The sequence below is a fragment of the Phoenix dactylifera genome, chromosome 2 (assembly GCF_051530095.1).
Source record: "Phoenix dactylifera cultivar Ajwa chromosome 2, Ajwa_hap1_PhDact_Kaust_v1.1, whole genome shotgun sequence".
Taxonomy (NCBI): Eukaryota; Viridiplantae; Streptophyta; class Magnoliopsida; order Arecales; family Arecaceae; genus Phoenix; species Phoenix dactylifera.
The window spans coordinates 31368428-31440183 of record NC_143191.1 but is presented as its reverse complement, the minus strand read 5'-3'; the positions used below and the strand labels follow the sequence as shown (position 1 = coordinate 31440183).

Here is a 71756-nt window from a genome sequence, read left to right as displayed (position 1 = left end):
CAACGGAAAGAAAATCGACCATTCTTTCACGCAAAAGATACACAATCCAGACCCTCGACGTCTTCCCAAGTTCCATTGGATGGATGAGGGAAGACGCGACTTATGCCTTGTCGAGATTTCCTGCATGCATAAGAAATCTCAATTAAATAAAAAACCTTTGGTGCCCATCATTACGAGAATGCTATTTATCCATGACCACTGACATCAAGATTATCCGGGGCCATATTTTCTCTCCTCTATAGCAAGTTGAAGTTAATAAATATCATTGCACCTGGCACGCTTAACAATTATTGTGATTTGGACTTTTGATGGATGGACGTGGACATCATTTTTATAATCTGCATATAATAAATGCAATTGGCAAGTATTGCCAAATGTCCTAAATATTAGAATTAAACGTTCATTACAAGTGCAGCATGATAAGACTTATGTGCCAAATGCTGACAAAGTTCTCCCCTTTAATGTGGGTTGTCGATTAGCACTTTCATATAATCTTGTAGATGTTCATATGTTTTTCAAATTGATAGAAGTCATTGAAGATTCTTTTTCTTGTCTCTTCATGTTTGTTGCGTGTCTATGTAAAAGGCACTGAAAGTAGTGTAGCTGTGTCTTTGCTAGTCTTTGCATCATACTTGAATTAGCAGATTAGGGACCATCTTCTCCAAATCTTATCCACAACATCATCTTATAATTTTCTTTCTTGCACGACATGATACAATTGGAGTTCTAACTCTTTCTCTCGTAATTGTGCAGAAATCCTAGAAGACACGCTTGTGGTGGCAGAGTGAGAAATATGACACAAACCCCTTCTTAAATTTCAAGAGGAATGTTTGCTTCATCACTCGCCCCGAAACCATATATCTCAAAGTCAGCAGAAGACACAAACTTAAGGTGCCCCCCCACCTGCACCTACTTGTATTATTGCACCATCTCTGCCTTGCAACTTGGTTGGTTGGAATTACGTTTGATCTTTGATGACCTCGTGAGGGTGCAAACATCCGCATCAAAGATCAAGTCCATGGACGCAGGCCCATGGCACGGCCCTGCAGGTGGATGAAGGCGATGTTTACCCAACTGTGGGCCAACCCATTTGCTCGAAAGGGCGAAAAGAAAAGTTAGATGCAGTGCCGTTCCCCTAGGCACCGGAGACAGGGATAGGGACTATGGAATCGTGAAGCGATTGAGGTGATATAACTCAAGCCTTTGGCTATATTTGGAGAAACGATGGTTTTGCCGTGGATGCCAATGTATTGATGGGAGGAGACTGGAGCAGTAAATAGCTAGAATGGGAAGCGGAAGTCTTGGATTCCTGTCACTCGGAAAGGGCGAAAGGCAATGGGGCATGGGAGAGCGCATGGGCATCGTCCATCGTAAAGAAGGGTACGAATTGGTCACGTCAACTAGGAAAGTGTCTTCTGGGACCTTGCAGTCACATCCTTTCCATGACGGGCGACGTTACTTCTCTACATCATGGGGAGGACTCGACCTGGTGGTTATATCCGCCAATTTTTATATCAAACAATACAACATATTTATATCAGCCGATTTTTAATTATGTTTAAGATATTTTAGTTAACATACCACGAAATCAGCTTTTGAATGTAGTTGGTGACCGCCACCAAGATGGTAGCCGGGTGGCAAGAGGATAATAATTCTATCCGAGTTATCCGAATTCGAAATGCACAGACGTCGATTAAATTGGAGAACTAGATGCCCCACGTCCGGACGGCGCATTCGCGAATATACTTTTCTTCCATCTGTACCGAGGTGGGACTAGGATGACGTACCCACATGTGAGGCAGTGATCCTACGGGTCGGAGAAGATACGCGAAAACCTGCGACCTGTATCGAATATTTTCTGGTGGAAGAGGGGCCTAGAAGTGGGGCTGTTATATATGCGGGTGGACTGGTCCCTCCTCCTCCCCTCCTATTTTCTTTTTGACAAAAAAAAAAAAAAAAGGTAGTTGGTGACCCTGGATACGTTGATCCGAAAAAAATATCAACTAAGATTTTAGAAAATGTCAGCCCCTTCTCAAGCTACAAGTCCAAAAAAAGGGCATTCCGGTCGCTATCTCGGGATCCTAATTAAGAGAGCTTCGTTGTATCATTTTGTAATGTCTTTCATATGTTTGATTGAATATAAGTTTGTATTTCGTGAAATACAAAGGTTTGGACTTTGGAGCATAATATTTTGAGAGTATTGTATGAGCACCGGATGTTTGCACATCATTTGGGTGCGAGCGTGCGACTTTTCACACGAACTTTGCACGCGCATTAGCAGCCACTTTGGTGCATGAGAAGTGTCTCATGCAAAGTTGGTTCAAACTCTCTCTTTCTCTCTTGGAATGCTCAACATGTGTCGTGCATTGGAGAAGTAAACGCACGGTCTTATTCCGCATGCTAATGGCAAGTAGGCAATACGATACTGCTATCAAGATTGTACGAAGTTTGAACCACTCTTAAAGGAACTTGTTCTAGTAGATATCACCTAATTAATACAGTGGCATTGATCTACAACCCAATAGCCATCCCATTAGCATGGTTTAAATGATTGGTAGCTCCAATCCCTTCAGCCGAGGTCAAAAGTTCAATCCTCCCTGGATACTCTTTTTAAGATTATTGCAGATGGACCATTCAAAGAACACAAAAATGCAACACGAATAGCATAATCTTGGTGATATACCTAAGTTTCTTCTCGTCTTTCTTCTCTCTTATCACTTTTCTTTTAGGCTAAGCGAGGCGGAGACTATGTTACTCTCTGGTAAAGCATCGTATAATTTTTTGAGACAAGATCCAGTAGCTCCACGGTCCGGGCTTGGATTATCCATTGCTTGCTTTGATATTTGTGCAGGTAGATGAATGATGCACATCACACTGGGTCTCATTTGGACTCGAACTTCGCAGTTTCTTTCCTACTCGTGTTCTGGTTAGACCGTGTATTTTTCTACTAGACATGTATTGCATATGATGGAAATTCAAATGAAAATTATCAGAGCCCATGCTTTATATTTCTGCACTACTGTTGCCATGTATCATGTTAATTCATTTCCTTCTCACTGGTTTAACTCATGGAGCAGGTAGAATTCTCTTGGCATAGAGCTAGGTGTCTTCTACCACATCTTCATACCTTTGCATTTTTTATGCTCAAATTTTTATCAAGATCATTAATGCAAAAATGAAGTTCCTCAAAAAGAAGGAAAAAGAATAAAAAAAAGACATCATGTTTGCGGGCACTTGCGATCGCAGTAGCTATAACTTGATAAATGTGCCACTTTCTAGTTACAAGAGCCATCATCTAGCTAGTTGCAGCAAATAGCTAAGTTTCAACCTTTTAATATAGTTTCATGTGTGTTATAGAATGATAAGCCATCTTAGGAAGCTCAACGTTCATTATATTGCTTTATATTGGCAGTCGCACCTTCAGATCAAATGGTTAATTATACCAGGCAATATCTGTTGGTTATTGATACCAATGGCTATGAAGCTCTTACTAACACAAGGACACATACCCTGCAAGTCTACTTTAAAAATGGACACTAACTTAATTATAGCATGGGTTTCTCTTGTTTCTATTCCTTAGAGTAAGAGCTGCACTAAGTAGTACGTATGGTTCCGGATATAGAGCTGAGGGCCGCTTGGACGGGCCTTCATCACGTCCGGTGTATTTTACGAGACAGTTCCATCATCCTGGATGGGGACTCGGCCACGGTCATTAGCTGGCTTTGAGGGAGTCCAACGGACAACGATTGCGTCCACCCTTTACTCCAACATATCTGGGCAATGGTGAGGGATGGAGGGGCTTTGCAGGCCAAACATGTCTTTCGTGAAACTAGTGGGGCCGTAGACTGGATAGTTGTTTATGTAGCCAGTCACTCGGGTAGTACCCTGTGGGCTGGAAATGGAAAGTTGCTCCTGGCACTCCGAGGTATTTTGTTTTTTGATTTTATTGGGTGCATCCGTACTCGTCTGGTATGATCCACCCGTCTTAAAAAAAACTAAGTAGTATGTATTTATCAAACAAATACTGAAACGAGCCTAAAATACTGAAAGAAAAGCAAATTGCACTATAGGTCTTCAATATCGGAAAAATGGTGAAATAATAGAAATGAAATTAGAGCGAAGTTACGATGGGAAAGTCCCATATTACAAGGGTAAGATAAAAGCAGTTATAGAGATGAAGAGAAAGTCCTGTGGAGTTCTGGTGACATGCAGCGTCCTTTCTAGAGAGCCTAAGATGTTCGACGGGTGCCTCGCAGTCTAGTCTAGAGGTAGTGTGGGAGAGCTACACTGCCTATCAGATTTGGCTCGCGAGGAATGCATGGACGTTCGGAGAGTCTACCCCCCCTCCGGGAGTGGTGGTGGAGAGGGCGAGGCTGCAAGCTGTGGAGGTCTCTCAGGCGGACCATTCAGATAGACCTTTGATAGCTCGGGACATCTGGAGCTCTACTTCTGCTTATAGAGCACCCTGTACGGTGTTTTTCACCTGGGAGCCCCCACCCCTGAGTTTTCTCAAGGTTAACATCGATGGTTGTGTCTTGCAACATAGCGTGAGGGAAGGTGCGGGCTTTGTGGTCAGAGGTCTGGATTCCAGGATGATTGCTACTGGGGGCTGCAAGCTGTTTAATACTTCGGTGCCTGCAGCGAAGCTGAAAGCGGCTTGGTATGGATTGTGCTATGTGCGACATGCCCTACAGGCAAGGTTGGTCTTTTTGGAGGACGACTCTGTGACGATCATTGGGTGGATTCTACGGACTTCCGGGAGGATCGGCAACTACCACCTATTACTAAAAAATATCCGAGCCATAGTTTAGGATGAGATGGCCATTCAGGCGACGCATGTTTACCAGGAGGCCAACGGGGCGGTCGATTGGGTGGCTTCATTTGTTGCTGACGATTCAGAGGGACACCTATGGGTGGGTGAGGCGGAGCTGCCGAGTGTTCTCCGAGATATTTTGTATTTTGACTCTCTTGGTTGCATTTGTACATATTTTGATACTTCCGTTTTTAGTATAAAAAAAATAAAAAAAGAAAAGAAAAAAAGAGAACGCTAGATGTGCATGCCTGATGGGCCTACTGCTAGCAGCACATAGATTAAAGATTTCAGCTTTGATACTTGTGCCATACACCTGAGTGCCAGGTAATATATTCTACCACATGGTTCGCCGCATGCTGATCATATTGGCTCGAGCAAGCTCCCATGTAGATGAATTAAGAAAGATTATTCGAATTAAAATAACAAGGTAATACTTTTTTAATCATGCCATGCATTTATTATAAACATAAGCATCATATAATAAATTTGCTGCAACATGTTCTCCTCTAGGTAGCAAAAAAAAAAAAAGAAAAAAAAAAGTGCTATAGAACCAAGAAACCATGTCTACTTTATAGCAAAGAGGCAGTAATTGAAAGGATCAACTTGGAACAATTCTGGTTGGTGAACAAGCTATAAATAGATTTGTACTGGCTTCATGCGCTACTTAATTTCTTTAAATCAACACCACCTGTCAAATATAAGAAGAGAGGCAGTAATGGCCGCTCTCTTCTTCCATCAGCCAAGACTTGAGTAAATTGGAATGGCAACAACACCTTATAGGGAATTAATGGTCTAGCTAAAAGTGGTATCCTTGCTAAATTATATGAGAATATCGTTTGCCAGTTATTATCTTCCAATATGCACTCCACTGGGTTACAAAATTTTTTTATTAAAAAAAATTTACCGCATAAGTTCTAACTTATTTTGTTTGTCCAAATGTGGCCTGAAAAAAATTAACCATCAGCCATCATGATTGGATGGACTCATGGGCAGTCCGCAATCATTGACGCCCTCCTTATTTGAAAACATCTGGTAGTGTGTGGAAAAATATGCTGCTTTCAAAATGAGCCATATCGATCGCGAGGCGGACAGTAGAATAATAGGTCAAATGATGTCTTTTGCTATCTTTTATTGCATATCACTTCAATAGGATGGTGTATGTGTTTTAGAATATTTTACTTTCTGAATTTTAAGATATATTTATTCTATATATATATATATTTGCTAATGCAAAAAGGGTAAAAATGGTTGGGCCCTCGCCCCGTCAGGAGAATGTTCGATGCGGGCAGAAATGGCCGTGTGTTGGGCACTCCGACCGGTTTTACTCATGCCTTCCTCACCCATGGGCCCGGCTCAGCTACCCCTTTGGGCTCTGGCTCGAGTCCCACGAGTGAGTACGTCACACCTGGCACCACCCTGGCTACAAGCGGTCCAAGAGCGGTCCTATACCTTATGTCTAAGCAGTGGCCGAATCCACATTTTAATCGTCGCTACAGCGACTCGAACTTGGGATCATGAGGTTAGAATCTCCGCCCAGTACTACTAGGCTACCACTTTGGTGGCTAAATAGTACATATATATATATATATATAAATTATTCAGGCAAGTAATAAATAAATAAATAAATAACCATCAGACGTTGTTATGGTTTTCTTTCTTCTTTATTATTATTGCTTTATTGTGAAGCTTAGAGATGCTCTTTCCGTCGATGGTCCCCAGCTATCCCTCTCCCTCGCAGACACCCACAAAGCAGTCAATAAAAGGAGCATTGAAGTGACGCCGAGTGCCGAGAGCCAGTTTGCACAAAGAAGTAGTTCAGAATTCATAAATTATGAGAACGCAACATCGTACCATACACCTTATTCGGCCTCCAGACTTGAATAATATGCACACCCTAAGACCCAATAACTAGAATAAATTGTAGCGTGGTATAATTAGTTCAGGTTGACAAAGGATAACTTTTAGTTTATGTTTGAGTAAAATATTTTTTTTCTCCGTTTAACAGTTGCAGAGCAGCCGCAATGCAAAAAAAAAAAAAGGAAAAAAATTCTGTGAACACATTTTGGTTATAAATAACTCTTGTTATTTTATTTAATAGTGATATGATGGGGCTCATGTCATGTGCACATGAACAAATCTCTTGCCTTTGCGGCGAGAGCATTCATATATACATCTTATGTTGAGATGCCTAATTCTTGAAATCAAATGAAATTAGAGGATCTGAGTCCCTTAAGCAAATTAAATAGAGAAATGTTACAAGGATCCCATTATATGCTCGATTCTATTTTGCCTCCCTTGCATCCTCTTCTATTGCCATGCAGTATGGATGAGCTGCCGATGTACTAAAAAAAATATATATGTATATATATTATCTGAGGCTTGTCCTTGAGATAATAACATTTTAAGAGCTAGCTATCCTCTTTCCAAAATAGTACGATAGGAATTAATTACCATCAAATTCATCTTTTCTGCAATCTCGTGAGCAGGAAATTTCCAAATGCCTTCGAGCTACAGTAGCGGGATGGATGGAAGTCTGCCATAAAGTCAAGTCATGGTCCCAGAATAGGGCCAACCGGAATAACTGTGCCTTCAGGAATAACTCAAGCGGCAGCATCACATTCAAATGGGACCAATGTCACATATATCAACTGTTCAGGCACAGAGTTGAGGAGACATGGAGTTGATCGTCATTCACGAGAGGGTGTTTTCTCGGTAGGAAGACGATGCAATCACATTAAATTACTATAACATGTGTATAGAAAAAAAAAATAGAGCATGATATCCTCCAAAAGATATGCTAAGAATTATTTAAGATGGAGTAGGTTGGAGACTTAGAAGGGGGACCAGGGAGGCACTGATATGAGGTTACGTTTGGTGCGAGAATTTAACAACACTGTACCTATATTTAGCTCAGGCAAGCCTCACGTTGCCTTTATTTTAATAGCCAGGAAACAATGGAGTGGAAATGAGAGGCGAACAACCGCATTTGCTTTTCGATTACGGAGGTAAAGCCCTCCCCCCCAGCCTCCAAAAGTGGACAAACGAGGACAGCAGCCACAGGGCCTAACGATGCATGGTGCCGCGTAGCGAGGCAAACTTGTCACTTTGCTCGTGGAAACACCAAAAGTATTGCCCATTTAGTCCACAAAAATATTCGGTATCACAGGCCAAGAAAAAAAAATGGTTCATGGCGTACGTTGTCTCATAGATATAGATATAGATATATACCGTGGAAGAGATGCATGTGAGTTAGGTAGATCTAGAAAAAACTTAGATCTTAGCGTATCCTTGGTTCTTCGATCGGATAACCTAAGCGAAACTTGTTCGATATGCTAAATTCTGTTTGTGAGATGTCGACCTAGGTCGGGCATGATGTGCGAATGAATCAAGATATAAGCTACCAAAGTAAAATATTTTAAGTTGAAGAAAACTCCCCATTCGTCTACTTCGAACTCTGATGCGCCTCAAGATTTCAGGTTAGTCTCGTACGCTCTGATGTTAATTTGGCTGCCATGTTGGTCCAATATATATATATATATAAAAGGCCCGTTAGTTTTGAGAGGCTGCGAAGAGATGTGAATCAATTTTTGCAAATATCATAAAAAAAAGATTCACTGAATTTATTAGCCGGGAATTGATGCTAGAAGAGAAAAGAAAATGAAAATAAAAATGAAATTTCACCTTAATCTACAGCTAACGGTGGTGCCATCATGCTCTTTGTTGAGATGATAATTTAAAATAAATACTTAATTGGGACTTTGGCAACTAACCAAAGTAAGCTGCTGATTCATTCTGTTGGGCTAGATGGCTCATCCATTCGAAACAATTTGTGATCAATCTCAAGCCTTTTGGGTTAATTTGACATCGATCGATCCCATCTCACTCTGGCAAAATTAATGGAGAACTGAAAAATAATTGCCCCCAATGGTGAGACTAGAAAACCATACATAGCCACATGAAAAACGCGTTCAACGAGAAGTAAATTTAGGTCTCCATTGGGATTAAATTAAATAAACGTATGAGAGAAGGGAAGGCAAGGCGTCTCCACCCACAACCACACATATAAAAGGGGTGGGGTACGGACCGAGCTGACCGGCCAATCCAATCATGTAGCCCCTACAATCTACCGGATCTTTTTGGATCTCAACAGTTCTTGTCTCGGTCCCAGAAGCCAACTTCCATCTCGCCCCTATCATCATACCAATGAACAAACGAGTTGCACATGAGAAGGATCCCATGCTCCAAAGCTAACCACCGTTACAAAACTATGTCTTCTTGGATTCCTTGTATGGATTTTTTAACAATCCTATGTCCTTCCTCTCATTTGGGAAAGGACCATGATGTTTACTTACATCGTATATGTTCAAAAAATCATCACACCGACTTGTTGGTACCGTAGTTGGGCCCAATAATACTAGTATTCACATTTTTACCGGACAAGCAGCATGTGTACAATTAATTAATTTATTTATTTATTTATTTATGATGTACGTGTGAAACGAATACCACATGTAAATTATAATACGCGTACGATCCCATTGATATCCAATGATCAGTCGAATATGCTACAAGTATAGAAAGCAATTGGGTTAGCGATAGTATGTACATGCAGCCACCCAATGCACATCAATTGATCAGCCAAGACCTTCAAGGAGAACCTAACTAGTCTTACTTCAATTAGAAAAATTGCATTGGCGATGGCTATGAGATCATATCCTTTTCTTTCCATTTTTAGGTGGAGCTCAACATCTGGTGCTAGGATGATTGATTAGGACCGACAGAGATGCATCCTAAGAGTAGTAGGACCGTGAGAGCAATTGGTTGATATTGCACCGAAAGCAACTATAACCCCTATCAATACATATGCATCTATATCGATATGGTGTAGGTTTTTTTTTTTTTTGGTACACGGCAACTCACACCATGCATATATGAGTATAGCTAGTATACATCGTAGTTTGGTGTCCAATTTTGAGTTAAGAGAAAGCCCTCCATTTTTGAAATAGGCACACCATGGAAAGAAAGGTAGGCACATCACACGTTGTTTTTTTTGACGAATTTTTCATATAATGCGTGTACAATACATTCAATAAAATCAAAAAATACAAGCTCGCAGAGTGCTTATGACAGCTCCTCCTCTTCTAACCTCAGGATATATTCTGAGTGGTGGGCCGCGTAGACAACTACTCAATCAGCCGCTTCGTTGGCTTTTCTGAATACATGCTTGGTCTCGAAGGCCACTCTATTCTTCATCATCATCTCTATGTTTCGGATTAGGGGATGGTCCGTGTTCTCTTCATTCGGCTCCCTCCGAATTTATCTGATGATCATGGTCCAATCATCTTCTAGAATGATTGAATTAGCCTGCAGGTAGTGTTGGTAGAAGGGTGGGAAGCTGCGAGTTTGAATTATTGAGTTAGTCTGTTCTACGAGGGAGGGATGGAGGACAGGGATCCAAGAGAAGCCTCGTCCCACTTCCATTATTGGAAAGGTCTGGGCCGACGCGGGAGGAGGGGTGGGGGGACCAGCGGTGAGCCAGTGGTGGCTGACACCCATCAATCTCTCTCTCTCTTTCTCTCGCTTTCTTTCTTAGTTGGCATTGAATACGAGGTGCAGCACCTCGGCTGTCGACGGTGACTGGCCCATTTGACGTTGGCGGAGAAGGGAAACGTGGCCCTCTCCCGTACTCTTGGATTGGACTTTTCTGGAAAACCTTTCCTTTTTCTACTGTTATTCTTCCTTTCCATTTTCTGATCGGTTTCGTGGGGGGAGATGCCTTCTGCGGTTTCCCTTTAATGCCCCTCTTCTCTCCCCTTAATTATTGTTTCCTGCCTCCTTTCCCAACCAACCCCTAATGACCTAAACCAAAACCAGCTGTGGTTTTTAATTAAGGATTGCTTATTTAGCTCATTGAAGTGGAAAGCCTATCCGAAAGTTGGGCACCCATTAGGAGATTATTAAGCATCCCATGATTTGACATAGGACTTAGGGGATGGTTAAAACTATAAAAAGAGGGAGAACAAAAAAAAAAGGGGGGGGGGGAAGGTCCTGAGCACTTTGATCCCTAGGCTAGTCCTAGGTAGGTTGGTCGGTTGTAGGCTATGTACTATCGAGTAACTTTTTCAGATATTTTTGGGCAATGCAATATAGATTGAGGAATTAGGTATTTTTGAGAGTAAATTTACATCCATTTGAGGGGGGACCACTGAATTCCAAGAGTTAATAATTTCTGTAGCATGATGAGAACCCTTGGATGGTGGTTGATTGCTTGTTGAGGGAGGGACTTTGTGATATAGAAATATTTTTTGGTTTGTTCAAACTTTATTTATGCAAGTTGACACTGTTTCATCTTGTTTTCTAGCAGGGAAAAGCTAGTCTAACATTGACTTGCACAAAATTTAAAAAAAATAATCAAAGAACATTTTTTAGTGGTGAGGGACCAGATGCCAGGATTGCAGGTCACCCTGATGTTTTGATGCTGCTAATTTTGATTTTTTCAAAGTTACTTGTGAAGGTTGGTGCTAGTTGTAGCACTGCTCCTCCAAGCCCATGTGAGGGACAAGTCATCATGCTAGTGAAACGTAAAATGTTAAATCCAAAGTACCTTGGGGAATATCACTATTAATTATATGCTAATTAGAGGTTAGGAAGAAGGTTAAGAAAGTAAAACTAATGAGTCACCTTGTCTCTGGTGGTTAAGCTCTTTTAATGAAGGGGACATTCATTAATCATGCTTTTTCGATTTGGTTAACGTGGGAAGTGGAAGCAGGGAAGGGATGGTTCCTTACTTTTTCCATTTCCACCAGAGAATTGAATGGAACGACAGCCACCTAGATGACTCAGTGGTTCCCAGAAAAAACAAAAGAAAAAAAAAGAGGAAGAAGGGGCCGTGGAGAAAGCAAGGGAAGTTTAGGGGGAAAGGAAAGAGAGAAACGGTGGAGATATATAGCCTCCTAAAGGAGATCACCAAAAAAATAAAAAAGATCGCCAAGGTTGCCTCCCACTCTTGCTTTCGTTTCAATTTATGCACCCATATCCTAGTAAAAGCTCCCGACTTGTGGATTTTTCCCAGCCCATATCCATCGTTGGGGGACACTAAGTTTGGCAAAGCTGCTGCCTTTGGGCATCAGTCCACCTCTCCTGCTGCCTTTTTGGCTCAGTCCCCTGTCGTAGGTTTCGGATTTGAGAAGAAGGTGGGCAGAGAAGAAAGGTATTGAGGGAGAGAGAGAGGGAGAGAGGTTCTTTTTAGAGTGGGTTAAGGAGATAAAGGTGGGATTTTTACGAAGTTAAAGCACCGAAGCTCCGACCTTTTGGATGGCAGGAGATAGCGGAAAGAAAGCGGGACTAGGAGGCGAGGAAGCCAGGATGTGGGATCTCAACAACGCCGCCTTGGAGGAGGAGGAGAAGGGCTGCCGCTCTCCCGCCGGCGTGGACGGCGGAGAGGAGAAGGAGGCGGCGCCGGCAACCGCCTCCACATCTGTGGAGGCAGGCAGCGAGAGGGACGACTCCAGCTTCTCCGCCATCGTCGTCGTCGAGGCCTCCCATGAGAGGGAGGCTGACGGAGGCGGCGCCGGGAAGCTCTTCGGGTTTCCCATCTCCGGCCACCGGGACATGAGCCCCTCCGCCGTCGTCACCCACCAGTTCTTCCCCCTCGGCAGCCCGGAGGAGACGGGCGGCGGGGTCGCGGAGGTGCCGCCACCCCGGGCCCACTGGGTCGGGGTCCGGTTCTGCCAGTCGTCGGAGCCGGGGGCGGCGGGGAAGGCCTTGGAGGCGCCGCAGCCCGTGAAGAAGAGCCGGCGGGGGCCCCGGTCGAGGAGCTCCCAGTACCGTGGGGTCACTTTCTACCGGAGGACCGGGCGGTGGGAATCCCATATATGGTTAGCTTTCTCCTCCCTTGCCCTGTCGCAAAAGCTAAAAAGATGGGATTTCTGGAATTGGATTCCACCATTTGGGGCTTTTATTCTTTCTCCTCTTTGAGCATCATATCAACCTATTCTCTCCCATTTATGTGCAGGGATTGTGGAAAGCAAGTTTATTTGGGTATGTATGATGTCAAGAATTTATATGAATCAATGGAAATTTTTGTCTTCATTGTTGATGATTATGGCAGTGTTTATGAGCGTATATGTCCTTCAACTTTTTTGCAAATGCTGATGTTCTCTATGAAATTGACTTCTATAGGTGGATTCGACACTGCACACGCCGCTGCTAGGTGAGTTGATGGACCTTCCCTTCATATGATTCCATTAATTCAATAATTCTTTGGAATTAGTTCCACAGACTTGAATCCAATCAAGACCCAGCCACCTGTAGGTCTGAGTCATAGATATATCTTGGTGCAGGGCGTATGACCGAGCGGCGATCAAATTTCGCGGGATGGATGCAGATATAAACTTCAGTCTGGATGATTATGAGGAGGATCTGAAACAGGTAAAGGGAACGTGAGTGATGGCTCAATGAGATATCATGCAACCTGTATTTCTGGTATATATATATATATATATGATTGAATTAGAATCTAAGAAAAGGGTTGTGAATGGTGGGTGGCAGATGAGCAATCTCACCAAGGAGGAGTTTGTCCAAGTGCTTCGACGCCAGAGTACTGGATTTCCAAGAGGAAGCTCTAGGTTTAGGGGAGTCACCTTGCACAAGTGTGGGAGATGGGAGGCTAGAATGGGCCAGTTCTTGGGAAAAAAGTATGCCACAGCTACTTCTCAACGGCTATTTGCCAAACTTCATATATTGTTTCCTCTCAAAGAACTTCCTTTGTTGCATTCATCTACGTCTCTTCTTTGTGCAACTTCTAGGCTGATGGCAATTGCTTGTTGGCGAATGCTTTGATGGTCCCTCTGGTTTAACTTATACTGCCTGTCCTTTTTGTTCTCACAGATATGTGTATCTGGGCCTTTTCGACACCGAAGAGGAAGCCGCGAGGTAGATTGGATTCCCGTTATTTGATCATTCATTCACCTTCTTACACAGCGGCACGTCGAGGTGTAAAGTGTTTCTGAAAAGGTTCCGATTTGGAGTTTGCAGGGCTTATGATAAGGCTGCGATCAAGTGTAATGGGAAGGATGCGGTCACCAACTTCGATCCTAGCATCTACGAGAATGAGCTCGATCTCCCCAGTAGGTTTCTCGTCAGCAGTTCGCTTCTTTTCCTGAGCACTTGCTTCTTATCTCTTTGTTCATGCCTCGATCCTATCTAAACATTGTTTGCAGCTAGCCACACCGAGCACAATCTCGACCTCTGCTTGGGGAGCTCAGGCACCAAAAGGAATGATCTCGAACCGGTGGATGATGAAGCCACCAATGGAATGGATCAGCGATTCCCAATGGCCTTGGACCCACAATGGAATCGGAGCACCAGGCTGAAGGTATGGTGAAAACTTTGATGAAATAGCCTTGAAGAGTCTTTCTCCACTTTCCACCATAATTCACTCTGTCTCCCCTTTAGTTTGATGGCAAGCTTAAGCTGCATGAAGAAAAAGAAAGCAGAATCAACCATCCCCGCAGCAATGCCTACATCCAGTCTCCAGTTCCTTTCCACACCAATGAGATGTTCGAGCACCCACAGCTTCAGAGGAACGGCGACGCCTTCCCCATGTTCCAAATCATTCCGCAGCAGTTCAATCCTTCTGGTTTTCGTCGAGTGGGTAGCCCATCGAATAGAGTTCTCGTAGTGTTTGTTGCTTGGTGCTTCGTAATCTGATCCTGACACTGTCGTGGTTTTTGATGCAGCATGCAGGCAGCAATGATGGAGCAAGAATTGTAGGAGGCGGCCTTCCATTAGCGGCTGGCTGCGAGCAGCAAGAGAAGCATTCGTTCTGGGAAAACGGCGGAAACAATTGGCCGTCAGCTTCCACCCTGCCTTCCCAAATGTTTGCCATGACCGCGAGTGCAGCATCATCAGGATTCCCGCCGCAGATAGCAAAGCTGCCCTCAAGTTGGCAGCAGAAGAATGGGTTCGGGCTCTCGTGAGACCCAACTGAAGCAGTCGAGATACAGTGGTGGTATCTATTCCTTTGTTCCTAATGGGCCCATAACTTTGGCACTGTTTTGTTTCAGCTTTCATACAGCAGCCGCAAACTACCCGAAATCAATCCTTTGTAGAGATTGGGAGATGGCTTCCTCGAGGGTGGCTTTGTTTTTGGCTGGCCTAAGATTGTTAGTTTTTTGCTCCTGATTGATTTGTTTGGTCTTATGTCTTACCTTATCTCCCCTGGAATTTATCTGCTGTTAGGTAAGGCCAAAGGAATTGGACAATGGAAAATGGGAAGTGGGGGGGGTGAGGATTTTGGTATTATTACCACTTTAAGGCTAGAGCTGAAGTAATACCAAACTATGCACATCGACTCTAGAGTAACAAAGAAGGTTGTCATTGTCATTAAACTAGTGGAAAACTTCAAACTGTAATGTCTATTTTTTGGTGAATAAAAAGAACAGGGTCTATTTTATTGGGAGAATACAATCAGAGAGAGAATGCAGTCAGCATGATAAGTTCTTTGAATCAGAGAAGGGCAATTATGATGAGAGTGACACCACAACCCCGGAGCCAGGCTAAGATGGACGATGGGTACTTCCACCTTTCTTCTTTTGGTGTTTTATTTTTTATGTTTTATTTTGCAGTCCTTCTGATTTGGGTTGGCTGTCAGTGTCATCTAGTTCATGTGTGGTTGGGATAGGTTTTAAGCACCAGCCAATATAGAGTGGTTCTAAACTTCTCCTTTGAACTACAATGGCCTGATGACAGTATTACCCATGGAAGTGTTGCATAATTTTGAAGCATTCCATTGTCATTTTTATTTTTTTTCTATTTATAAAAAATTATATATTTAAATGTGGTTTTACGTTGCTGTTATAAGCTTCGAATAACTATAAGTAAGGGCTTAGACATTATTTTGGTTCGAGTGCAGCACGTTTTGAAGGTAAAATGGTTAGAGTGATCCTTGGGGGGATGCATTCTATCAAGGAAAACATGTAATACAATTGATCATAGAGGCATTGCTTTTATCATGGTCAGAGATAATGAAACATCAATATCAGATAAAACATATTTTTTTTTTAAAAAAAATCATGTTCTAACTTCTAATGATACGTTAACTTGAACACTAAGAAAGATCGCATCCATTTTTTTTTCTGTAGCTTTTTTTTTTTACTAAAATGAATGATTCATATCATTCGAGTATGCATACATTCAATAACAGATTTTGAAGCGCACTAAACTTCTTCTTCTCCGCTCATCATTCACTAAGCTTATTTTTCTACTATGGTTGATTCTTTCTTGCTATATCGACCAGCATTCAAGTATCTCTGTCAGTTTTAATTTGCCGCGACATCAGGAAATGTCCGTTCGAAGATTGTTCGAACTTGCCTCACAAAAAGATCGCCAACCGAGGTTGCCGAGGCCTTGGGGTTTAAAAGTTGCTCCTCGGCCGCAGTACGTGGTTGAACAATAAAGTCGCTGTGGGTCTCAAAATGGGCACCTACTCCTCAGTTTAAGTTCTGTAGTTAACCACCAGTACTGTAAGTCCCCGGACTCAGAATAAAGGTTGAGATGGTTTCTTTAAATCCTTCAGTGAAACTACTAGTGTAACTCTCCTTCATGCTAGGTATTAAAACTCTTTATAGACAGCCTGCGGTCATGCCGCAGCTTTGGTTCGTGTCTTTTTATGATCGTATCTTCCAACCACGATGTCCGTATGTTGTACAGCAACTGTGATTGAATGGCCTCTGTGCGGTGTCACATGATAGCATATGGAGTCCATTTAATAGGACTATCATGAACGTACTTTGCTCGCCAGATCACACCTCTCCACTTCAATCTCAGATGAGAAGCAAAAGGATGAACATATATAGCGTGTGGCGGATGATGGGAGATGGAAGGTGCAGCTTTGGTCATTAAAGATCATGAGTCCAGACTAGTGGAGGCAGAAAATCAGCAAATTTTCGATGCCTCGGTGATATGTGCTGAGTTCAGAGCGGCCTGGAAGAGCATCTCCTTTGCCCATCGAACCTTAGGTGTAGATCGGTTTATTCTCGAGGACGATTCGGTTACGGTGATCGACTGAATCCGGGGTCGGAGGCGTGCGGAGGAGGGTAGGTCACTACTCCTCAATATTCGCAGACTGCTGCAGGTGTGTGTTGCCCATCAAGCCACATATACCTACAGAGAAGCGAATGGAGCAGATAATTGGGTTGCCTTCTATGCAGCCCACCACTCTGATGGTTTTGTGTGGTTGGGGGGTAACGGATTGTCGGTTTCTTTTCTGGCTTGTTTTCTGATTTTCTTGGTCGTGTCCACGCCCGTAGGGTGTGACTGCCGTTGTACCGAAAAAAAAGACATATATAGCATGCTTCATACCGAACAGCTAGTGCAACTTGCTATGTTTAATGTCTCGTATAGACAATAGAGCAAGTAAAAAATTTGGCACTATATCACGCTTCATCCAAACGAATTTTTAAATGGTGAGCCGTATAGAAGGCAATTAAACCAGCCACAATCTGCGAATGTTGAGAAGCAGCGGCCTATCCTTATTTGTACGACCCGACTTCGGATCCGGTTGAGAAAGGTTGGGTATTGAATTGCCAACTTAGAGTTAAATGGGCCCAAGTAAAGCTTCTCTTGTGCACCAGCTGAGGGGAGATCGCCGGAGCATTTCCGCGTGGGTTGAATGGTGGCGTGTTCCGAGTCACCGGCGAGCTCTCTGTATGGCCACGTGAGCTTCTCCTGGCCATTCCATTTTGGGCAGGCGGGGCTTTGTCCTTCCGCCCATCGTCTCACGGGCTTTTCCATAAATAGTAACGTGCCGTGGCAGCGGCGGCCCCACCGCCGAGTGCATGCGGCCTTGGAGTCTTTTCTTTATATTTTTTTGGCGTTTTGGCAGGGGGTGGGGTTTGGGTACGGAGAAGGAAGCGCTCCATGTGACCGCGTTCGGACTGAAGCATGGCCTCCGTCTCACGCCAAGGCTGCGATGACCCCATCCATATTCGATTTAGATTAAACGAGTTCGAATCGTAAGTAACTCGACCTGTTTAATCTATTTAACATTCAAGTTTGAATTATCAGCATCTGACCTGCTTTATTTGTTTGACCCATTTAATATCTAGGTTGAATTGAGTCAGAAAATTAGGTTAATCCATTTAATCTATTTAAGTTCTATTTATGTTTTGTTTGACCCGACCTGCTTAATTTATTTTTATCTTATTTAATTCGATTCCCATAACTTGTTTAATTCGTTTAAATCCATTTAATCTGTATGATACTCTTCAAAGTTGAGACAAAGAGAGTTGAGATGGTCAAATATCTCCACTAGGAGTTTTGTCTTACAATATTTTTGCAAATGGTGCTCTACTTCCATCAATTTAGTTTACTTGCCTCCAAATGAGCCAGCCCTTGGATAATATGTTTCACAAGTAATTCGACAGAGAGAAATTGCATTATATAGAAGCAATCACTCTAGCTGGTTAAGTCTTTGATTGGATGTTCTCTTAAATATCATTATTATGATGACCCGCATTAGCTATCACAGTGGGGGATGATGGATAATGATGCAAGCTGTCAGTATTATTTCACAAAGTCAATATTCATGCAAAACATTTTTCCTAGATTAAGATGATGATATAATTTTTTAAAAAAAATTATTGGATAAATACTGTATGATCAAGTATGTTGCCATGTACTTCTATTAGTTGTTATGATGTTAGCTAATGGATGCTGTTCTATATTTATCAGAGCCATTATGTAAGCATATGCTTTTCATTCTATAACTATAATCACTGATATTTTACTATTTTACTTTAAAAACTATTTAATTTCTATTGCATTTGTACAATATTAATCATAACATAACTTGATATTCTTTAATTTTGGATATAAATTTTACAATGCACATTTATTTTATTTTATGGTCGATACAGCGAGAGTCAAACATATAGGTTCTTGCACGTATAAAACTACTTCTAAAGATAGAAAGAGCAGGATAGGCAACTCACCAATGTTTCATATAGGCAGCTAATCTTTTTATCCAATGATATACTAGGAGGAAGCTTTCTTTGCCTAATAATTGTATTTTTTTGGTCATCTCAAAAGTCATAATCAGAAAGCAATTTGCTCCTCCAAACCTCCCAACTTCTCCTCTCCTCCAAAGAGACTCAAAGTTCAGAGTGGCTAATCATCCCGATTCAATTTCATGGGTAATAAGTTTCAATAAGTGGTATATGTATGGAGCTTTTTTTTTTTTTTAACTAGGACGGATGATTCATGTCTGACGAGTACGAATATATCTAATAAAATTAAAAAATAGAATATCTCAGAATGTCCGAAGATGCTCTCCATCTCCAGCTTATACGGTACTATCCGTATGGCTGGCTACATAGGCCACCATCCAATCCGCAGCCTCATTAATTTCATGAAAGATATGTTTGGCTTGAAAAGTCACTCCACCTTTTGTGCCTATAGGGTTTTTTCGGAGATAATGGACATACGGTGCGGCCATTATCTTATGGTTATAATTTGTCACAACAAAAAATAGAATTCACAGGCTGGTCTTTTTGCACCAAGAAATTGGCCCCGCAGAGAAGCCAGTGGTGAAGCTTTTGTCCATTGGACATCCAGCTCAATCACATCAGAGCATGCAACGAGAGCTAAAATAGGTCAGGTTTCAGAAAAAGCGTAGGTGTACGAGTGTTTTTTTTTTTATGGCAACAAGGTACGAGTGCTTTTAAAAAGGCGAAGGACGCATCTGACAGCAATCCAGTGGGCTTCAGCTGGAGACTTCAGAATATCGGCATGCTCGGTTCGCAGAGAAGACGATGTACAGATGCGTGAGAGTCGCATTTTGGAGAGCACCAACCGCACTAAGACGACGAGATGGTTCTGAAATAGACCCAGCTTTTTTTTTGAAGCAATGGGCTTCCTGTCAATCGTGTTGGTGCGATGTACAAGATCCAACACAATGGGCCCATATCTTTCGTTTTCGAAGGAGCCACCAAGTTCTTTAACAAGACAGGTCTAGAAATGGTTGATGTTTTTTCGCAACATTGACCATTAAATTGCATATTGCGTATAAACCTAGAGACAAGTAGTAATTTTAACATGGTATCAGAGTACAGATCCTGAGTTCAAGTTTTTGGGACAAGTGGTGATTTCAATACTGCATATCTCTCAAAGCATTCGGAATGGCCATTGCGCAATGGAGGAAGGTGAATTCCTTTTTTGCGTGGAAGGGACAATCCCTCGTGTTGTAAGAGCAGTAATATATGGATGATTTTAGCTTGTCAAGCAGGATGCACCTACATAGAGTAGAAGGTATCTGAGTGCTCCATTGTGATGATAGAAAGAGAGATGGGTCTGAAAAAAAATAGTTAACCGCAGGTAAGTTGGCTTGGAGCCCATAAATAGATTGGCATATGAATGAAATGGGCAAGACGGATCAATGTGGGCTTAAGGTCGGGCCGTAAAATTACTAGGTTGAACATTTCAATAAAATCAAGGCCTGGTTGGTGATGGAATCCCTTGCCAACTTAAGAAGAGGTTCATGGTAGCTTGTGGACCAATCCAACTGCGGAGCAACAAGAATGGGGAAATGAGAAAGCACGTAATACACAGGCTTCCATGCATGTTGCATGTTGCTTCACGGCGGAACTGGTCGATCAACTCAGTGGTGGATCTGATCCAACTAAAATTATACCAATTTAAGAGGTTTTGTGTTTATTGAGGGACCCATCTGGGTTTTGCTTTATACAACCGCATACTAAGATAGATCTGGTTGGCCATTGTACCTGAACTGGTTGAGCTTTGAACTAACCCATGAGCGGGTTGGGTCCGTGCGGAGTCATTGGGATAGGTCTGGCATTTGGATGGGGCCATGCAATGAGGAAGGATGCTGTGAATCATGGTATGGAGAGGTAGATGGGGCTATGGAGAAGGGAAACACATGCTTATTGAATAAATCTTGATACAAGTATCGAATATACGCCCAATGCATGCCTTGGATGAAATTTAAAAAAAAAATTGGACTAAAATGCATAGGAAATAGCCAAGAATATTAAGAATAATCATCCACAAATAACACATAATAAGAGAATTGAAATACAGATAAAATGGTCACAGGGTCCCAAACATCACAATGTATCATTGCTAAGGGATAGTGACTAAATTTTTACTCGAAAAAATTACTTTTACTAGAAAAATTTTTACTAGATAAGGATACTAGAAATAGTAATTTTTACTTTTACCTAACGTGATGAAGACTTGTGGTTCCCTTGCTTATTTGAAATGGAAAGTGTCGGTAAAATAGCGTACTAGATTTCCTTTGGAAGGAAGCCTAAGTGATGATGCCAGAGAACAAAGAAAACATGACAACCCAAATAAGCAACTGGTGCAGGGCCTGAAGCAATAAGCGAGCAAAGTGGGTATGGTACTTTCTTAGTTGCTCCCTCCCCGTGTTCTTGTCCTTCTCACAAGTTTCGAAATCATGAAATACAGAATTACAATTGCTATGGCATGATAGTTTGGCAACAAACAAAAGATGAGAGGGTGCATGTCGGCAATGTAGAAACCATGAAAGAGAGATAGGTAAACTTTGTAAGTTGCCAAATAGAGGAGCCGAATGAATAGTAGGATGAACAAAAAGCATGCAAGATATGGCAGCTTACAATCATGCATAATCTCACCTATTATAGTATATATGATATTAGATATCATAGCTCCTATATATTGCATGAACAATCTTAGTATGATATCACAACTGCCATATATTGCATGCACAATCTTAGTATAATATTTTAGAATAATCTTCAGAAATCATGTAATCTGATTGTCATAGTTAAAATTAGTATTTGTATCAAATCATAAGATTTTGCTATTATATTATACTAGATCTGATCCATAGTATCTTTTCTATAATCATGAAACTTTATTATTGTATTCTACTATATCTGGAGCTTGACTTATATATCAAGCACATCGTGCTATGAACAAAACAAGCAATTCCAATCATATATCCAATACAATTTTTTTCACAACATATTTATGATCAAACCATTCGTCACTAAAAAGAGATTCATTTGCTGCAAGATGATTGGTGACAGCTTCGAATTGTTCAAGATATTCCTTCATTGAAGAAGAGCTATTCTTATCCTATGAAGTTAGACACTTCAAGGCCATGACTTGCGAGGACATCCCATGCCTCCTTGGCAAACTTGTCACCAAAAACGTATAGAAGAGTTGATGGGGATAGACTAGCATTAATAGATGAGACCAACATTTGGTCCTCAGCTCATATCTGGTTCAATAATCGGGGTAATCTAGAAAAGGTGACAGGTTGGGATTCATCAACAAAAGAAATAAGTTAATGGCCTCTATGGATTGACTCAAAGATATATCCAAAAAAGATACATTGTGCAGTCTAGGTTAATAGGGATATGGTATGAGATGTTGAAGAAAACAAAGGAGGGAGAGAAGGTGGTGGAGGAGGAGGAAGTTGCAACAAAGGATGAGGCGGCCATGGCTGGATGGCATGGAGCTATTATGCTAATGCAGCTCTAATACCATAAAAAACTCAAAATTCTGTGCGGCTAATCACCTTGATTCAGTTTGATACTTGCATACGTGTGTGTGTGTCTCTATATATATAGTTGTCGACCTGTCGTACCTTATTATAATTTGTTAAAATGAAAAAAATTAGAACTAAAAATTAAATTTAAAATAATAATAGTAATAACAACACTATTTATCTATAGGGTGTCGGCAATAAAATTTGGGCCTGGTTGACTTTTGATCTTCATCACCTCCTACCTCTTCAAAGGCATATCTATTTCCTAGTAAAATGAGTAGTTGAACTCTAGTTTAGTTAGAAATGCTCATGTTTGTTTGTTTGTTTTCTTAAAATTGAGCTTGAAGTGCAAAATCTAAATTCTACTTCATCCGAGAACCATTATTGAGAAAAAAAAGAAATCACCCGAGAACAATAGTTGGTATGGGTGCTTAGAATCTGAGGCCCATATGGGTAGACTGAATGTTACTTCAATGTTCTCCTACTCACATCTCTCTTACAAACAAATAATTTAAGCAATACTCAAGTGATAGTCATTATCAATTATAATTTAATGATAATCTGAATGCCGGAAACTTGTTCTTCCTTTGCACTTACTTCCTCCAAAATAAATAAAATAAATCACGTCGGGTCCACAATTTTGATACTTAAGTTGAAACAAAGTAATAAGCATACCCTAAATAGGAGTTCGCTCCAATCAAGAAAATGTCAAATAACTAGGAAACTCAGGCACCTGTTTGGGCATAATTATCACGGTTTTTAGATAAAATCTACAAAATTGGAGTCCTTCAACAAAAGGGAGCAAAAGAAGGTCAATTATTTCCATAACCCTAATTCGTTAAGTTTATAAATTTTTTTTTTAAAGCTGGGTAAGTTTATAAAAAATTCCAAAGTATTTCAGCTATCTTGATCAGCAACCAATATTGTGATGATCCAAGGTTTAGCTTGCCTACAAGGAAGGGTAGAGAGACTTTAAGAAGATTAAGATATTCTAAATTCTTAGTTGATACATAATAAAATAGGTATTGAAAGTTGAAAGACCAGCCAACATGGTTAAAAATGATAGAACTTTAGTATTTTAGGATGGAAAATAGATGTTTAATATGATCCATTCCTTGGCTTGGAATTAATAGGACAATACTGTGGCTTTTGACAGGCAATTGCTCGTAACAGATGGCAATAATCAATTAATAATTAGTTATCTCTAAATGATCCATTTAGTCGACCAACAAGGAGATAACTAACAATCATAGACAATTAAGTGATCTTAGAAAGTATCGGTTGATATCTTGGTATATATCCTAACCTAGATAAAAAAAATATTTTTTCATTATATTGTACCATTAGGTAGTCAATAGCCATACAATCCAAGACCTCAACCAAAATATGCCTCTCTTGATAAATTTCAATACCTTTGGGGTTTTGTTCGGCGTCAAAGGCCATTGCTAGGGAATGAGATCTCACAATGGAGAGCTTCAGAGCCGAAAAAAAGGAGCGTATGAGAGAATATACAAAATATTACCTTTCATTTCAAAGATGATTTTTCTAATTCCAAAATATAAAAGAAAAGATATCTAGGGTCATCGGCTGCTCCCATCCCTCATCAACTCCTTCCAACACCTCTAGATTCAATCCTAGACTAATTAGGTACCATCGCATGACAGGAGAATCCAAACAAATTATAAAAATTTACAACTGAGAAGCTTTTAGACTCTCAGCCAACTCCTTTATCATCCGAGCTGTGGTGAGATCCAAACAACCTAATGGAAGAAGTAATTAAGATTATTTTCTTGCAAGGCCCAACCCACAGACTTTTATCTCGATGTATGGGGGGCCCTATTATATAGAAGATGGACGACCATCAAACAACATACATCATGGATGACATAATACATGCTTGCGGACCATTATCCATCTTTTAATAGTAGTTATTGAGAGCTGCACAGGTACAACTGGACATCTTAGAAGACCCGCGCTCGGCATGACAAAGGGCGGACCGGACCCATCCATGTTCCAAGAGAGGCCAAGACCGGCGCTATTTGCTCGTGCACTCCCCCGGTGCACTCACTTTCTTGGCGCTAGACATCGAGCGCTCCCTCTTCTGACGGTAAGAAGTGGTAACGGCCCACCTTGTTTGGATTCCGACGCGCAAAATTCCTTTGGCTCGCGAGCGAACCCACCCATCCCAGCCCGAACCGCCTCATCGAGCGGCGCGCATCGGCACGGCCACAGACCTAGGGTTTCCACTCCCCATCCACCGTATAAAATCCCGGTACCGCCCCGAGAGGGAGGCGCGGTGCGGTACGGCTGCCCTCCCAAACCCTCCTCCTCTCTATCGTCCCTCTGCCATTGTATCCACGCCCTTCGGATCTCCGATCCTATCCGAATCCGTCGAAAAAAATACCCAAAAAAATCGAGAAAAGAAAACCCTAAAAAAGAGTGAATCCTTTTCTCTCTCGGTCTCGCTATCTCTATCCTTTTGAATCCGTGAGAGGAACGAGGGTTTGCTTTTCTTGTTGTTCTTCTTGTCGTGGTTCTTGATCTCCTAGTGTTTGTCCTGAGGAGTGCGGGAAAACAGGGGGAAAGGAGGGTTTTTTTTCGAGGATCGATCTGAGAGATGGCGCAGGTCCAGGCTCGGCCGCAGACGCCAGTGTCCGGATCAGCGGGGGCTGGGGCGGAGAGCGGCGGCGGGGGGAACCAGTTCCCGTCGACTTCTCTGTATGTCGGGGACTTGGAGCTGAACGTGACGGACGCGCAGCTGTTCGAGACGTTCAGCCAGCTCGGGCAGGTGGTATCGGTTCGCGTCTGCCGGGATATCAACACCCGCCGCTCCCTCGGCTACGCCTACGTGAACTACAGCAACCCGGTTGATGGTGAGTGTAGGGTTTTAGTCGATTTCTTTCGTCCTTGTTTAATTGGATTGTAGTCGCTGTTTGTGTTTTCTTTGAGATTATTTTTGCATAAATTGCTACTATCGGCTTCTCTTATGGTATTTCTTTCTTAAGATTACATAATCATACATATTTAGGAATTGTAAATAAATAGTAAATTAGTTATTGGCTTTTAATGAGGCGCCTATTATTTGAACACCGCGTTGCTTGCAATTTTGGGTCCTATTCGTGTGCTTATATCCACACTGCACTATTTTGCGTCATCAGTAATTTTGCATGCTCTTGCTTTATTCCCAGTGTTTGAGAGCACTCATGCGCCAGTTGTTCAAAAGATTTAGTTGATTATTACTGCGTGGTATTGAATATAATGGCCACTTGAGTAGAAGCTTCTTAGTAGGAGAAATGGCATGCTTAGTCACCAGTAACTCATGAGGGCTGCTAGGAATTATTGAAAAGATACAATTACTTTTCCCAAATTGTTTTTTCTCCCGTTTAAAGGAGTGAATGCACGTCAATGTATAATGTTTGGTTGAGGTTTCAGTTAATGATTAAATTCATGGTCTTAGAAGTCAAGGTAGGTTTCTGAATAAACTTGAAATCCGAATTAAGATACCGGTCTTGATAGTTTAGATGTTGAGATATTTGAAACTTGTTGATATGGGACTTCAGTCTATATCTCCTTAAACTTTAAAGAGGAGTTAAAATGGAACTATTAGACAAGGGCTTCCTCTTGTCTCAAATATATGTGGTTACAATATATCATAACCACCAATGTTGTTATGATATGCTCCTTATTTTTTGCTTTAGTTGGTTTTTTTTTAGGAGCTTTTCTGCATCAAAGTCTCGAAAAAACCCTAAATTTCCATGTTTACCCTTCTTGTATAAAGTGCTTGTATGCTCCTTGGATTGTCTTACTTTTTGAGAATATTGAGGGGCATGCCCATTTGAAATTTTCTTGTAACGTACTAATGTTTGCTTTTGACTTTTCGAGGAGTAAATAAGTAATTAAGCACTTTTTGAGCAGTAAATAAGTAATTGAGCACTTTTTGAAGAGTATGTATGTAAAAGAATCCTTGAAGGGATAAATGGTAAAATAATATTAGGACTCTACGTTTTGGATGGAGGTCGTCATCTAACAAGAATGGCACATGCAGGTTTTTGACTTTTATTTGGTATCCACTTTGCACTGGGTTACATATAGATACTTTCTGCAGGTCAAATATGTGTAATTCCCTAGTTTCAATGGTATTAAAGATTTTGTGTTAGATGTTAAACTGTAGTTGATGAAATTTGTTGTTAGACTTAACTTTTTTATAATTCTACTTGATTTGGTTAGCATTTTATTTTTCCTCTATCAAATACAAATATTCAATTTTGTTAATGTATCAGTTGCTTAAGTTTTTTTTTCTCGCATTATAACATTAAAATTCTAGTTAATTGATACGTTCTTTATTTACTTATTTTTTGTGAGAGGATGGCTAGATCTGAAGTTTTGAATCATATCAGAGCTTGGAAAGTGTTAATTTAAATTGTATGTAGAGTTGATGAGAAAATTCATATTCCTCATCCTTTTTAATTTTTATTTCCTCACTAGTTCTCTCTGTCTTTCTGTCTGTCTTTTTGCTTTTGTTTTGGGTGTGTGTTGTGTTTTTTTTTTGGTTGGGGGGGGGGGGGTGCTTTTCCTGATTCTCACTCTTCTAAATTTTATTGACAGCGGGAAGGGCATTGGAAGTGCTGAACTTTACCCCCCTTAATGGAAAACCTATTCGGATGATGTATTCAAATCGTGACCCTAGCCTGCGTAAAAGTGGGGCAGGGAATATATTTATTAAGGTATTGTACCTTTTACTTTCATGTATTTTGTTTGTCCAAATTTGGCCCTAATCTAGCTGCTTGGTCAAGTTATCTGATCTTTTTTCTTTCTTTGGCCTTGATATGTGTTTTATGACGTTACTTTATGTAAACCCTGTTGCAGAATCTGGACAAGTCAATAGACAACAAAGCATTGTATGATACATTTTCTGTATTTGGAAATATTCTTTCTTGCAAGATTGCCACAGATCCATCTGGTCAGTCAAAAGGCTATGGATTTGTTCAGTTTGAGCAAGAGGAAGCAGCACAGAATGCAATAGCAAAGCTAAACGGCATGCTTTTGAATGATAAGAAAGTTTTTGTCGGACCTTTTCTTCGTAAGCAAGAAAGGGAGAATGCTGCAAGCAGCACAAAATTTAATAATGTATTTGTAAAAAATCTTTCGGAGTCTACAACAGAAGATAATTTACGAGAAATTTTTGGTCAATATGGAAATATTACGAGTGTTGTTGTAATGAGGACAGGTGATGGGAGATCGAAGTGCTTTGGATTTGTTAATTTTGAGGATCCAGATCATGCTGCTAAGGCTGTTTACGAACTTAATGGGAAGAAATTTGATGATAGAGAATGGTATGTTGGAAAAGCACAGAAAAAATCTGAAAGGGAGATGGAACTAAGAAGAAGATTTGAGCAGATTATGAAGGAGGCAGCTGACCAATATCAAGGGACTAACTTGTACTTGAAGAACTTGGACGATAGCATTGGGGATGATAAACTGAGAGAATTGTTTTCGGAGTTTGGCACAATTACATCTTGCAAGGTCTGTTGAAGTTGGTTCTAATTAATTGTATTTTATTATCTTAGTTCATTAATTTCGTGGTCGGAGTTGGCATAAAGATTTGGAATATTTTATAGGTTATGCGCGATCCTAATGGTGCAAGTAGAGGATCTGGATTTGTTGCCTTCATGTCTCCTAATGATGCGTCTAAAGCTGTAAGTTAAACTCTGTTACTTGGGAGGTCTGTAAATAACCATTATGAAAATCTGAGTTTTCCCTTTTGTGTACGTCACGATTTTTCTTTCTTGTAGCTTGCGGAGATGAATGGCAAAATGATTGGCAGCAAACCTCTCTATGTTGCACTTGCACAGCGTAAAGAAGACAGAAGAGCAATGCTGCAGGTAGTGTACCTAGAGCAGTTCTTTCATGATGCATGCAAAGTGTGAATAATTGTGTAAGCTAAGCATTGTGATTGTGTTATGATTTTTTTTGGTAACAGTGGTTTTAGTCATTGCTTTTATCATTTAAATGGCTGCAGTGATCTCTCACTCATGTATTTTGTGATTTAAAATTTTTCTTGTTTTTTAGGGGATTGATTTCAAATGTTATTTTAAGAGTTGCTAATAATTATTGCAAAAAGGCATAGTATTAAATTCACCCAAGATTTTTTTCACTGTACTTATATTTTTGGGCTAAGGTTTTAAGATGTCATCTTCTTTTTTCTAAACCAAAGCTTGAAATTGTATTTTCACATTGCCTATGTAATTTTCTTGTTAATGCTTTCTACTACTCTTGATACATATTGTTCTTAAATATGAAGCCCTTATTTCTATGCTTAATTTTTTTATTTTGTGGAAATAGCTGAACTGATGATGACACCACTTCGCAGGGAAACGTTTAACTGTTATAGGGAACAGTTTGTTGATATTTCAACTGTACTTGGTTAATCTCTTTTACGATTCATTCCTAAAAAGGGTCTTTTCCTTTAATGCAGTTCTTTTTCTGTGCTAACTTCTAAACTAAGAAACGTATTTGCTCTTGCTTTCCTATTTTTCTCTTGCTTTACCTATGACACATAACACATACTGCTTGCCATACTTGGGCCTCAAATTCTCATTTTGCACGTGCATGCCGTCTCAATCAATTATGCCCGACATTATCATCATGGCAACACCCACTTGTATGTGCAGTTCTTTTGTTTTGTCCACCTTGTTATAATTCAATATTTCTCAGTGTTGTTCTGCTTCTTTTTTAAATATAACCAAGAGAGCAAAAATGATATTGGTTATCTTTTCTAATTGTCTTTTAACCTGATGCAGTTTGATTTGCATTCCTTTACAATTCTTTTTCATTATATTTTTGCATATTTAAGAAGACATTCAAATTCAAGCCTTTATTTTTTTATTCGTATTGGTTAATACAATGTATAACGTGCAATTGGTGCCTCATGTCCTAAAATGGTAATGTTGTCTGACCACTTTCCAGCGATAATGCCTTGAATTAATCCTTTGTGAGCCACCTGGTGTTCAAGTCCCATCTGTTTTGCTGTAGCTACTTCTAAAACCTAATACCACTCAGTTGTCGTCCTTTATGATTGTAATATACTCTTTGTTTGCACCTTACTCTTTTATTCTTGATGCTCAACTATAAATTTTCTCACAGTAGGCATCCCTTCTTCTTATAAATGATGATCATATATTTCTTACTTCTCAATATTTTTCATCAGTTAACTGAAGCAAGATAGATTGAGTAATTTTGTTGACTTTCCTACTGGAAATCCAATAAAGTGTAATAATCAACGTAAAATAAGTGGTCTTGTGCGGGAAAAAAAACCAAGTTGCTTTATAGTGTAGTTTCATTGGGACTTGCATGTGAAAAACTATTTTCTTATCAGGCGATCGGAACCCTTAAGCTGAATCCTCAAGGGCCATTTATTTATAACAAAAAGAGATTTGAGGGCTACATGGAAAAGTTATTGTGCATGGAAATCCTCAGAATAACTTATATTCAAAACCTATCATGAAATCTGGAAGTTGAATAGCATCATCGCTTGAGCACTTGCATCTACAAGTGTTCATCAATACATTCTTCAATTGTATATTTCATTTTGCCATCATATTGACTAAAATTCACTTTAAACTCTAGTTTAACTTTTATTGTTGTTGTTGTTGTTGTTGTTGTTGTTGTAATGTAACCTTATTTTCTTTTATTAAGACATTAACTTATTTTCAAATACCTTCAGTTGCATTTTACAAATTTATATCATCACTGCTTCAGGTCATATGAATAGATATTTGCATGTGACAACACCTTTTGCTATCTCCACTCATGCACTTAATGTCATCTTTATGGTCTCTTTTGCTGATAGTCTGTTCATTTGTCAGGCACAATTTTCTCAGATGCGTCCAGTGGCAATCCCACCTTCAGTTGCTCCTCGTGTGCCAATGTATCCTCCTGGTGCTCCTGGTATGGGACAACAACTATTTTATGGTCAACCACCTCCTACCCTTTTACCTCCTCAGGTGAGTTGTTTTTTGATGAATTTTAATTGATTGGTGTTTTGGTTCCAACCTGTCCTAATTGGCATCTGCTTTGACTTGGAAAAGCCATGCCAATGGTTTGAAAACTGATACTTGCCTTAAGCGATTGGCTGGAATGTACTGCCGCCACTAATGCTACAGCCTATAGCACTTGTAGTCACTATCACCATTGACACTGTTGCCACCACTACCATAAACAATATTCTGCCAGTACCACCTCCACGACTGCCACTACAACTAGCACCAATTAACATGATCTTCGGTTTTGTATTTCGAAAGAGCAATTTGAGACCACCAGATGTGATTATTGTTCGAGTAACTACAAACAAAAGAATCTCAAATGGTCTGTTTTGTTCTTAAAAGCAGGAATGCTTGCAATTTGCCTTGCAGGCTTCTAAAGTTTCCGGTTCTCTCCATTTGTTGAAGTGGTTGAAGTTTTATGCAAGAGTTTGAAATTCATAAAGATGATATTCATGAGATTTGTGATTTGATTTTCAAAGTGATTAGAAGAGTGTGCGCATGCGTGTATTAGTTTTTTTGTATATATTTTCAAAGTATTTGCTGCACTCTGTTTTCCTATCCATTTTTTGAGGTCTTGCAGTATGTTCTTAGTCAACTTTGCCTAATTTTGACAAGAATTTGGTTGATCCTAGCAATTATAAATTATTGTTAAAATAGAGAATATTTTTAGATTGACCATCAATCACCAATATTTCTCTCTTCACAGCCTGGATTCGGCTTCCAACAGCCACTTGTTCCCGGGATGAGGCCTGGAGCGGCTCCTATGCCAAACTTTTTCATGCCAATGGTCCAACAGGGTCAGCAGGCCCAACGCCCAGGTGGTAGACGAGCTGGTGGGGGCCCTGTGCAACAAACACAGCAGCACCCTATGCCACTGATTCCCCAACAGGTGGGTGACTATTACTTTCTCTTCTAACATGTTTTTGGGTTTTTCATCACTATTGATACCTTTTGTTATTAAGCAACTGCTTATCTGGGACATCTGTAATGATAATTTGAATGTTGCAGATGCTTCCTCGGGGGGGACGTGCCTACCGCTACCCTCCTGGGCGCAGCATGCCAGATGTGCCGGTGCCTGGTGTTGCTGGAGGAATGCTCTCTGCCCCTTACGACATAGGGGGTATGCCCCTAAGAGATCCTGGCATGTCACAGCCTATTCCGATTGGAGCATTGGCTTCAGCTCTTGCAAATGCTAGTCCTGAGCAGCAGAGAACGGTAATGTTCATTTCTTTCTTTCGGTCAGCGTAAATTTGCACACGAGGCACATATAGATTTCATTATTGTCGATGCATCCATTCTCTGGCTTTGTCGCAACAATGTTAGCAATCTGACTGTTTTCTGTTTAGATGCTTGGTGAGAGTCTATATCCACTTGTGGATCAGCTGGAGCATGAACACGCGGCCAAAGTCACCGGCATGCTTCTTGAAATGGACCAGACAGAAGTGCTGCATCTGTTGGAGTCCCCCGAGTCCTTGAAAGCCAAAGTTGCTGAGGCTATGGAAGTCCTGAGAAATGTTGCTCAGCAGCAGCAGGCCAGCACCCCAACTGATCAGTTGGCTGCTCTGTCGCTGAATGATGGCCTTGTTAGTTGAGTTGATACATTTAGTCCTTTAGATTGGAGGGATTTTGCATGAACAATTTGAATTTGTTTGAGTAGCAGATGGTTGTGTGGTGACTTTTTTTTTCTTTTCTCAAAACAAAATATTTAATTTTGAAGCGGGCTGTTTGATAGGCTGACTTTTTAGTTTATAGAATGCTTTAATTTCTAGTAGCATATTTTGCTATTGCTTCTTCCCTCTTCACCTTTAGGATTTGAGATCTTCAATCCGTTTCCTATGTGGTGATTTAGAAATATGGCACTATGCTTGGAGTTGTTATCTTGACAAGTCTGTTGTTTTGAAAGTTTGTATGACGTTATCTGGTAGTATGATGGACGAACACCTTGGAAACTGTTTATTTATTGTTTCTGGTGTCGTTTTCGCTATCGATCAGTTTTCTTGCTTTTTTGTGTTCTTATTTTCATTGAATCAACATCTAAATATTTTAGAAACGCTTTTTTTTTTTCCTTAATATTTTTACCGTTCTGTGAAACTCCTTTTGAGTACTTGATGAAGTGAAGTAACTGGGTTTTTCCCCCGAACTTTCTATCTCCGACTCTGGAATTCTTCCACATTCACAAAGTTGCGACTGTGCTTTTTAGAAACGCCGGTTTTTTGGTCTTTGGGACTCATCTTACGTGTGATGCTATCTGAAGCACGATTCTTACACAAAGAAATATTATTTTATTTAAAAACATTTTATGAAAAATAAGAATTATAATTATTTTTAAAAATATTAATATGTTTGGTAAAATCAAGTATTTGACTCTTGTAAATACTGAAAATCAAAAATTCAACCTTGCTTTCAATTTTTGGTAGTGATGAGGTGATGGCTATTATGGGGATGGGAGGGGCTTGACCGAGGCCATGGTTACAGTGGCAAATACGATGACGATTGTAGAATTAACAAAGATGATAGCGGCAATAGGAGATGATGCTAATGGTGGAGGTGAAGATGATAGAGAGGGTTGGGAGAGAAACGGTTGAATTGGATTAGAATTAGGTCAAGAATATGTCTATCCAAATTTGACTTATTTATTATGCATGTCAAAACTCCATAATTAAGTCGGACTATTCACGCCATATCCAGATTGTTGGTTGATCCATGGATCAGTTAATGGTAAACCTCAAAAAATTATCCAGTGTAGGCTGACTAGTAGAAAGTCCTCAAAGAAGATATTTGTGTAGGCTAAATAAGAGGTTCTAGAAGAATACTAACATTCGATAAGTACCAAGGTATAAATAGAAACTTGGTCACTAGGTTGAAGTACTCGGCTAACAATTTGAAGTTGTACTTGGTTAGCAGCCTAATATATCTAGCTATCGGGCCAAATAGTACTAGAAAGATGTTAATCTCAGATTAAGTACTAGAGAAATAGACATAAACACCAAGGTTTGCAGGTCGAATCAACAAAATTGTAGGCCGAAATATAAAGAATGTAGATCAAAATACTAAGAGCCCCCGTGTTGAAACACCAAGGTGCAGGCCAAGAACCTGAGGTGCAAATTGAGGGAGAATGAGTTATTGGTTTGGGATGATACTTTTAGTAAAGCAGAATTTAATAAGAGTGGCTAGCCAACAACTACTACTCTATAGAATATGGAAGGAATGGTAGCACTACCTAGAATATATGAGTAGTAGAATGCAGATAATTCTATGCATAATAATAGTGGTTTACATGTCATAAGCCAGGAAAAATAAGTATCATCAATAAGTAGTCACACCTATCTTACCGCTACTTATAGAAAAGTAAGAGAACTATTTGGAATATAGAAATAATGGAAAGAAAATAATTGCCGAGCATGATGAAAGTAATCCACGTGGTGCAAACTAGCAAGAACAAATGTAAAAGCCAAGTAGTAGCACCTATCCTAGCAATCAATAGGAGCCGCTTATAATTATTAAATTATAATTTTGAGAAAAAGTCTTTTGTCAATCAAATAACCAACATTTTTATTTTATTTTTAGTTATCTTTTTTTATTTTATTTTAATTTATCTTTTAGTTTGTAGTTTCTAGCATGAAACTATAGTTACTACTTCCTTTTTCAAGAAGATAGCACTTAGGTTTGAAAGTTCTGTAAAATCAAGATGGTAGGATCTATTATTATTTATTTTTTTCAGTTCGAACATCACACCGTCTCATAAGGAGAAAAGGTTTGTATGTATATATATACGTATGCATATGTGGGTGTGTCTATATATATATATATATATATATATATGTATGTATGTATGTATGTATGTATGTATGTATGTATGTATGTATGTATATGCGCTTTCATTGGCTCCAACAGTCGACGAACGGTCCTCCAAAGAAAAATTGTGGTGGGCGCACCCTACAAACCGAGATGCAGAAGAGCTGGCTTGAAGCCAGAGCCCTCGGCGCACCCGTCCATTTGGCCGGCTCAACCCGACCCGTTGTCAAGTGGTACGGTAACTCGACCCAGTTCCATGTCCACAGGACATATCTCTCCCTAGCTAATCCCACCCTCCTCTCCCTTTCCTCTCTCTTTCCCCACGCGCCATCGGCCGCTTATTGGCATCCTTCCGTTCTTTGACCCCCTGCCCTCGCCTCCAAATCAGAAAGGAGGAGCCAAGGAGGAGCACAGAGAAAGAGATATACCGATCACCATAGGGCCCGTGCTTCGCGCCCCATGGAGGAGATCTCCACCGAGCACCAGCCCTCTATCCCTCCCCCCGCCGACGGGGCCGGCCCCTCCTCGTCGCCCCAGCCGGCGTCGCCGTTGGTGAGCCCCGCTGGCGCCGGCGCCCGCTTCGACGACGACGAGGAGGATGAGGGAGACGTGTGCCGGATCTGCCGCAACCCCGGCGACGCCGGGAACCCGCTCCGCTACCCCTGCGCATGCAGTGGCAGCATCAAGTTCGTCCACCAGGACTGCCTCCTCCAGTGGCTCAACCACAGCAACGCTCGCCAGTGCGAGGTACCGAACCCTTCTTTCTTCGTCTCTATCGATCCATTCCTTTATTCTTTCCTGATGATGGGTTTTAGGGTTTCCTTTGATCTTTTCGATCTGGTGCTGTAATTAGGTTTGTTTTCCGTCGGATGTTAGTTCTGATTCTTATCTCGTCCCTTTTACGAATCGTGTTTGGAGGTCGCGATGCGGATCTCGCGAACTTCGTCAACGTTTTCGCGGTTTTGGATATGGAAAGCGGGTCGTTTCAACGGTCCTTTATCAAACTACGGCGAATATTATTGAAATAATAGTCTGTATGGCTATTGGTTGATCATCTATCTAGTTAACGAATCTCCCATCTGTTCCATAGATCAATCAATCTATGGCTCTGATTCTTTTTGCTTTAATGCAATAATTTATTTAAATCATTTTTCAAAAAAGTCTCAATAGGGGTGTTGCAAGTCGACTTGGTTGCTGAAAGTGGAGGATAGATCTTTTTCATTTATATTAAATCTCACAGCCAACTACAAAATTTTTCATGCCCTACATGTACCCTTTTTTTAATGTCAAACCAATAAAAAATTGTTGATACTCGATCATGATCGATGATGATGTGATTGTTGAATTGTTGATGATATAAAACCCTTGTAAAACATTGTTATGGTCATATTGCTTTGTTTGCATAAGACTTGCTATTTCACATTATCTTCTATGTCCATTATGTTGATGTAGCACACTGTCTTTTTAAGGTATGCTAGCATGACTCTTAGCCTCTAACGCTTCATGAACTGCTGAACCATACTCTGAGGTTTCCAATATGGAGCCTGTAGCAATCCCACTGCTGATCTGCAGTAATATCAAGGTATAATTTCCAATTAGGAAGACTTTGCTGCATACTGATCAACCATGTCTATTCGACAGAAGACCATTATCTAGTTGCGTCTTGTCTACAAGAGATGTTATCTTCATTTGGTAGATGTAACCTTGTAAACCAGCATTCAGGTAACAGCTCTCTCTCTCTCTCTCTAATCTGAAGAGACTGTTTCTCATTTGAAAGACAGTAACTAAATGTTTTGTACCAGGCCATTCTTGTAAGGTTGAGACCAACACGTCTTCATGCTCAAGTTGCTGATGGTTGAAATTGAAACTAAGAGAGAGTATTTGGATCGACTATTAACATCATTTTTTGTAGACCTTGCATAGGACTCTCCTGTCATCTATTTTCATTATGTATTTGGCTCCATAAAGGATTATTCTCATCTTTATTTCCTGAATACAAATCGGATCTAGCTCGAATCATAGATTTGTCTCTTGACTAGGTTCTTATCTCGTGCGCTTAAACCTTCAAGGTGTAAAGAGAGGAAATCTTCACCAAGAGGATTTTTTTTTTTGTCACCTCAAGTGAAACTATGGCCTCCACAACCTCCAGTTTGTTTTTCAACTAGTGAAGCACTAGCATTTTGCATGTCGGTGCATGTGGGGTATGAGTTAAATATACTAGACCATGGAACTGGGGATAGAGTAGGAAAAAAGAAAATAAAATCTGACAAAATAATGGATGAAGCAAATGTTGTGCCATTTTAGACTCAAGGCAGAGCAATGCATGAATAGTGGAGTATTACATGAAGATGTTTTGGTACATGATAACTCATCATTCACTATAGAGTCATTGATGCTTATTCCAGGGTGCAGTTGCAGTGTCATGTACTCTTGATGGGCCCCATTGTGGACTTGCACACTTATGATAGAAACAAGCCAGGTGTTGAGTCAAACTTGAGGATGGATTCGAATCCCCTGAGTTTCCATTATAATAGTAGAAGACGTAATGTGGGCCAACTAATGTGTTCCATGGAGTGCTTGCACATGTGTCAACCTCTTTGATGTTGTCATATAGATTTTTTGCTCGTCTTGTCTTCTTTAAGATTTCATGTACTATTCCAGGGTGAATTTTTTTTTATGTTTCAACACTTTAATGTGCTTACTATTTAGTGATGATTGACCAGGCTTCTTGTCAATGCTTTTTGTATGCTTTGCAGGTGTGTAAACATACATTTTCTTTTTCCCCTGTTTATGCTGAAAATGCCCCTGCAAGACTTCCCTTCCAGGAGTTTGTGGTTGGGATGACCATGAAAGCATGTCATGTCCTGCAATTTTTCCTCCGGCTTGCTTTTGTTCTTTCTGTTTGGCTCCTTATAATACCTTTTATCACATTTTGGATATGGCGTTTGACGTTTGTGAGGAGTCTTGGTGAAGCTCAAAGGCTGTTTTTGAGCCACATATCTGCACCTTTGATTCTCACTGATTGCTTACATGGCTTCCTGCTTTCTGCTAGCATCGTGTTTATATTTCTTGGGGCAACGTCATTAAGGGATTATTTTAGACACCTCCGTGAACTTGGAGGACATGATGCTGAAAGGGATGATGAAGGTCATGAAAGGCATGGCGCTCGTGCTGTGAGAAGATTTCCTGGCCCTGCTAATAGGATAGCTGCTGGTGATGGGAATGCTGAAGATGGAGGTGGTGCCCAAGGAATTGCTGGGGCAGGTCAACTTATAAGAAGAAATGCAGAAAATGTTGCCGCGCGGTTGGAAATGCAGGCTGCCCGTCTTGAAGCACATGTTGAACAGATGTTTGATGGATTGGACGATGCAGATGGTGCAGAAGATGTACCATTTGATGAGCTTGTTGGCATGCAAGGGCCTGTATTCCATTTGGTGGAAAATGCTATAACAGTAAGTGCATGTTTCTGTGCTGCTGAACTTATGTTACACCTTTAGCTTTTCTTGACTGAAGAAGACTAATTGATTTTACTGTTCTTTTCATCGAACATTTGTTGGCTGATTTTATATTTTGGTTTGTCAGTGAAGGTGATATTGTTCTTTAAGAAAAAAAATGGTTTTGATTTGTTATGTTGGCTGTTTATGCTTGAAACCATAACTTATTACAGGGTATGATTGTATTGTGGTGATGTAACATGGAACCTGGGACTAGTGGATCTTGGAGTATCACATCTATCCCATGACCAGAGGGATGTTATTGTATTATTATCTTGCATCAAATTAGTATATTTTTATGTAGGGGTAAAATCAAGCTGAGCCAAGTTGAGTAGCTAGAGGCTCGAGCTCAACTCGATTCAAAATATTTGAGACTTATCAAGCTTTAATATCCAAGCTCGAAATTGATTTGGTCAAAAACAAAGGAGCAATACTCAAGATCGGCTCGACTCAACTCGACTCGAATTTGAGCCTTGGTCATAATTAAAAAAATATGATTAAAACAAAATATAACATAATATTATATTTTAAATATTCAATTAATAACATATTATAAATAAAATATAATATAATCAAAAATATATATACTCGACTAGGCTTACGAGCCTTTAAGTCGAGTATTTTGCTATTCGAGCTTGACTTAAAAAACTATTTGAGCTACTCGAGTTTGGCTTAAGCTTAGTAATAGTCGAGCGGAGTCGAGCTTGGACTTGAGTGAAGCTCGAGCTGCTCGACTTATATGCACCCCTAGTTTTATGCCTAGGATTGTGTGTGGTGGAGCATATAGCTAATTGGTTTGAACAAGGAGGATTGGCAATTGATTGAATTCATCAAAGTGTTTTCTGTGGTCACATGGTTGCCTCTATGGATGCATAAATTGTTGTGCACATATTCCAAGTGCCAAAAATTTTCATATATCATAGAAGTTTGTTGTGATCTAAAATTGTCAGTATTTTAAGCATTCATTTCTTTATTGTTGCTGTGATGGTTATAATTTGATTCATCTAGATTGGATTTGTCAGTTTGGGGACAACTCTACTATGCGATGTAGATTTTTATTGATGCTTTTGCTTACACCTTTGAAAGTTGTTTACTATATCACTTTTTGAATCCCTTTTGTTAGTCCTACATTTGGCATCACTACAAGCTCTTTAGAATCAGCTTGTATTTGTGTCAACTTCAGTTTTCCCACTATTCTTCTGTTTCATGGAACGCTGACTCTTTTTTAAAACAAAAATGAATGCCTCCTCTAATGAGGGCCTCCTCACTTCCTTGTGTCACATGCCTATACCATCTTAATTGTTTCCCTACTACTTTTTATTTAATTGCCGCCAATCTGAAGCTTCCTGCAATGCATTCTTTTTTTATCTTATTATTTTCAGTTTACCACATATCCACATTAACATTTTATCCTTAGCTCACTTGGTTGGGCCCCAAATATTGCCCAAAGTTTGAGGCATGCAGTATTATGGGTCAAATTGCTGTTTTATTCTTCTTGTGTTTGGAGGACTTTCATCCATCATCCATTTATTTAATGGACCTTGCAATCATTTCTTTGCAAGAAAATTAGCCCTTGTTTTCTTTCATGGCATCTTTGGTGATTTTGTATCCTAGTCAAGGTTGGAGGAGCCGATACCGGACCCTGTACCAGTTTTTCGGCGGGACGGCTTGGCGCGGGCCTCCTCCGTGCTGTGCCGGGCCGGGTCCGTACGGACACAACGAACAGACGGGCGGGGGAGAGGCCAAACAAGAGAGAAAAAGAGAGAGACAATGGGGGAGGGAAGGAGAGGATGCTGGCGGAGCTCGGCGGACCTCGACGGACGCCGCGAGGGGGTTGGCGCCGACCTCTGTTTTGTTTCGCTTTAAAAATTTGAGAATTCGTAAGTGAAGTCGGCAATCGATTTGCCAACTTCACTTACGAATTTTCAAATTTTTTAGTTCACGATTCGTAAGTGAAGTTGGCAAATCGATTGCCGAGCGGCCGCTTAAGCGACCTTCTTCTCTAGCGCCGGCCCCCTTGCGGGCTCCGCCAGTGTCCCTCCCTCCTTCCCTCCCCCGGTCTCTCTCTTTTCCTCTCTCGTTCCGCCTCTCTCAGGCTTCCTTCTTTCCCGGTGCCGGCCCCCTTGCGGCCTCTGCCGGCGTCCTCTCCCTCTGCCTCCCTCCCTCGCTCTGTCTCTCTTTTCTTCTCCTTCTCCGCCTTCAGGATGGCATCCCGTTTTTTGAGTCGGAACCGTACTGATGAGCCAGGTACGGTTCGGAACAGGCGGAACCGATTGGTTCGAGTCGGTTTTGCCGATGTTGATCCTAGTTCAGGCTTGGTTTATGAAAGCAGTTTGGCAGATGTAGTTATATACTAATTGCGTGCATTTCAAAATTATAATCCCTATCTAACTTCATGATAGACTTTTAACAATGATGATAATGAAAAAAAGAAAATCTAATTGATCTTATCCTATAATTTTGGTTATGGGATTTCAATTGCTTGGTTTAGACCTCTATCTTGGCAGTGTTTAACTTGTGATGATTGCAGTCCTGGCATAGTATGCCGCTAGAAGAATCTAGACACTTGACAGTGAAGAGAAAAAAAAATTCTTTATGCAGTAGCATTTCATGTGCAGATTTTTGTTATTTGTACTGATTTATTCTGATCTTTGTCCTTGTATTCTTCTCAAATTAAAACTGCAGTGGTTCATGAAACTTCCCACTTTTTGCACACCCGACTTCCTACAAATGTTCGATTATATTACCTTGCCATGTGAATTGTCTAGCTTGTATGTAGCTTATATGTAAGCTGATGCTTTATGTTGCTGCGCTGTGTTAATTTACAAATAAATTTTTCTGAATAATTTTTTTCCCAGGTACTGGCAAGCAATGCAATATTCCTGGGTGTAGTAGTTTTTATTCCCTTTTCATTGGGAAGGATAGTACTCTACTATCTATCATGGTTCTTTTCATCTGCATCTAGTCCGATGTTGGCAAAGGTCATGCCTCTTACAGAATCTGCTCTTTCCTTGGCTAACATTACCTTGAAGAATGCACTTACTGCTGTAAAGAACTTGTCAGCTGAAAGTGATAACGCAAGCGTACTTGGGCACGTGGTGGATGTGGTTGCAGGATCCTTGAAAGTAAATGCCACTGGACTGGATGAAGTCTCAAATAGTGTTAGAACGCCTCTTGCATCAGATCTATTGAAAGGAACATTTGCTGGTTACTCACGTCTTTCAGATGTCACTACACTTGCAGTTGGATATATGTTTATATTTTCTATGGTGTTCTTCTACCTTGGGCTCCTCGCTTTGATTCGATATGCTAAGGGTGAGCGCCTGATTATTGAGAGGCTTTATGGGATAGCTACAATAGCAGAGGCGATCCCATCTCTTTTCAGACAATTTGTGGGAGCAATGAGACATCTGATGACTATGGTTAAAGTCGCTTTTCTTCTGGTGATTGAACTTGGGGTCTTTCCATTGATGTGTGGGTGGTGGCTTGATGTATGTACTTTAAGGATGCTGGGTGCAACAATTTCTCAAAGGGTGGAGTTCTTTTCAGTGTCACCATTAGCAAGCTGTTTTATCCATTGGCTTGTTGGAATCATTTACATGCTTCAGATAAGCATTTTTGTTAGCCTTCTTCGAGGGGTATGGTTTAATTTTTGATGCTATTTCTTTAATGTATTGTTATGGCCCTTTTTCCCCTCGTTCTTATAAAGTTATAATTGATAGGTCTTGAGAAATGGAGTTCTATATTTTCTTCGGGACCCAGCAGATCCAAATTATAATCCATTTCGCGATTTAATTGATGACCCTGTGTATAAACATGCCCGGCGAGTTTTGCTTTCTGTTGCTGTTTATGGAAGTTTGATTGTGATGTTAGTCTTCTTACCTGTCAAACTTGCTATGCAATTAGCACCTTCCATGTTTCCATTGGACATCACGTAAGTTTGTTATTTTATTTATTCAATAACCAGGGAACAGTTCTTTGGCTTGTTTCTTTTTTATTTTAATGCTTTTTTTTGTTGTTGTAGTCTTTTCTCTCATTCTGTTAGTATTTTATGCAAGTGCAGTGTTTTTGACCCTTTTACTGAGATTCCTGCGGATGTGCTTCTGTTCCAAATCTGTATTCCATTTGCGATTGAGCATTTCAAACCACGAGCAACAATTAAATCCCTTTTACATCATTGGTTCACGGCTGTTGGCTGGGCTCTTGGCTTAACTGATTTCCTACTACCTAGACCTGAGGAAAATGCTGGGCAGGAAATTGGGAATGGAGAACTAGCAAGACAGGATAGAATGCATGATGCACGTCAAGGCAGAGTTGGGCAGCCTGACCAGCCTTTGGCACGGTTAATTGCTGCTGATGATCATAACAGGAGAGGTCATCCTATTGGAAATGCTGATGTTGCTGAAGATTCTGATGTAGATGATCAAACAGATTCTGAGTAAGCATTTGTAAACAGTTTGATATGCACATGTTTACACGCATATCGGGGCACCAAATCATATATTTATTTTTTTACATCACTCATGCTTGCAGTAGGGGTTCCATGTATAGAAAAAAGTTAAACATGAAGCTAGACTGGAAACTAAGACACCTGACATGTATCAGTTATATGTTAAATAGTGCCATATAAAATGAAATGATGAATATTAACTTGGAGACCTGTTACCTGGTATCAAATGATCATTTAGTGAATGGTTTTTATACAATAAAATAAAAGGTTCATTTTGATCTATGGCTGTGAACTAACCAAACCACTTGAATTTGGTCTACCATCTACATGTAGTTTCAAATATTTAGAGCTTGATGAGAGTTGGATCATTTTAAGTTGATTGGCTGACCATGTGTTTAGTTGCAGGAAACAAATGAACAATTAAAATCTTTATGCCTTGGAATTATTAAAGCCATCCATGTTTGCTTCCAGATGTGTTCATGTGCATGTAAATCTCAAATTGTATCTACAGATGATTCTTATTTTGGAGGGACATCGTTATGGGCATGGGAGGAAGAGTTAAATTTAAAAAGGTGCAACATTTTTGTTGAGTTTAGCCTGGAAAAATATGGAACCCATGTATAAAGTTTATGATATACATCAAATACTCATCCAAAGAATGAAAGAGATTACTGGGCAGCAAACCAAAAAAATAATTATGGTACTATACTCATATGTGACTAGATATTGATAGAATAACTTTTTCTTGAGGAAGGCCTAATATGTATATACGTGACAGAATTCCTGTACCATGCACTAGTTATATGTTTTCTTTGTCAATCATTTTCTTTTTAGGGTGGTGTGCAGAAAATACTTTCCTCTTAAGTAAATTCAACAAGATTTTTCTTGCATAAGCCATTTTCTGTCGCTCTACTTTATCCTAAATATGTGTGTATATATATATATATATGTATATATATGTATATATATATAATGTGTATATATATATATGTGTGTGTATATGTATATGTCTATTTATGTGGATATATATGTATGTTTCCCTCCTTGCTTAGGAGTGGTCTCCAACCTTTCAGGAGAGAATGATAGGCACTGTATCATTGATAAGTTGCTATAAATGAGCATGCACTAAATCTCTGGAAGTATGATTTGGAAGCTGCTAGAGATCCTACTCGTCTCCTTGGGTCCTCATTTTTGACTTTAACAGGACATTGAAACTTCTGTTAGGAGACACTGAGTTCCTGCAGACCTTTTTAGAGTAATATATTGTGCTATCACGTTTAATGTTAATAACGATTTCTTGGCATTGCTGCAATATCTTTGCGGCTTTCACCTTTATTTCACCTTTTTAAATTAGCATTTAGGTTAATTTGAATTTTTTAAAATATCTTAGCAAGATTAATGTTTGAAAAGCTTTTTAGGCATTAGTTGATCTGGTGGATGACGAGGGGGGACCCTGGGATGTTGAATATGCTGTAGAGGATACTTGCGCTATTGTTTTATAAAGTAATAATAGTTTCTTTCCATGTACACGAAACCAAAAGCGTTGAATCGACTACTTATACGAAAACTTGGTTATGAAAGATACTTGGGTTGAAGAATATGGTGTGACCAATTTCAACTACTAAAACACAATTAAACTGGATTAAATCAATAATGTTACACCATAACTATCATTAGTAAGCTGAGTTGAACATAATTATACGATTAAGTAGATAACTGAATGCTCCAATTTCGATAAACAAAACATGATTAAACTGGCTTTGATCAGAATAATGTTACATCATAACTGCTGTTTGAAATTATATGATTAAGTGGATAATTGAATGCAAGACTATTATTTTGGGCTTCCTGCAGGTGTTTTATCTGCTGGTTCTTGTAAAATCTATCTTCTGTAGATTTTATGCATCTTTTATTGGCTTATCAACTTCAATTTTCTCGGGAAAACAGTGATTTTAGTGTATTGCCTTGTCATCTAATCTGACAATCATTTATTCAATTCTTGGCAGGTATGGTTTTGTATTCCGTATTGTGTTATTGCTGATGTTGGCATGGATGACTCTTCTGCTCTTTAACTCCACATTGATTGTTGTGCCTATTTCACTTGGGCGCATGCTGTTTAATGCCATCCCTCGCCTTCCAATTACTCATGGTATCAAGTGCAATGGTAATAATTATGCTTAAGAAAAATATCAAAGCAATATTTCATCACTGGTCAGTTTTTGATCATATGGGGAATCAACATGTTGATTGCTTCTTTTTTCAGATCTATTTGCATTCAGTATTGGTTGTTACATCATCTGGGCTGTTGTTGCTGGAACCAGATACTCAATTGAATATATTAAAACCCGGCGAGCACATGTTCTGGTATCGCTGATTTGGAAGTGGTATGTTATTGTCGTCAAAATTTCTGCCCTACTTTCTATATGGGTAAGTGAATAATATCACACAGGCTGACCGTTTAGAATTGTCTTAAAATTTTCTCTCTTTTTTTTTTAAAAATATCCCTATGTTATTGTTTTCAGATCTTTGTTATCCCTGTGCTGATTGGCCTTCTTTTTGAGCTTCTGGTGATTGTACCAATGAGGGTGCCTGTGGATGAAAGCCCAGTCTTCCTGCTATACCAGGATTGGGCTTTGGGTCTGATATTTCTCAAGATATGGACTAGACTGGTACGCTTACTACTATCTTTATCTATTTGTTGAGTTTCGCTTGTACCTGCAGCTTCATGTTTGATAGCTTTATCATATTCTTTATGTTTTTTCTTTTTTCTCTTTTTTGGTGGGGGTCATGTGTTTAAAGTCTCAATTAAACAAATTGATTTGCACCGTAAACCACTTGGGCAGAGTGATCACATTCCTCTAGCATTTTTAGCATATTGAATGTACTCTGTTGTTATAGGTCATGCTGGAGCAGATGGCACCATTGGTAGATGAAAGCTGGCGTAGAAAGTTTGAAAGGGTGAGAGAGGATGGGTTCTTCCGGCTGAGGGGCCTTTGGGTCCTGCGTGAGATTGTGATACCAATTGTCTCAAAGCTGTTGACTGCTCTCTGTGTGCCTTACGTGTTTTCCAAGGGCATTTTCCCAGTCTTGGGCTACCCATTAATAGTGAACTCTGCTGTGTACCGGTTTGCCTGGCTGGGCTGTCTCCTTGTCAGTATGGTGTGCTTCTGTGCCAGGCGGTTCCACGTTTGGTTCACCAACCTCCACAATTCCATAAGGGATGACCGCTATCTGATAGGCCGGAGGTTGCATGACTATGGGGAGGAAACTCCAGAGGAGAGCAGTGAGTCAGAGATCATTCCACATAACCGAGACATTATCCCAGCTGATGCTGCTCTGATACAGCATGAACGAGAAGCAGATGGGCTCAGGCATCGACGACTTAATCAGCGCCCTAACCACCAACAGAGGTTGGCCATATAAGAGTTTCTCCAGAGGATTTTGCTGCTGCTGCTGTTTGAATTTGTTATTGTATTTCATCCTTGTCGCTAGATAAAAAGTGCTATTTGTAAATGTGAATAGGCTCTGCACCCAAGTATTCATGGACTTTAGTCGTGTGATGTGAGACTTTGGAGGCACTGAGTTTTTAACACATTAGCATTTAGATGGTTTCAGTTAGGAAACTGGTCTGTTAGAACGCTAAATATGAGTTATGTTTTAGCTATGTAAATGTTAGTGTGCAATATTTCTATTATGGTGAATGCTGTGTCACTGAATTAGTTGATATGCTATCGGCCAAGTGTTAAGGCTTCAAGTGCAAGCCAGTTGCAAGCCCAGGATGCATGTAGTTTGGGAAACAGGGAAGATCAATTAACTTGGGCAAAACCTTCAAGAAATAAAGAAATGTAAAGATTATATAGTCATAATTTGTGTCGCATGTAACTCTGCATCCATCTTTTTAAGAAAATGAAAAGATTAGGAAAAGAAGACAAGAAATTGTCATAATATCATCTAAGCAAGAGTAAAACGGTAACAATATGGGGTTCCCGCTCTGCTTGGATGAATGGTTCTCTTGCTGCAATGCATAAGGGCACTAATGCAAATCCCATGATTTGTTATCTCAAATCACCCCAAAGTATTTTTCCTTCATAAAAGCATTAGTATAGTATATAATTATAGTAAACTTATGTAGCAATAATGTAAACATGTCTAACATAGCCAAAATATTTGTATAGCCATGCGCTTAAATTTTTAGAAAATGGAGCTTTTTGGAACATTCGATACGGATGACTTCAGTGACATCAAATTGGGTGTCATTCGAACAAAGAAATTAAACAAAGGTAATAAGACACATTTATAAGGGAGCGAAGTCTGTGTTTATTAGGATTAGAATGAGGGCTGTGTGCAGCTAAATCAACATTTTGAACTGAACAAAACTTTCCAACGGATTAGCAGGCTTTATAGAGTGGGTTTGCGAAATTATTGTTATCTAGTAACAGGGGTCGGATTTTTCTTATCAAGAGGACAGCCTTGTCATTATTTTGTATGGACGGGGAGCGTAACAGAGATGCATGTGCTTATTTTGTCTCGAAATGAAAGCAAATGAGTTTGGTGCCAGTATCTTATTAAAAAAAAAAAACCCGAGAGAGAGCAAGTGAGCCAGGTGCCAATAGATGATGCTGTTACTTACACACTGTTTTCAAAGACTAGTCGTGCATGACACTTTCCATGCACAAGGTGGCAAAACCTTCGTTTGTTTTATGGGAGGAGGAAGGTGGGAGCGCCACCATTCCAAGTCAAAGGTGGGAGAACTCGGTGGGGTTAACTTTAAATTCGGCTTTGGAGACGTAATGTTTATCATGGATCCATTGTGTACTAAAGTTATATGTCACAACCATCACGATATATTAATATGTCCAATCAAACACTGTCTGAAGTCGAATATGTACAAAGGAACGGTTGAGAGATCTTATTTGACATTTTAATTAATGAAAGTGCAAGTCTCGAAACATCACCAAATAGCTGAAGAGGTACGAAAGGAAGGCGATGGACAAATCAAAACGACTGCCAATGTCGCAAAATGAGCCAAAAATATCTGGTTTCTCTCGGCAATTCTAGCCTTTAAAGCAATGCTTGTGCTCATCCTATAGAGGATAGGTTGAGGGATCAGGGGAAATCCATTTCCTGCCGGGAGTATTCTCAGTCTGGCTCTCACTCCTGAGACTTGGCTAGATGACAGTGCCCAATCCCATATAACCCATTCCTTCACAATAGGCAGATTAAAGACTCTGCAGCATAATTCAGCTGTTGGAGAAATGCATGTTTTCGGTTAAAATAAACTTTGTAGCATTTATTTCAGTTTCCAAAGGTCAGTACCAGACTTCTCCAAAATGCTGTCAGTAACTCACTAGTTTTTTTTTTAGTGACTCCGGAGATATTGGCCCCGAACTCCAGGAGACCACCTCATCATCAGTAATTTCAGCTTGATTTCAATCACAAATCTAACGCTGACAAACTATGAAATCAATAAACCTGAGTAGAATATATAAGAGGTGCTGTGTCTCTATAAACTGAGATTTTATTATTTTATATGGAATGAATCCGAGCTGCATTCACAGTGTCATATGCTTAGCAAAACACGTTATTTCATTCGTCATGGCTTAGAACAGGGGGGTCAATCAAAGCCCATCTTAATTCACAAAAGGAACAACAAAAAGAAAAATATTTATCACATGTTCCTGCGATACAAACAATTAAAAGAGATGGATGGGGAGCAAAGCCTTTCAACGTGGACAATCGAAAAAGGTAGTTAATACACAGATCACAAAAATAGCTTCCCACCCTCAGAAGAATAGACAAGCGTTACAAAAAACTCAAAACAAGCCATAATGGCCAAAATATTTAAGTATTCAAATTTCTTTGATTCAGTAATAGAATAACTGGGGAAATAATAAGCAATGACACCTCCTCCAATTGTAAATTGCTAGATCCATCAATCCCTTTGGCTCAACTTAACAATTCTTTGAGGAAGGTGGCAGCACCAGAATCACTTTACAAGATGCTTCCATGCATTCAAACTAAGACACCAAGCAAGCGAACTAAGTTTCCACTTTTCTCACCAACGAGCAAAACTCTTTACATTCCAAATGGACTTTTTGGCATCTCGTCTTCGATGGAGACTGAAACATAAGCATGTGGCTGAGCATTTGATTGTTTTCATGGATATGTATGGTCGGAATTTACATCTAAAGCAAAACCCTATAAACATGTACAAGTTGATTGCTTCACTAAGTAAAGAGCTTGAAGAAGGGGTTTTTGTCAGAGCTTACTTGCACTCAGCTGTGTTGTTACCCTATAAAAGAAGTTAGCTGTATGGGTCGAGAACTGATGTGTGACAAAGAAAGAATAAGTCATATCACATCCTGTCTCTAGGAGGCTGCGGTCTAGCCCTGGCCCTCATTATTGTTTCATCACTATGCCGGATCCATGCAGACAATTTCCATGGTTTCTGCCACTTCCACTTGAACTGTAGGAGCCACTGATGATGGCTCCTTTTCCATCTCCAAAGCTTTCCAGCTTTTCCTACTACTGCCGTTTTCTTTCCCATTGATAAATGCCCAATTGGGACCATCTGCAGTCAAAGAATTTCTCAACCATTCTGCACGAAAACTGAGTTTGGCATGGCAAGAGCAGGAATCAAACCTTCAGTGGCTGCTTGTTGAATGTCGCAGTCCCTTTGCTTGGGCTATTGGCAATGCCAGCGGTGTATTTTAGTTGCTTCTGTGCAGGAAGTGCAACTGGAGATAGTGGGGTGCTGGATTCATCAGCACAATGCTTCAGTGAACCATTTGAGTTCCCCTGAAAATAATCATATCAAAGTTCAAGGGAATGATCAAAACTCAAATCCAAGACTGCTTGATTTGGAATCAAACAGACTTATCATGAGGACTACATACCTGTTTGTACTTCAAAAAAAAAAGAAAACTCAGTCCAATAGTGTGTTTTATCCCTCCAGCCACTCAAAAGGTGTAAGTCCTGGACTGTTTATTACCAGATTATCAAACCTTTGATTTGACACCCAAATAACAGGCATTTTTCAGAAAGTCTCCACCCATGGACAATGCTATGCCCCTCTAATCTATAGGTCCAAGTTTCTAGTTGAATAGGGAAGATGATGTCACAACGAAGACGGAAAAAGAAAAAAACACGAGGAATCAAGAAATGCCAGTTTAGGAAAGGCACAATCCAATTGTAAAAATCTTCTGCAGAAGTATTCAAAGCACAATTTATTACTGTCTTCATTATTTGTATTAAGAAAATGTTCTAATCTCAGCAATCCCTGATGCTTCATCAACACCAAACAACCAATTAATAGAAAAATACAAAAAATAAAATAAAAATGCCAAACAGCCTTTCCTCAAAAAGAGAGGGGAAAAGCCAACAGCCTTCTAAATTCTTGCACATTACGGAAGCCTCGAGTTATGAACTTGTTGATATGACACTAGCAGGCATCTGTTAACTTGCCTCATAATTTAGCATCAAGTACACTAAACTTAATACATAGGATTCCATGAGTGAATTCAAATGCGGGAATGACATGGTCTTTCTATTCTTGCTCAAATAGTTTCTTGGTTTTTAGTAGCCTTAGTTGAATCGCAATAGTTTTCCATTAATTTTGAAAATGAAAATGATGAAAAAGTTACAAAGAATTTTCTCTTGAAATTATGCAACAGCTTCCAGCTTCCAGTCTACGGTAATATGAGATAGTCACAAGACCAAGCCTACAAAACTCTAGGTGTGCATCATTTTCTTAAGCCGGAATCACACTTTGTCTCGTGCTCATTTTCATGATTCAAGCTCCCAATCTAAGTTTCAGATTCCAAATTATATATGACTGCAGGACTTTGGCTGCAGAAGTTTAACCTTCATGGTTACAGTGAGAGATGAAGCATTAATTCTGCCTTGATCTAATCTATGGAATAGTAAGTTTATCCAAGAGTATGCATATAGGCTCACCAAAGATGATGTGGCTAATGCAACTGCAACAGCTTGCTCTCTCAGCTTTTGCTGCTTCTCCATTTCCCTTCTCCGCGCTTCACTCTGGCGGAGGATACCAGAAAGTTCATTCAGCTGCTCTTTCAATTCCTTGATCTCAATTTCCTTCTCCCTCAACTGGCACCTGTTACCAAAGATAAATTCACTATATCACAGACTGACAAGATAATGAAGAAGCAGTCAACAACAAAGAAATGGATATTTATAGATGAGTATCAAATATTGCAAAAAAGAAAAAGACTGCTTACGTTATAATACATAAGATAGAAATGAGGACTTTGAAACAATCAAATTGGCATGGTGAATATAGGAAATTTTCTAATTTCCTAATTTAACTGTAGAATAATTTTAAATCTTTTTCCCAAAGTTCTTATTCACTTTTCTGCATGTGCATGCTGTAAATATGGTGGCTCTGTGATGATGAAATTCTAATATTAGTTTTTAATTGAGTAGTAAGTCACCCTCATCAAACCACAATTCAAAAAGTACTACTTCAGCAATCCCTGTTCTCAAATTAAGATTATTATAAAACATGTCCAACATGGCAATAATTCAAAACACGGAATAACATTTTTCTCTCTCCTGATTCTTTTTTTGCTAGAACTTCTGACATTCTGGTTATTTTTGTCGATATTCAGATGAGTCGACCTAATTAAGTCTTCACAGATTCAACTTACCAAACACAAAACCAGCAAATAGTTAATTTATTTTGATTAAGAAACCAACAAGATGACTAGAAATTCTCCACATGACTGGTTTAATACTTGAAGTTGGACCTTGCATCTGCTGCAACATTAAACATGTATTGAAGCAAGCTCTTTGCATCTCCCATTGATCGCAACTGATTCCATCTCCCTCGTCCAGTAAATGAACGTTCTCGTTCCTCTGCCTCTGAAAGTTGGGAAGCCATTGCTACAAGGGTGTTTGATGAAATGCTCAGCATATTCTCGAGTGATGATATTCTTGCTAACCTTGCAGTAGATGGCATATTGGATATCCTGAACAAGAACAAGAATATTAAATAAAAAACAGCAAGTTAACCTTTAAAGACACTAGCTTGAAACCCTAGTTTCCTCAAATACTATTATGACTACCACAAGACTCTGTCCCAGATTACTCAATCTTAAAATGTAAATTCAAATATATAAGGAAACAATAACAAAAATACTGAAAAAAATTGGACCCTATGGTTTATAATGTTAGTTACCGAGAATTTCCATTCTTTCCTCTTGGGGGACTAGGCCCCCCAGATAATGCCCCCTCTTGTTTCAAAAAGGCAAACTCTTCTGCTAATGCAGCTCGTCTAATGGAAAAGCATAAATATCATCAGGATAGCCATAAATGAAACCGGCCAACAATATGATTGGAGAAAGAAAAAAAATTGCATACACTTGACTTTGCTTCTCATATTCTGCACGAACTTCATGCACATGCACCATGACTTCAAGCTCATGATCTAACCACCGTTGCAAGGACTTCTCATTGATCTGTATTTGAAGATTAAAATTAATATATATTAAGTATGCTTTCTGTCCGACACTAGACATCTTAATATAAACAACTATATGGATCAGTAGTTCAGTACCTGATTGGCTGGAGAATTACCATTTCCAGTGACTGGAAACAATAAAAGAAACAATATTAGAATTGGACGCTCCACAGGCTAAATAGTCTACTCGGAACTTTTCTTTTATGTCTAGAAATACCAGAGTTGTCACGTGCTGAGGATTTGCGTGCTTCTAGCAACTCTTTCAACTTCTTGGTAGCCATAGCAGCCTCTTCTGTCTTTCTCTGAAGAACCTGTAAATGGATTCTAGAGACTTGATTAACTTCAATAATAAATTGCTGTTAAAGGTCAGGAGAGACCTATGACACAGCATTCACTTTAATATGTTTTTATTGCACAGACACAGATGCACGTGTGCATGCATGCACAAACATGGACCTCCTACAAGTCTACACTTATGTATGCAAGTCAAAACATACTCTCGTCTTGTGATATTCTGATATTTTAGGAATATTCTAACGTTGAATCACTTTATGTTATTATTATCTTACCGATCTACAACCATTCAGCAACATTCCAAGATCATCCATTTGCCCCCTACTGCACATTGCATTAGTCTCTTCAAACCAATTATGTGACAATAATGCCTTTACAGTGTCTTTTCTTTTACATGTTTAAATCCTTATTATACTTACATTACATAGTCCAGCATCCTTGCTCCTTCCTTTCCAATATTAATTCAGCTACAAAACTAGTCAGACAGAAGACAAGACACTAAGCTGCCTCGATCGTTAAAAACCACCTATCATTAACTTTCCAGTATAAGGGTCACCCATCAACCAGTTGCTATTACAGGCAAATAAAACATTTAGTAAGCTATATAATCATGTAGAACAATAAGGCAATAACGACCAAGGACTGTTAAATGTACACACCCTTAATAAGCTGACAGAGATGGCGTTTTTGTTCTCTTATACACCATGCCGGTGCTGTATAATAAAAATTATATGATTCATGCACAGCGCATGGATGAGCTGGTTGGAATTTCTAGCTGAAAATTGCAGGTTCAAATCCTCATAGTCGCATATATTTGAAGATGAGGGTTGGGGAATGGCTTGGTCAGTGGGCTCTTGGCCCATCCTAGTCGCGCAGAGTCTCTAAAGGATGCGCTAAATCAAGATTTGCCGTCTCGGTATCGGAGCCTATATCGGTGCCACACTAGCACAGTATCGATATGGTACGATATGAAGATTTTTTACATATTGAGTATCGGTATGTCATCTGTACCAGGTACCGATACCGAACCGGCATGGTACGGTATGCTTCCCACCGCCCGGTTCAGGCCGGTATAGCGTACCTTGGGCTAAATCCTGCCGTGTAGTCCAATTAAGACTAAAGGCCAATCAATAACAACAACAAATATAATAATGTTCAAGTACTTTTGTCTCTGCTGTATGAACTTATGAGCTCAAATAGAATGACAGGTTTTAGTATGAAAAATTAAAAATTAAGGCTTTTCAGTTCTTGTGTTTCTATCAAGCTAATCCAGTGTTCAATATAGCATACATTAGCATCTCTAGCAAAAATGTTAGTCCAATTAATCTCTGTTTCTATTCATAAATGAACGCAGACTTTGAAGGAATATATCACCTATCAGCTGCTGGATCATCTTCTAGAGTAAAAACAAATTAAGAGAATCGAAAGCCCGGAAACCAAAAAAATCACGATTTTAGCAACTGATTTTTGGAGGGCATCAAAAGAAACTTACATAATATTGTTTTCATTAATCATAAAATGCTTTCAGCAAAATAACAAGAGTATAATATAGATATATGTACCAATTTCTGTCGCTGATTCAATGCCTGAAGTTTATGTCGTTCATACTCATTTCTCCTCCCCTCTTTCCTTAGCTGCATGAGGAAAAGAATCAAAATCAAACTGTCACAAGATCCAAAGAAATCTGAAAATTTCACTGAAAATAAACAATAAGCAAGAGGGTTAAAATTGCTAGTTTTCATAACAGAAACAATGGTAGAAGTTGAAAACAAAGATGGTAAGCCACATGATATGCTGCTGAAATGAATTTAAGAATAACATGCCAATTGTCAACCACACAATAGTAACTATATGATACAGTTTCAACAAAATAATGCTAACACACATAAATCATTAGAAACACTAGATAACTTAGGCTTCTGTTTGGTATGTTTCTTGTTTTCTGCTTTTGAAACAGAAAAAGTGCAAACCAAGTCACAGACTGCTCATTGTAATGTTCTTTCAAGAAAAGTCCCTGCAATTTCTGAAATTTCTGAATGATTTTTTATTTTTGCTTTTAAAAACAAAACCCCCATACAACAACCTCCTCTGCCACCACTATCACCATCACCACCACTACTCCACTGGCACTGCCATCACCCACCAGCTCTACCGCCATCACTGATACCGCGACAACTAGCACCATGTTTACAATCACCACCAACACCATCAGCACCATTCGACTGGCACTTCTGGCCATCGCCGCCGCCATCTACCACAAATGCCCATCATTATGACAACAACCACCACTGCCACTGCTAGTACTACCATGATCATTACTACCACCATCAATGCAGCCACTGCACCACCACCAGCAATGCCACAGGAATCGATTACCACCACTACGATCAACAAAATTATTTTATTGTTTTCTGCTAAAAAAGGGAAAAATATCTGTCACTACCTAGCATGTTTTTGTTTTCAAAATATCAAAAATAAAAATAACAAAAAACTAGAAAACTGGCAACAATGCCAATGCAACTCCTTATTTCCCACTTGAGCTTCAGTCTCATTATCAATTCTCACTTCATTGCAAAAAGGGAATATCGTCAAAGAAATAGTATGATATAAATGGACTGAAGGTGGCAACACCAACCATCCAGCCAATTGAGTGGTGTTCTAAGTACCAATAATAATACAACACCAAACTAACAAAAAGCTGTAATAGGGCATCATAGCAAATTTGGACCTTCTAATGATAACACCAAGCTGAGTATGGGATTTAGAAGTCTAATTAGCTGAATGAGCAGTAACCAAGTAAACTCTCCGGATAGCTATGAAAATTTATGGTAAAGAGAGTGTGCAACCAGGGTTCTTCACATATATATGAAGATGTTACTCCTTCAGATGAATACATGGAAACTTTAAGCATAAGTTCTCATGCCATCACAATATAAGAAAACAAGAATTCATCCGCCTGGAGCGAACTTGTGGACTCATTCGCATTTTCAACAAATTTAATTAAAATGTGGCAGGATTGGAAAGTCTACCTCAAGAACTTGCAGATTTATTGAAAATATAAAAAGGTGTGGCAATGATAGTAGAGATGATGAGGTGGAAAAAAAAAGAATTATAAATCAAATATCTTTGATACACTCTTGACGAAAGGCTATCACCACAATACAAACATGCAATAAAATGTTAACAACGATAATATGACTAATGCAACTTTTGAATCAGAAAACATGCAAGTAGGTGGCATCATGGTGATGCCAAAAATCATGAACATCCACAAACGTAAGACAATGTATTAGAGCATATAGCATAATTTTTCCAACCAACAATGAATAGAATACATAACGGATACAACATAAGTTTTGTATAATAAAAGTAATATAAATTGCTTGTTTTCCTCATTAAATCTAAAACATTAAGATATTCGTCAAAAAGTTCAACAATGTTCGATCAATAGAATATCATCGTCCAGGTCCTTCCCGTAAAAAAGAAAAAAGTATATATTAATACAAGATGGTAGTTCCAGATGAAAATGCTTAGTAGCTTCAAATCAAAACCACCCATCAACATGTGAGAAAAATCTGATGCAGGTTCTATTGGTTCATATTTCAATAACTATTGCTTGATGAAATGCTTCATGATGCTGTACATAATCCAAGAAGTACAACTAATGAAAGAAATGAAACACCTGCAGAAGTTCCTTTTCCCGAGAAGCCTTCCACAGACGAAACTGTTCTGCCTCTTGTTTTATCTTGTGTTGTAATTGAACCTGAAAGTATTAGAAACAATAAGCAGCAGCTAAAAAGAACGCCAAGAAGTTAGAATAATATGGATGAGAATGACAATGATATAAGATGAATGGTTGAAGCAACAACCTTTTGTGCCTTAATAAATTGAATTTCATCTTGGAGCTTCTTTGCTGCTTCATCACTCTTTTGCTTTTGCTTTAAAAGCTGAACTTGGTTTTCTTGTTTCTTCTTAAGTTCTGAAATCTGGGAAAAGGAAAAAAAAAAAAAAAAAACCCTGGGGATCATTTAGTGCGCAAAGGAGTGTTAAACCTTTCAGCCATAAAATGCCCACTATGTTCACCTGTGCTTCAAGGGACTTTAACTTCTGTAGGTGGATATCTGGCAACTTGTGTGCTTGCCCATCAGAGGAAGCAGCAAGGCTTTCTACTTCAGCCAATAATCTATCCCTCTCTTGCTGAAATTATGCCCCCCAAGTTTAGACATAACAGGAAAAGAAAGAAAAATAAATGACTTAAAACCAAATACTAATCAACCTGCACTATCCTCTTCTCCTCTTCAAGCTCCATGAGCTTCTTCCCAAAATGATGCTTAAGAGCAAGAGTGTCAAATCCTCCAACCATTCTCATCTCCGACTGCAGAATGAGACAAAATATTGGCAATGAGAAAAAAGAAAAGGAGCTGAAAATATTAGTAATTCATTTAATTGAATTTCTTTGGACAACATCTGGTCAGAAGTTGCATAAATATACGTCTGATAGGAAGAGCAAAATGTCTTTGCTAGCATAGCAGAGTATAAAAATTGAATGGAAAACAACACAGGAACAAGAGAAGATTGTAAATAATCTAATAGATAATGGAAGGGTTTGCAGGTTTAAGAGTTAGTTTTTTTTTTGTCGTTGTACCTTTAATTGATGGGGAAAACTAACAGAACTTCAATCTCAAACTGCAGATAGATATGTTACTTTCTAAAGTACACAAGATTTTCTTAACTTCTCTTATTTTATATCACAGAAAACTTCCTGCCTATTTCCAGCTTAAGTTACCTGAAAGTCTGTTATGCTTGCTAGCAACGCTTACTAGAGCCATCTTGGTATCATTCATTACTTCATGAGATCATGGAAACCCAGAAAAGCAGGATAAGCCCTCTAGAGTTTTACTCCTTATGTCTGCGCGACATATAACCTGAAATCTGGTACCTTACAAATCTTCTCACAAATCTAAGTTTTATTAAGTAACTTAATAATCCAAGATTTTTTTTATTTTACTTAGCAATGCAGATCTCTTCGACTTGATCCTAATACAGAAACTTGCAATCATTTGTCCATCAGAACTTTTTATCAATCCTTCTGTATCAACAGAAGTATCAGTCTAGGAATCATCTATGTTACCTCCAAAACTGTGCTTGATCATGCATACATTTGAATAGAGAACTAACAAACCCTATGACGAGTGAGAAATTTGATGGGGACATCAGAGCCCTTCATCCAGATAATTCTGAGCCCCCGGATTGAGTCAGACCCGTTTATTTGCATATTTATTTTATTTTTATTTCTAGGCTTGTTTGCATTTTAGGGCTTATTTGTGTTATTTGTGGGCTTATTAGGAGTTATTTTTGTGTAAGGGGGTTTTATGTTAATTGCGTTTATTTGGCCCTATATATAGGGGACTATTTTCATGATTAGGGTTTTAATGAAGGATTAAGAATTTTCCCTCACGTCTTTCCCTCCTTTCTTCCTCCTTCCCTTCTCCTCCTTCTCCTCTTCTTCCTCCTTCTCTTCTCCCTCTTGTTCTGTTTCCATTTTAAAGTTACAACACACGGTAGTCATCCCAGGAGTGCATTGTCGCCGCTGCAGCCGTTGTTCCTGGACTTGGTTCGGCATCAAAATTGGAAGATGATCTAGAGCTTGTTATATTCAGAAATAGAAGTCAAACAGAGTGCTTAAAACTTTCGTTACTCTTCCTATTTATGCCACTTGTGTAATATGCTATTACAAGTATCCTTTAGCATTTTTTTTAGAAAAAGAGGAGAGTGGGGAGGACATCCAGCTAAAGTTATCCAACTCCAAATACATGGGGTTCACCTCCCAAGTTTCAAAAGTAGGATATCTTGCATTGGAGGGGTGTGTCCATGGGGGTATCTCCCAGATCACATATTTTATTGAAAGGTATAGTAAATAAATATCATATTTTTAACTTGATAAATAGCTGATCAAAATATAAATGCAAGGCTTCATCTTCAACGGGCAGATATAAACTTACAGAGATCAAAATATACATCAGAAAAAGAAGATGTTTCATATTTGGATTGCACTATTATATCGTTTCAATTGGCATGACACTTTATAATATCAATTTATCTGTTTAATTAGTGCATGCAACTGTGGCAGTTTTATCCAAACATCATGCCAGCCCCCCATCTGCAAAGTATGTGTTTGCAAATATATCCATCATAGGACCTGGCAGTTTCTACAACTTTGCTTGCTATATGTATATTCCAGAACATTTCACATCAAAACATCTATGCTTGGAATTGCTAGGCAGTCATTTAGTATCCAAGCAACCATATAGAAGCCATTGGGAACTCAAAAGATTGTTGCATTCATCTGATTCATATATATCTTGAGGCTAGGGTACAACTCTCACTTTCATATTATTAGATGTGGGACTTCAAAAAAGTCTGTTAGTTTATGGATCATTTGAAAATCTACCATTTAAGTAGAGCATCAAGACCAAATTTCCCTTCAGACTATCATAATTGTCAATATAAAACATAAAAATTGTAAAGCAAAAAAATAATTCTTGTACCCATAATATGGAGGCAGACAAGCAAAAAGAAAAATAACAAATGCATATATGAGTGCAAATTGTTATGCTGGTGCCTGGTAATGCAATTCTATAATCAGTAATATGTCGGGAGATAGTGTAAACTCTGAAGTATAAACCTTATCAATCTTAAACAATGTCATAATTTTATCTAAGAAGACCTTAAGGTTCTTAGCGACAGTAAAGTTTTCCTATCATTTTATTTCAAAACATAACATCTTCAGTAAAATGCTGATTTATTTGGCTGTATACCGTAGAATAATATAGAGTGAACTTCTATTCGAACTAAACACTAGAAATTTTCTAAATGGATTTAAAAATGGGAATGAAATGCCATGCACAAGACATGTCGGACTTGGAATGCTGAAGGTTTCGCACCATATGTGGAAATTTTTTCGTGAAATCATCAAATGTGCATTATCATAGCATTTGCCTAATGAAATTCACATCCAAACAAGAATATGGCATTCCATTTCATATTTCAAAATCTTTGCACGAAATTTACTCCATGAATTGTAACCAAAATCATACCTGAACATTTTAAGACATGACTTTAACTAGTTCATGCACTTCGAAGGTTTTTTAACAAAAAAAAAAAAAAAACAGCATAAATAATCCAGATGTTTGCTGGAATTCTTAAATCACCTCTTTCTGTTCCAATCGCCTATTTAGCTCATTCAATTCCTTGCCCATAGTGTCTTGCAACATTGTATGTTCCCATTCTTTCGCTGCTTCTTCATCAATTTCCTTGGAATTATCGCCTGATGATTAGCAGAAATTTGCATACCAAGTTATGAACTGAAAACCATCAATTTGCAGCAACACAAAAAGAATGTACTTGCACTGAATTCCACATATCTCCAATGAATACAGACATAGAAAACCAAACACAAGATAAGTGATAGCCTGTTTAACATGTCAAGTGCAACCAGATAATTGCCTCTTAGGGTTTCATCCATTTGGTAGTCAAATGAGTCCATACTCTTCAGGCTCCTCTTCAGCCCTTCTGCTTTCACAAAACAGTTTCCACCTTTCTGAAATATTAAGCATAAAGCAGAATTTTAAGCCATCTATACAATTAATGAAGCTCCTCTATATTATGAACATACATAGAAGAGTCATTAACTTGATTGAAATGGGTAATTAAATAAAATAAATATGTCAAAGCTTGAGAAATTCAGATTAGAAAAAATAAATAAACAGAAAGTACTAAGTACTGTACTTGAACATCTGTTTCACAATGTTCGGTGTGAGCAGAATGACTGCGATACTCATAGAGTTCCCTACAAAGATTATCATTGGTAGATTCCAGCCAAGAAATTCTTTCCTTCAGAGCCTACATATATAAATACACTAAAAAGTTAATACATGCAAAAGAATTCTTAGAATATACATATACATGTACATGCATGCATACATATACATATGCATGCATGAGCATATATTTATATGAAGGGTTGCCTCATTGGTAGCATGAGCTTAGTCTGCAACCTACAAAATAGACATCCTACTCTCCAACTGGTCTTCAAGGTTCCACAGACCCTCTCCTGCCAAAAACTACCCTGACCAGGAATTTGGCAATGATCCTTAGAGTTGTGCTGCTGTAGAAAAAAATTGTTACCTGAATTCCATCAGATGCGGCTCCTCCCCCACGAGCACAAAGTAGCTCTGCCTGCAAATATTCAATTTGCTGACGCATCCTTTGCATTTCATCTGATATTGGATTTCTGTTAACCTGGAAAAGAAAACTAATATAAGCAGATATGCGCATGCATAAGAGAAAACAAGAACATCAATTTCTGCAAGCGAGGTAGCAATTGCTTCATTAGATATATTGTCCTTTATAGACTCACAATGGGCTTATTTTGAATGTTGCGAGCACGATTAGCGTATTTCAGTGTGTTAAGGGTTTCCTCTGCATTAATATCTGCGGGGCTGATACAGGCTGGAAGAAGATGGGATAACACAGTTAGACAGTAGATGGAAGGAAAACAAAGAGAAGCTTTTTATAGCATTTTTTTAATAATATAGTTCATGCAGCAGCCAACATACCTATACTTACAATACAAACAATAATTGGCTGATTAACATCATTAATTAGTACAGCAGCTTCTAGCTACAACTGGAAAGCACTAAAGAGCAGAGGAAAAAGGGGATACAGTTGAAACTGTGGTTCTCTTTGGCCATTCGGCAAAGACAGAACAATCATATTATCATGATTATATATCAATAAAATATATCAATCAAAATAACATGAAAAAATTGTCATTGAACCTGCCTTTTCCAAACCATGAGATGAATGAGGGAGCCATAAGTTTGCACGGCTTTCAAAGGCACAGTTAAAGATAATAAATATAACCATTAAGAACACTTGGTGGCAAAATGTGTTACCTATCATGACAGTCCTGCTGTTTCCACCAAGTGAGTCCTGCCAAAAAGGTAGATAAATAATTAGACAGAAGAAATATGATTCTTTTTACTTGGGCATTCTAATTATCAAAAGAACTTCAGCTGGAGAAGGATGAGGTCATTCTTTTCTCCCTTCACTGTTTTTCTTTTCTTTTCTTTTTTCTTCAATTTATTTTTTTCTTTTTTTATTTTTACAGATATGTCTATATTCACTATAGTCATCCTGTTAGACTAAGTACTCCAATTTTAGCCACCTAGAAAACACACCAACATTATATGCTGTAATCTGTATGCTTGGTGTGGAAACAGACTGATGCAAGGTATATCAGACAGCAACAATTAATCAGGATACAGATGAGCCCAAATCCATGCAGAAAATGTGACCTGGAAATCTGATGTGTAATCATTATAGCCTACAAAAGAGAGCTGCTGCTAGAACGAAGGCACCACTCTATCAGGCTGTGTACGTTTATCGTACAGTCAAGCAGCACGGGATACTTATGAACAGAAACAAGAGTAATCAATTAGTGCTGAGCTGCTGGAAGTCCAAATGTTGCTGGGTTTTTATTTTAAAATGCATGACTAAAGAGTATGTTTGGGGTTGTAATCACTGGAGAGATGTTGGACCATGTCAAGATTTTTTACTTTAGATTCAAGATTTAAAGATGATAAAGGTAATCAGAGTTTTGAGTTCAGATATGAATGCCAATCAACTGTAGTCAACTCCCTGGACTCCTCTTCTTCCTCCCCCTCCCCAGTCTTCAGACACTATTCATGGATTATGGATCAATGACCCATCTACCTTTTGCAATCTTACCCGTTATAAGATTCAGATCAACAATCCCTTGGTCTGTGTGACTAGGCGGGGAAAAATGTGTGAGGACCCGTGCGGGCGTGTGTTTAGTCCTACATTGGTTATTCGCTAGGTAGATCTTAGATACTTATACAGGATCAAGGAACCCAAATAATACCTTCCGGCTAGCCATTTTGGGTGAGGTCCTGGATTGTTACAAAAAGTGTACTAGTTTCTTTGGCCGAAGGTTACAACTATGTTTTAGTGAATTCACAAAAAATGAGCCAAACTATCCAATTCTCCATTTTACACAATCCTTAAATCATATTTTTTTAGTTTCTAAACATGGGGAAGTCATAAAAGCACCCTGTGCCGTGATCCATGGCATGCCCAGCCATCTTGATACTGCATTATGATTAGTCTAAGGAAAAACATTCTCTGCCATTACTACAAATAAGAGTCTGATAAGTGATAGCTCAGCAATGTAAACATAACAATTAAATGCCAAGGTTGCTTCTTCCTGATTGTGCTAGTGGATAGACTTAATAAAATTCAAATTTCGCCGATACAATTGTATTGTCCCTTAAAAACGTACACCCCTCTGCAATCATTTCTTTGTTTCAAACTCCAAATTGTCTCAAACTAGAGTATATATAGTTCAGCACCCTGATAATTATCCATGTGTTATAACAAACATTCACTAGTTGTTATCCTATTAAAATAATAGGCCACACATCAATCATCATGATTATAATTTAAATAGAGTATGATTCAACCTGCAAGAGTCGAGTAAGTTTGCTGTCACGATAAGGAACATGGGCTCCTTCTTTCCTCTTTTTCTCATCCCCGAGAGCACTTATGACATTTCCAAGAGCTAGAAGCCCTCTGTTAATATGAACCCCTGAAATAAGAAAGCAGATGTCATTAAGTGAATTTTCTTAAATTTAAGCAGTGGTTTAAACAAATGAAGGAAAGAATAAACTACCTTCCTTGAATCGAAGACCATCTGAACCTGTTCGCTTAGCCCGCTCTGATCCAGCAAGATCTACTAGATGGAGCTTTGCACATAGAAAATCTTCAGACATATCCTCAATTGGGACACCATCAGCAGTAATAATAGGATCAAGTTTCCGCATCTGCTCCAATGTGATAGTGAAGATGGCATGGGAACGACTATCACAGAATAGATATCCAAAACAAGACATTAAAAGCAGTAGTGAAGTGGAGCAGAACCATACATTTTAAAATGGGAAAATAAAATCTATTTAACAGCTTTGACAACAAGGATCTTCTAATCTTGTTAGCTGACTTGAAAAATACATTTCCATATAGATGGAAATTAAATTAAATTATTTTCATTATAACAAAAGATTGTTTGCTGTATTTTTGTCACCAATTTGTACTATCAAGCGTTTTAGGTACCATAATCTTTTATGGTGCCTTTAGGCCTACTTTGTTTCCTTTCCACTCATGTACATGATAAAAATATGATAATCAACTGCATATGAAGAAAAGGAATACTGGAGTTGGATTGATAGCCATTTGTAATGAAAAGTTAACTTATTGTAGTAATCATGATTAGTTTCAACATATACAACAGATTATGGATACAATCTATTGATTCTAGTATTATATTCTATTATTCAGATTTAGTTCTTGAAATGCAAAAGTAAGAAGTTCGGATACAAAGAAATGGCACCGATGCTTTTATCATCTAAAAGGCAAAATCAACAGGGTGGAGGGAAAAGGCCATTCCTTAAGAAGTGGTAATTGTTAAGAACTGAAAAGAGTTCAAAGGCTATGACAATTTACACAGTAACATGAATTCAGTTGATGAAAAAGGGATCTACAACATAGCATATAATAGGAGTCAGGAAATAAAAGAGATAGAGCACCATATGTGCATTATTAAGTGTGAGGACGACTTTCCTATTGAAAGGTGATAATGAAAAGGATATTTCCAGAAGTTGTTGAACAAGGACTTGATCTCTCACTTATGCAGTGAATTGAAAGAAGACCCACAAAGGTTTCGGAGAGAATGTGTAGACATAGAACGTTGAACTTCATATGAATACTCTGAACTTAAAAAAAGAGGATATTAAAGTGTAAGAGTGGTGTAATGGTGCTCTACAAAAAATAAGTGAAGCCTGAGGGTAAAGTAATATTGACAATAAAAAGAGGTCCATTTATATGGGAGTTTTAAATTTTTTTTATATGTGAATATAATGCTTGTAATTTAAGAACACATCATGTATGGTTTTGGAGGTTGACTGAAGAAGTAAGTTGTACTAAGTCATTCTTGAATGTAAATGATAGCAATAAAAGATACTTGATCACAATGAGTCAGGAGCAACAAAACAAAAGCATCAAAGTACACTCCAGATATGACGTATGTGTTTTACTCTTAGTATGCCAAACATAATACGAAATCAGGCATGGTGTTAACCTTGATTGGTTGTTCATGTTTGTACTTCCAGTTGCACGATTTAGTGAACCTTGCTCTAGACAAGCAGCCATTTCCTTTTGGGAATGGACATCAACTTCAGTAGATCCTGCAAGTGTTATGACCCCATTTGATGCCTCACGGATTTGTACTGGAGGTTTCCCAGGTACTGTTACCTTCCCCGCATGTCCATTGCCAGCCTCAAGTTTGCCAGGAGATGCAGGATCCAACAAATCCCTCACTTCTTCTTTTAAAATCTTCACAATCAAAAGTTTTGGTTAACATTCTTGGTATGAGAAGATAAAGTCTGTGCAGTAAAGATAGCCGTAGGTTTATATTTATCAAACTGGTATCACTAAGAAAAAATTAAAAAAGGAAATGTGTGTATAGTGTCTCATTAAGTAAATGATATCAGAGGCCAACAGAGGAACATGAAATCTGGGTGCCAGTAATATAAATTTAAATACTTGCAATACAAAGCCAGGTCCGGAAAGTGTCATAAAGTGCTAAATATGTATGGTTAGATAACACCATAGGCACAACAACCTATATCTATACTATACGTGGCAAACGCATATCTAATGAATAATTAAACATAAAAGGAAATGAGGCCATATATGGGCAACAAAGTGAACTTGTCTCGTGGCATGCTCCAAAGCAAGAAAGGCTGCAAAATAATTGCAACAATTCCCAGAATCACATCAGAATTCATTAATTAATCAAGCTTTCAAGGGATTCTTTTACCATCACAATGACACAACACAAATTGTCTTGGGTAATAATCTCAATGTGGATGTTCTAGATCATGATAAAAAGGTTTGCTTAAACTGCCCCAGCAGTCTGCTTTAGCCATAAATATAATAAAGGAGATGCGAAGTATGAATCACCCAAAAATTTCATTATCAGAAATTACTTTTGTAGGTGGATCAAAATGAAGTCTCTCTCTTTCCAATTTGCACATCATGAAGTTTATGAACAAGCTCATGCAAAGGCCCAGTAGAAATCAAGCTGTCAAATAGAGCTTTCCTGCCTGATAATCTCAAAGAAAAGGCATGGTACCTAATGAGATTACTGCATTGAAACCATCCAGCTCTTACTCTGCCTAACTAGATCCACAAGTAATCCAACTAACTCAAAGAATGAAGAATATGGATATTATTATCATAATATCCTGCAGGCTAGAGCATACCATAAACACAAAGCAAAAACACAAAAGAAGTAAAGATAGCATGACTTATTCTTTTTTTTAATTGAACCTTGGCATACATAATTACGATGGAGGAGTTTTGGTCCCTAATCTTATACCTGAAATGCAAAGATTGAGTTCACCCCTAATAAATATTTTTTGCATCATGTTCTTCATCTTACTACACTACACCAAGAAATGATCAGAACAGATGGCCTGGAATAATCACATAATTCCTTTTGCAGCAAATGTTGTTTCATAGTTGTGATTAGAACAAAGTTTTAAGTGCCACATGTTAGTCCCATTCTGACAGGGCATTGGCATGGTGTGTCTTCTTGTGCCAGTACTTGGCACACACATGCATGCACCAGTACACCTGCACTGGCATAGAGCCATGCCATATGCCAGAACAGGCCTGACAAAGTACATGCCCATCAGCACTGATGGTAGTTAATATTTGGAGGTGAGTCCAAGTACAGCTAATTCACTTATGTCTGTTCAATTGGCTGCAGCAGAACCACCACCACTCCCCTTCAACCATGCCCAGAAAGAGAAAAAAGAAAATGAAAGATAAATTATGATTTAGCCTTCTGTGAGCTATTAGATATATGGAAATAGTTGTGCCCTGTAAGATTTTTAAAGAACACCCAAATGTTGTCTAGAATGGTAAATAATATAAAAATATGATTAACAACAAGAGAAAAAGCCAAACCTGTTCGTTCCAAAAGCTCAGACCATTAATTTAAAATTTGTTTCACACTCAATATGTTGAGCATTAAACAATCATTTTAAGATAGACATCTGAGGATACATTTTAAGTTTTCCAGCTCATTAAAGACATGAATGCTTAGCCCTGATAAAATGACATTCCATATTTTATTTAGGAAGGACAAAATATCACAAATGTGAGAACATAATATGTACCTGGAATATATATATATATATATATATATATATATATATATATATATATATATATATATATATATATATATATATATATATATATATATATATATATATATATATATATATATATATATATATATATATATATAATATAGAGAGAGAGCAACTGAGAAAGCACATAGAAGACAAAAGTGGGAGAGGTACAGCAAGGAGCAATTTTTATACCTCAATGAATGACACACGCAATTGGAATTCTGCTTGATGTTTCAAGGTCTCCATCTTGTTGAACAATGCATTCATAACTTGAGGGATAAGTCCAGTTTGAGAAACATCCCTACATGCAGTTCCCATGGTGTATGTTTTCCCTGAACCCGTCTGTTACATTACAAAAATCAGATGTTTCAAGGCATCAGGGTACATGCAACAGACATATTACAGTTCATATTGAATGAACTGGCAGGGAGCATGAGATATTGCACTACTTGACCTGACCATATGCGAGAACAGTAGCATTGTATCCTTGGAACAAACCATCAACAAGTGGGGCGATGCATTCTTCAAACATCACAGATGATGGAGAACCTGTACTACCATATACATGATCGAAAGTAAAAGAATGAGTGCCAATTTGGACCTGCACATCAGGAGTTTTTGGTGGAAATCTATTAATAGTGATTTCAATATCTGATAAATTCTAGTAGAATAATTGATAACAGTGGGAGCAGTCTGTCATAAATAACACAAGACATTTGAAACTCTTATAAAAAAAAATATGGCAATAAACCAACTGAAACTGTCCAACTTCAAACCTACAATACTTGCAGAAGGTAACAGAGTATTAACTGTATAACTTCACCATCTTCTACTCTTGACACCCATTTTTAATGCTATAACAGTATAAGCCAGATTTACAAGCATCTCATTTGAGTTTTATTTTTGGGAAAACTTAATTCTGGTGTGCCTGAAACTGATGCAAAAGGTTGAGCACTTGAGCTTAAAGGAAGATTGTATCAGGTTTCACAAGTGGTCGACAGAGATGTTGCAACTTTAACACAAGAAATTCATGGGAAAAAAGAAACAGAAAACAGCTTTAGAAAATGCACTGAGATCATTCATCTAGGCACATGTAAGGCTAAAAAAATATAATCTGCTTTGACATCCAAACCATGCCACCAAGTATGCATCTCCAGTCAGAAAGACACCCTTTTGTTAGATTTGTGACTAACAAGATTTCTAAATGAAATGGCCATGATCAGCGGACCAACAGTAGACATCAGTCTCTTTTAGCCAAACAATGTATTGATATAAGAAAAGACAACAGGCATGGGGGGAACACATTTCTTTTAGAAAAACAAGATCATCATTTGCAACTTCAAGAGCATAGATACATTGCCTTAAACAGATTCACGTGCAAAAGAGTAAATGGCATGAATTTGAATTCTTAAAGACTGAACTCTACATGATTGTTGCATTGATGGAGGAGCAGAATCCTGGAAATATGCCATGTAAATGTGAGCTCAATCTTCTGACATATGCAGAGAAAATATTCAAGCAGTAAACAGAGTTTTCTCAGTAAATGTTAGCCTTTATATCATATATTTAACGTTTGTAAGTTTAGAAAATTCTGTAAATCTTATTTTGATGAAATATATAAGAAAGAGTCCTACACAAGATCCTTATTAGAGTGGCTATGATTCAATAACATGAGGATCAGGCCTAAAGTGCAGTTCTGGTCTTTTATATATTGGCCCATGTATACTTCTATACATCGGTCTATGTAGGGCAACAAATTTAGAGAGGCATGATACTAATAACTGTTTTTCCTTTAATTTATATTATTTGTTGAAACATGCCACAACAAATCTTATCTACCTATCTCTTTCTTATTATCACTATTATCTTCTAAATTATCTGTCATTTTTCTAATGCATACACATGATTTATTATGGACAATGTGACTATGATACAAAATGTATAATCCATCTTCCTTGCTTTTCGTTTTGCACCTAAGGAGTATCAAAAATTACTTGAGCATAGGAAGCAAACACTAAGATAATTACAATAGGAAGAAAAGATGAGCACACTGCAGAAGGAGGAAGTAGAAGATGTGGCTTGCAAATAATGATGAATATGACGTTGAAATTTCTTCAATCATCATTCCTAATTTGCAAAGCCATTGAACTCGCGACCATCTATCTTAAGACATTCATAATCTCACCAGATAAACCTAAAAGAACTCTGGGAATGAAATCTTGCACTCATCGCCATAAAGTGCATAACTTAAATAGGTTATCAGGAGTGCAGAAGAGAAGAAAGTTTTGAGTGAGCTGAGAAATCCACAGAATGATTGAAGTTTGAACAATGATTACGAGATTAAAATCTATACGAAATCGAATTTTTCCCTTACTTACCACAAAAAAAAAGATCAGAAAAGAATATTAGAATAGATTTTAACAATTCAGAGCACAGAGGGGGAATACAAAAATACAGAAATATAACCAAATCACTGCTCTAACTTTCATGATTAAATGAATCAGAAACAGGCATTGCAGAGCAACCCCCTCCCCCCCCCAACACGCAAAAAGAAAAAAAGCAAACAAGAAAATAAATAAATAAATCTAAAAGCAGCCAATTCTAGTGGGAATCGCAGCGAATTCATGTCAAATGAGAAGCCATGAACAAATCTATTGACAAAAGGGGAAAAAAAACTATTTGCAAAACAACTGTCCATTCATATTTATCATATTTTCTTTTTAAGCAAAGTTAGTTTGCCTCTAATTTACCACTTAACACCACAGATCTCCAGCACAATTCGCACAAAAGAGCCACTGATTAATATCAAAAAGCAATGCAACGGAAAAAAAACAGATCTTTTTTTTAAAAAAATCAAGAAGACCTCGTCCAAACAAAATAAATGCGATCTGAAATGGATAGGGAAAGCACACAAGAAAAATTCACCAAGAAAAGGTACAAAAAGTAGAAACCTGCGGCTTCCCGGGGACAACGGCGACACAATCCTTGCAGCCCTGCAGCCGCTCGTCCCCGATGAGCGGCCTAATGTGGACCGCCACCTTGACGCAGCAATCCTCCCCGTGCTCCATCGTCATCTTTACCAAGAACGACCAGAATTACCCTCTCACAACCATAAACCTCCGTATATATTTATATTTACAGAAACGACAACTCGAAGTTTGTTTTCCTAGAAGAAGACTCGTCCCTCGTTTCCAAGGAGCTCCAGATATCTATGAAGGTCGAAGCAAATCGGGCAAGAACTAGATGGAGTGGGACAAATGGGGGATAGGATGGGTTGGGATAGGATGGTTTGTTGGAGAAGAAAAGGATGGAAGACAATAAGAGAGAGAGAGAGAGAGAGAGAGAGAGAGAGAGAGAGAGAGAGAGAGTGAGAGGATGTCAGTCAGGAGGAGGTGGTGGTAACAGCCGAGACAGCAACCGCAGAGGCAACAACCGCCATCATTCTTTCTTGGACTCCACTGCAAGTCCCCCAAGAAAAGAAAAACTAAGGGAAGGTAGAAGACGAGGAGGTGGTAGTGGTGGTGGTGGTGGTGGAGGTGGTGGGAGGAGGAGGAGACTTCAAGGGTACTCTTTTCCAAAATGCCCTCCTCTGCCTTCTGCTGAGAAGAGAGAACCAGGAAAAAAATGGAGGATTTGGTGCGGTGATGATGAAGGTGGTGGTGAGCGCTTAGGAAGAGAGAGCATGGGGGAAGGTATGCGGTGCTCTTCTCTTTTACCGCAGTCACTGCTACACAACGACATGGCATCTCCCTCGCTTTATCACCAACCGGTGAAAATGATAGCTATTGTTTCTTTGATCTTTAACGTAATATCTTGCTTTAGAATTACTTGATTCATCATTATAAATATTTTGTTTGCTCCAGCTGTGCTGGGCGCGGTCAAGGGTCTACGGTTCTAGACTCTATGGTTTTGGTACCAGATCTGCCTCTGAAATCTCTCATGGGATCCAAGTTGGGGATTTTAAATCCCCATCCACCATGAAATATTTCTCAATTGGGGAAGTTGGATGTAGGTACAAAGATATAAATATTTCTCAATGACATTGGATTTGGCTTGGCCCTCAACAACAATTTCATCAACACCAAATAACTTTGTTTCAATTTGGTGGAAAATCTGAACTTCTCAGCGCCAGTATGACCACGTACCATCCCATGGTATGTTACTATATTATGGAGACGTCATCAAGTTGAGCTTTCTTGTGGTACGATAGATAGGACTGGAAAAATTAATAATAATAAAGTTATTGGTTAAGCTAATAAAATAGAAGATTTAAAGTTGTCGCTGATTTCACCTTTGAACTAATTAATTTCCAATAGACGAGGTGGTTACAGTGAATTATCTACCACTCCATGCACACCGAGAAGGGCAATGACAAGTGGCAAAGGTTATTCCTTCTTTCTTTATTCCGTGGGACAGCTGCGATGCAAGGGCTTTGAGACGCCCCTCAGTCCCCTAGTCCTCCAGGTTCGAGTACAGCTGTGCAAGCGATTCGCCCCTACGCCACATGCCGGTGGGTCTAAAAGAAGGGGAACGGTTGGCAAAGTGGGTAGTGGCAGAACATGCTTTGGAAGTAGGGAGGAACGTCAGCATAGTTATATTATTGTCGATCCTGTCATTATTTGAAGGCTTCCTCAATTTCTTGAGCAAGAAACGAGAAAAGTGAAAAATACGAGGAATATATATATATATATATATATATATATATATATATATATATATATATATATATATATATATATATATATATATATATATATATATATATATATATATATATATAGGTGAAAGGTGAGGGATATCTAACCACAAGGTGGTAGCCTAGAGGTACTGGGCAGCAATTCTAACCACAAAGTCCCAAGTTCGAATCGCTGCGGCGACGATTAAATTGTGGACCGGAGCTCACTACTTTGGCCACTGCTTGGACTTGTGGTGTAGGACCGCTCTTGAACTGCTAGTAGCCGGGGTGGTGCCGAGTGTGACGTACTCACACGTGGGACTCGAGCCAGAGCTCAAGGGAGTAGCTGAGCCGGGCCTACGGGTGGGGAGGGTATGAGTAAAACCGGTCGGGGTGCCCAACACACGGCCATTTCTGCCCGCATCGAACATTCTCCTGGCGGGGCGGGGGCCCAGTGGGGCTGCTACGCGGGGGTGGGCTTGTCCCTTCCTCCCCCTACCCCTTTTCTTTAGCAAAAAAAAAAAAAAAAAAAAGGTGAGGGATATCTCGAGATTTGGACTTTGTAATTAGAGACCATTTCGGCAGGTAAATTGCAGCTGGAGGTTGGCGCACCTCCGAGCTGGCAGTTGTTGGGGCAGAGCTTCGGACAGCTTGAGAGGGTATTTCTTATGCGAGACGAATATTTGGTGTCGATAGTGTGTGCTTTGAAGGAGACTCCTCCACGATGATTGATTAAATTCGAAGAGTGGATAGGTACGGAAATGGTCACACGTTGATTCGTGAGACCCGTATATCGGCCCGGAAGTTGGGCTC

General features: G+C 39.1%; 4 protein-coding genes across 8 annotated transcripts; 3 read left to right on the top strand and 1 right to left on the bottom strand.

The window, feature by feature from the left end:
- The first annotated feature begins 11977 nt into the window (after positions 1-11977).
- On the top strand, positions 11978-15283 carry LOC103711505 (APETALA2-like protein 5). 2 transcript variants are annotated; one of them, XM_008797673.6, is made up of 10 exons: positions 11978-12690; positions 12828-12853; positions 12995-13025; positions 13156-13243; positions 13364-13509; positions 13703-13747; positions 13850-13941; positions 14035-14189; positions 14270-14464; positions 14554-15283. In XM_008797673.6, the coding sequence occupies exons 1-10, from the start codon at positions 12128-12130 to the stop codon at positions 14791-14793; spliced, it is 1581 nt and encodes a 526-aa protein (XP_008795895.2). In that variant the 5' UTR covers positions 11978-12127; the 3' UTR covers positions 14794-15283. The 2 variants fall into 2 exon arrangements, with proteins under 2 accessions (XP_008795895.2, XP_008795894.2); XM_008797672.6 differs by having other exon boundaries at positions 12828-13025.
- Positions 15284-24318: 9035 nt separating this feature from the next.
- On the top strand, positions 24319-32186 carry LOC103711507 (polyadenylate-binding protein 2-like). Its single transcript, XM_008797674.6, has 9 exons — positions 24319-25243; positions 26976-27094; positions 27237-27893; positions 27989-28066; positions 28163-28252; positions 30236-30373; positions 31119-31301; positions 31421-31627; positions 31759-32186. The coding sequence occupies exons 1-9, from the start codon at positions 24988-24990 to the stop codon at positions 32002-32004; spliced, it is 1974 nt and encodes a 657-aa protein (XP_008795896.2). The 5' UTR covers positions 24319-24987; the 3' UTR covers positions 32005-32186.
- Positions 32187-34410: 2224 nt separating this feature from the next.
- On the top strand, positions 34411-45821 carry LOC103711508 (putative E3 ubiquitin ligase SUD1). Its single transcript, XM_008797675.6, has 9 exons — positions 34411-34954; positions 36964-37659; positions 40560-41339; positions 41424-41635; positions 41765-42139; positions 44158-44315; positions 44415-44578; positions 44674-44820; positions 45050-45821. The coding sequence occupies exons 1-9, from the start codon at positions 34667-34669 to the stop codon at positions 45572-45574; spliced, it is 3345 nt and encodes a 1114-aa protein (XP_008795897.2). The 5' UTR covers positions 34411-34666; the 3' UTR covers positions 45575-45821.
- A 1944-nt stretch (positions 45822-47765) lies between these two features.
- Positions 47766-70052, bottom strand: LOC103711509 (kinesin-like protein KIN-4A). 4 transcript variants are annotated; one of them, XR_604775.6, is made up of 26 exons: positions 69220-70052; positions 66723-66869; positions 66461-66610; positions 64144-64397; positions 62683-62870; positions 62474-62598; positions 60887-60923; positions 60349-60440; positions 60117-60230; positions 59718-59831; positions 59436-59529; positions 59141-59256; positions 56206-56304; positions 56013-56126; positions 55799-55915; positions 55612-55692; positions 53492-53563; positions 51853-51946; positions 51732-51763; positions 51536-51633; positions 51354-51449; positions 50923-51144; positions 50108-50270; positions 48794-48949; positions 48421-48722; positions 47766-48270 (listed from the first exon to the last, which is right to left on the bottom strand). XR_604775.6 is itself a non-coding variant. In XM_008797677.6 (25 exons), the coding sequence occupies exons 1-25, from the start codon at positions 69340-69342 to the stop codon at positions 48507-48509; spliced, it is 3114 nt and encodes a 1037-aa protein (XP_008795899.2). In that variant the 5' UTR covers positions 69343-70052; the 3' UTR covers positions 47766-48506. The 4 variants fall into 4 exon arrangements, 2 of the variants coding, with proteins under 2 accessions (XP_008795899.2, XP_038985794.2); XR_015975285.2 differs by having other exon boundaries at positions 66723-66817; positions 69220-70004; XM_008797677.6 differs by having other exon boundaries at positions 47766-48722.
- Positions 70053-71756: the final 1704 nt, after the last annotated feature.

Coding starts and splice junctions, on each gene's coding strand:
- LOC103711507 (XM_008797674.6), top strand. CDS start 24,988: ATGGCGCAGGTCCAGGCTCGGCCGCAGACGCCAGTGTCCGGATCAGCG. Junction 27,894..27,988: donor GCACAATTACATCTTGCAAG/GTCTGTTGAAGT, acceptor AATATTTTATAG/GTTATGCGCGATCCTAATGG. Junction 30,374..31,118: donor CTACCCTTTTACCTCCTCAG/GTGAGTTGTTTT, acceptor CTCTCTTCACAG/CCTGGATTCGGCTTCCAACA.
- LOC103711505 (XM_008797672.6), top strand. CDS start 12,128: ATGGCAGGAGATAGCGGAAAGAAAGCGGGACTAGGAGGCGAGGAAGCC. Junction 12,691..12,827: donor CGGTGGGAATCCCATATATG/GTTAGCTTTCTC, acceptor ATTTATGTGCAG/GGATTGTGGAAAGCAAGTTT. Junction 13,244..13,363: donor ATGAGGAGGATCTGAAACAG/GTAAAGGGAACG, acceptor GGTGGGTGGCAG/ATGAGCAATCTCACCAAGGA.
- LOC103711508 (XM_008797675.6), top strand. CDS start 34,667: ATGGAGGAGATCTCCACCGAGCACCAGCCCTCTATCCCTCCCCCCGCC. Junction 37,660..40,559: donor TGGTGGAAAATGCTATAACA/GTAAGTGCATGT, acceptor TTTTTTTCCCAG/GTACTGGCAAGCAATGCAAT. Junction 44,821..45,049: donor TCAAGATATGGACTAGACTG/GTACGCTTACTA, acceptor CTGTTGTTATAG/GTCATGCTGGAGCAGATGGC.
- LOC103711509 (XM_008797677.6), bottom strand. CDS start 69,342: ATGACGATGGAGCACGGGGAGGATTGCTGCGTCAAGGTGGCGGTCCAC. Junction 60,924..62,473: donor AACTTACTCGACTCTTGCAG/GTTGAATCATAC, acceptor CCTTTTTGGCAG/GACTCACTTGGTGGAAACAG. Junction 51,145..51,353: donor GGAAAGAATGGAAATTCTCG/GTAACTAACATT, acceptor GTTCTTGTTCAG/GATATCCAATATGCCATCTA.